The 63,095-nt window shown below is 40.0% G+C and overlaps 13 protein-coding genes and 1 pseudogene across 14 annotated transcripts; 7 read left to right on the top strand and 7 right to left on the bottom strand.

Annotated features, from left to right (window-relative positions):
* Window positions 1-4,198: 4,198 nt before the first annotated feature.
* Window positions 4,199-4,918, top strand: LOC141765770 (histone H2B 1.2-like). The gene has a single exon (XM_074631997.1). It carries the CDS (start codon window positions 4,235-4,237, stop codon window positions 4,610-4,612), a length of 378 nt encoding a protein of 125 aa, XP_074488098.1. The 5' UTR covers window positions 4,199-4,234; the 3' UTR covers window positions 4,613-4,918.
* A 10,841-nt stretch (window positions 4,919-15,759) lies between these two features.
* On the bottom strand, window positions 15,760-16,250 carry LOC141767055 (histone H2B-like). Its single transcript, XM_074634305.1, has one exon. It carries the CDS (start codon window positions 16,233-16,235, stop codon window positions 15,861-15,863), a length of 375 nt encoding a protein of 124 aa, XP_074490406.1. The 5' UTR covers window positions 16,236-16,250; the 3' UTR covers window positions 15,760-15,860.
* Window positions 16,251-16,928: 678 nt separating this feature from the next.
* Window positions 16,929-19,042, bottom strand: LOC141765769 (general transcription factor II-I repeat domain-containing protein 2-like). Its single transcript, XM_074631995.1, has one exon. The coding sequence runs from the start codon at window positions 18,841-18,843 to the stop codon at window positions 17,035-17,037; it is 1,809 nt and encodes a 602-aa protein (XP_074488096.1). The 5' UTR covers window positions 18,844-19,042; the 3' UTR covers window positions 16,929-17,034.
* A 1,052-nt stretch (window positions 19,043-20,094) lies between these two features.
* LOC141766852 (histone H2A-like) lies at window positions 20,095-23,468 on the top strand (annotated as a pseudogene).
* Window positions 23,469-24,849: 1,381 nt separating this feature from the next.
* On the bottom strand, window positions 24,850-26,511 carry LOC141765768 (histone H2B 1.2-like). Its single transcript, XM_074631994.1, has one exon. It carries the CDS (start codon window positions 25,981-25,983, stop codon window positions 25,606-25,608), a length of 378 nt encoding a protein of 125 aa, XP_074488095.1. The 5' UTR covers window positions 25,984-26,511; the 3' UTR covers window positions 24,850-25,605.
* A 2,101-nt stretch (window positions 26,512-28,612) lies between these two features.
* LOC141765781 (histone H4) lies at window positions 28,613-29,078 on the top strand. The gene has a single exon (XM_074632008.1). The coding sequence runs from the start codon at window positions 28,719-28,721 to the stop codon at window positions 29,028-29,030; it is 312 nt and encodes a 103-aa protein (XP_074488109.1). The 5' UTR covers window positions 28,613-28,718; the 3' UTR covers window positions 29,031-29,078.
* Window positions 29,079-32,696: 3,618 nt separating this feature from the next.
* LOC141765766 (histone H1-like) lies at window positions 32,697-34,761 on the top strand. Its single transcript, XM_074631991.1, has one exon. The coding sequence runs from the start codon at window positions 33,111-33,113 to the stop codon at window positions 33,744-33,746; it is 636 nt and encodes a 211-aa protein (XP_074488092.1). The 5' UTR covers window positions 32,697-33,110; the 3' UTR covers window positions 33,747-34,761.
* A 195-nt stretch (window positions 34,762-34,956) lies between these two features.
* LOC141765767 (histone H2B 1.2-like) lies at window positions 34,957-36,132 on the top strand. Its single transcript, XM_074631993.1, has one exon. It carries the CDS (start codon window positions 34,996-34,998, stop codon window positions 35,371-35,373), a length of 378 nt encoding a protein of 125 aa, XP_074488094.1. The 5' UTR covers window positions 34,957-34,995; the 3' UTR covers window positions 35,374-36,132.
* A 2,354-nt stretch (window positions 36,133-38,486) lies between these two features.
* Window positions 38,487-39,675, bottom strand: LOC141765765 (histone H4). The gene has a single exon (XM_074631990.1). It carries the CDS (start codon window positions 39,629-39,631, stop codon window positions 39,320-39,322), a length of 312 nt encoding a protein of 103 aa, XP_074488091.1. The 5' UTR covers window positions 39,632-39,675; the 3' UTR covers window positions 38,487-39,319.
* A 1,746-nt stretch (window positions 39,676-41,421) lies between these two features.
* Window positions 41,422-41,950, bottom strand: LOC141765773 (histone H3). Its single transcript, XM_074632000.1, has one exon. It carries the CDS (start codon window positions 41,908-41,910, stop codon window positions 41,500-41,502), a length of 411 nt encoding a protein of 136 aa, XP_074488101.1. The 5' UTR covers window positions 41,911-41,950; the 3' UTR covers window positions 41,422-41,499.
* A 269-nt stretch (window positions 41,951-42,219) lies between these two features.
* Window positions 42,220-42,715, top strand: LOC141765777 (histone H2A-like). Its single transcript, XM_074632003.1, has one exon. It carries the CDS (start codon window positions 42,267-42,269, stop codon window positions 42,651-42,653), a length of 387 nt encoding a protein of 128 aa, XP_074488104.1. The 5' UTR covers window positions 42,220-42,266; the 3' UTR covers window positions 42,654-42,715.
* Window positions 42,716-47,889: 5,174 nt separating this feature from the next.
* Window positions 47,890-49,079, bottom strand: LOC141765764 (histone H2B 1.2-like). The gene has a single exon (XM_074631989.1). It carries the CDS (start codon window positions 49,023-49,025, stop codon window positions 48,648-48,650), a length of 378 nt encoding a protein of 125 aa, XP_074488090.1. The 5' UTR covers window positions 49,026-49,079; the 3' UTR covers window positions 47,890-48,647.
* A 6,629-nt stretch (window positions 49,080-55,708) lies between these two features.
* On the bottom strand, window positions 55,709-57,423 carry LOC141765762 (histone H1-like). 2 transcript variants are annotated; one of them, XM_074631988.1, is made up of 2 exons: window positions 56,921-57,423; window positions 55,709-56,878 (listed from the first exon to the last, which is right to left on the bottom strand). In XM_074631988.1, exons 1-2 carry the CDS (start codon window positions 57,357-57,359, stop codon window positions 56,730-56,732), a joined length of 588 nt encoding a protein of 195 aa, XP_074488089.1. In that variant the 5' UTR covers window positions 57,360-57,423; the 3' UTR covers window positions 55,709-56,729. The 2 variants fall into 2 exon arrangements, with proteins under 2 accessions (XP_074488089.1, XP_074488088.1); XM_074631987.1 differs by having other exon boundaries at window positions 55,709-57,422.
* Window positions 57,424-61,511: 4,088 nt separating this feature from the next.
* Window positions 61,512-62,684, top strand: LOC141765761 (histone H2B 1.2-like). The gene has a single exon (XM_074631986.1). It carries the CDS (start codon window positions 61,551-61,553, stop codon window positions 61,926-61,928), a length of 378 nt encoding a protein of 125 aa, XP_074488087.1. The 5' UTR covers window positions 61,512-61,550; the 3' UTR covers window positions 61,929-62,684.
* Window positions 62,685-63,095: the final 411 nt, after the last annotated feature.

The following is a 63,095-nucleotide window of genomic DNA, read 5'->3' as shown; positions in this document are numbered from 1 at the left end:
CGATGTTGGAAAGTAGCGTCGCCTCAGGAACTCCGTCTAAACCCACACATGCACGAGCACCGCCACATCGTAACTACATCACAGACACAGAGCGGAGAGAGGACCTCAACTCAACAACGCTACCTCATGACAAGTAACCGCGGCAGTGCTACTGCAGGACTGAGTTTTCTCTTCCATTCTCCAGGAAACGTGCGGCGGCGACGCGCTTTGAGTTCCGGCTGGTGCACGCCAAGGGTAGAATACGAGCAGGGAGGCAGGGAGGCATCTCATTGGTTCGTTCCAAGCGGACCGCGAGGCAGTGATTGGTAGACGTTTTTACAGGATTACAGCAGCTACAGATGACGGCTGTTTTCTGATCCTTTTCAGAGCTCAGCAGTAATGGATCGCTTTCGAGGTGTAAAGACCATTTTAACCGATATAACAAATAGTGTAGACTGGAGAACATCGTCAACCTGCCTTTAATTTACTATATATACACATATACAATAACAATAGTAGCAATTTAACTGTTGCCTTCCAAGTAAGTTCAGCTATCCTTAAGTTCTCTGAACCACTGACTGCTCGTGTCGCCAGTGTTTCCAGATCTCAGCAAAGAACTCGGTGAATACAGCGATAGTATTACTGATGGGAATATTGGCGGAAACTAAGCCCACATTGTAATTAACTGGAATTTCCCTTTAACAACATCCTGATCAGAAGGAAAAGCACTGACAGGTCAGACAGGCAATTATTTTGGGGCACAATACAAGCGCCAACATACACAAAGAAAGAGATAAAGAGACAGATAATATGTAAAGATGAACTACAGACCAACAAACTCATTTGTCATCTAACGGTAACATTAGAAAGCCTTTGTGTTTGAAGGCAGTAGCAGGCTGCCGTCTTCTGAATGTTAAACACACTAACCAGCTGAAAAAAGCACCAGTATCAACACTACAATCCCAGATATCAGATGTAAGGGCAAACAATAAAAGAGCTGAATCTACTCCCCTGACCTTCTGTGTGTCTTGGCTAATGAAAGACTTCCATTGTTCTCAAAGGATCACAAAGGAGGCGGTGCATTCTTCCCTGAGCCAACTTTTATAACCGCATGACTCACAAATGACATTTGTGCTCTAATGAGATGTTACTGATCCCCACCTAGGAGAACAAAAGTTAAAGAGGTGGCGGTGTAAAGTGCTCTCGACACTTCCTGAAGTTCACCTGTCAATCACAGTGTGGGTGTGTGGTGTATTCCTGTTAACTACCTACCTTTTCTTCTTCGTCATAGACTGTTTACAGTCAACACAAACTAATCTCACCTCTAAATATTAGCTTTCTTCTTGAGCGCAGCAGAGAAGGTTACACAATACACCCGCACTGTTTGCAATTTCTCCTGTGTTGTTTTCCAAATCTAATTGTAAGTTTGGGTAAAAGGATATTTTCCATACGGAGGTAGACTGATTTATGATCGCTGTTATGTCATTGTTTACTCATAAAAACATTATTAGCTAGTATCTGGAAAAGGTCTCCCAGACCCCTGAGAGTAAAGCAAAAGGCCAGAAAGTGGCACCGCAAAATGTATCTGCAACTTTGAGCATTGGCGATACTGGAGGCTCTGTGATGTAGGAACTATAAATATATATATATACATATTGGCCTTTGGATTGTACTTCAACATTGCCGCCTGTAAACACATACAAGTGAACAACTGGGGATGTCAATAATTAACCGTTTAACCGTTAACCGACATTGAGCATTAACGCTATCGGTTAAAACGGTTAAAAGAAATATTAATAATTAATTCAAAAGCTCGTCTCTTTAAGGAGAACAGCTGGTCCACCTTAACAGCTCACCTTAAGAAACAGAGCCGGAGTTGCAGGATACAGGAAGTCGGCTCCCGTCTCCGGCTCGCTTGAGCGGAGCGGAGGAGTTGTAGTTTCGTAGCATTTATTCACCCACAAATAAACTGTTCACACACTGCTACACCTACGATCACAGCTAGAATGCCACCAACAACCTCACACTCACCACCAACACACACACGGTCTGTTGGAAACTCGCTAATGTTACGCAGACTACGTGTGCGGCGGCGGCGAGCGCGAAGCCTCTGGCAATGCTAGAGCTGCTAACGTAGCACAAATACACACACTGTTTGTTGGACACTCGCTAAAGTTACGCCGGGCAGACACCCAGCTGACAACCTGCTAAACTAAACTAAATGTGCGGTGGAGACTTTTACTGGGAAAGTGGATGCATTTGTCCGCGACACTACACGCAGCATCGTAGCTGCTAAGTTAACGCTCCCTGACGGTGAACTGGGGACTCCTGTCAACGAATATCTGTTGTGCTCCTGCAGCTGGTACGAGGCAAAAATATTGTCGGTTAACGGTTAATAATCGGTTAACGAGGGTCGGTTATCGGTTAAGAACATTTTTCAAAATGGGCATCCCTATGTCACATAGAAGTGGTGTACATCATCTGAAAGCTGGGAACCTGGAGCACTGTATGCCGAGTTGTTCTAGTCATAAATCAGAAATAAACATTGATTAATTATTTAAAATGAATTGTAAAAGTGTATAAGTGTTTAGAACATTATGATCGAAGTATATGATGTCCATCCCCATGCTCTATTGTGTCTTATAAGTTGTTGCAGCAATTTTTGGGTTGATACCATTTGTTACACAGATTTGGTGCTAAATTTAACCATTTTTAACCACTCAAGAATTGATAAAAATGATCAATAATCCCTCCAAAGTACCACATTAAGACACCAAGACCTTGAGGAACACCATAGAAAAAAACCATGCTGTGATTTGGGATCAGAAACTTTTGACATTTTGAGATTTCTGCATGAATTACAGTTTTCGGCGATTGGATGGCGAGCACTTCTGTTGTGGAAACTGCTCAGAAAGCCCCTTATCATCAGTCTACTGTACCGGGGGTTAGTCATCATTGTGAAGCTTCAACAGATATTTATTCATATGAAAATGTGACTGATAATTGCCGTCATATTGCTTTCAAAGAAAAACAAAGGCGGAGGTGGAGAACAACAGGAACATCTGTCCTGGGGCTGTATTCTTTCACCACATTGTTTATTAGACACACGGCTCACTTTCAATACACACACACACCCATATCACAGGCCTACCTGTACGCAGTTAAAAAACGCAGCCCTTTACTACTGTTACAGCGGCCCGGGCGCTGACTCACCGCGTGACGCGGCTCGTTGACATTCCAGGAGACGCCAGCCATTCTAAATACCGAAGCGATCTGAGGGGCTGCTGCCGCCACATCTCCGAGTGATCGGTGATTACAGCTTGATAAGAGTGGCAGCTGAGGCCCTGTAATCTAAGTAATGAACATCCTGAGGATGATTATGGCTTTTATACGGCAGTTAACGACGCTTGTGTGCTGTCTGTCGGAAAAGTTTTCTACAAACACAGTGAACAAATTTCAGGCAACTTATCTATAGTATACTAATAAGAGCAATCATAATAACAGGCACATAATATAGAAATAATAACTTTAATGTTTTGTGAAAGTGATCACTGAAATCAAAAAGTAATTTGCTGAAATAATACATAGGGAGGCACTTAAATGTTCCATTGCTGGTCCGGCTGCTTGTGTACACTGACTGTTGACATTCCTGCTACTACAAATGTATTACTTATATTTAATATTATTATAAACATTTATTATGTGTAACAAATAAGAAATAATGCAAACTCCACCATTTCAAACCAGTGCCATCGCATCCTGAAATGGGCCATTCTGCATAATCAGTAGCTACTTCTACTTTTGGCACTTTTTGTAGGCCTTTATTTTGATGCCAATACTTTTGTACTTTTACTTAAGTAACATTTTTACTGCAGGACTTTTACTTGTAAGAGATAACTTCTATACTGAGGTATTGCTATTTTTATTTGAGAAGACTACAAGATCTAAATTACCTCTTCCACCACTGGTCAGTACCAAAAACTTACATTTCGCAACTAAACTCTAAACTATCATCTTGTGAAGTGATGTTGTTTTTCTTTACTTTCTGTTTTTGTCGGCGAATAAAACACTTTTCACACCTCTGTTCCCTACAGTAAATAACTGATCACAGACCGGTGTATCACATAATTAGTCCCGGTCAGTAGACAACCAATGGGCAGCAAGCAACAGCACAGTCTAATTTGCATCGAGTGGATATAAACTGACCATTCTGAACTCATTGTAGCATCATCCGACCCAGAACCAGTTGTGAATCATGCCGGACGCCCCCTCAGTCAAAGCGCCCAAGAAGGGCTCAAAGAAAGCCGTCACCAAGACCGCCAGCAAGACCGGCAAGAAGAGGAGAAAGTCCAGGAAGGAGAGCTACGCCATCTACGTGTACAAGGTGATGAAGCAGGTCCACCCAGACACCGGCATCTCCTCCAAAGCCATGGGCATCATGAACTCCTTTGTGGGCGACATCTTTGAGCGCATCGCCGGTGAGGCCTCCCGTCTGGCTAACTACAACAAGCGCTCCACCATCACTTCCAGGGAGATCCAGACCGCTGTCCGCCTGCTGCTGCCCGGTGAGCTGGCAAAGCACGCCGTGTCTGAGGGAACCAAGGCTGTGACCAAGTACACCAGCTCCAAGTAAAGCTGCTGCTAAACCAACAACACAAAGGCTCTTTTAAGAGCCACCCACTACAACTAAAGGCCTTTTCCTGTTCTTAAAGCTTTATCAATACATTTTTAAAACATGTTGAACCACAGTGCAATATCTACAATTAAGCAACTCTGAATAAGGAGTGTAACAATACGTTTATACAACTATACAATTGCCATGGTTCTGATAAGAATCAGGGACGATATGATAATTTTCAATGATTTGAAATTGTTACAGTAACTTTTTTTGCCAAAAAATTCAATCAGTGTGACTGTGAAATAAATAGCTGATACTGGACAGTGAAGTGATTGTTGTAAGGGATTTCTGGATTTAAACAAGTAAACAACAATTAATGGCAAATACATACACCTTTTAATTGAAAATAATAAAAAGTGCAACTGCAGTACCAGCTGCTTCAGTTCTCGAGATACAAGGCAGTGCAATATTTAACAAACAATATAATAAATCAAGTTAAATGAACAGTGATTTAACCTGCTGCTTCAGTCTTCATTTTCAATATAAACGGTAGAACAATAATATAGTGATCATTCGCTGATAGTGATCAAACAGCTTGGGACGGAGTCATTCCTATACAATCCCTGTTTAAATAATTTGCTTATAGTAATCAAGTGGTCCGCCTGCAGCGTTCATTTGGGGTCTTTCCATAGATGAAAACATACAGAAAAACATTTTAAAACCACGTTAAACTAACGTTAGTTGAATTTCTGTTTTGTTTTCTACTTTACTCCCGTGATAATTTACATCGCGGACCATCTGCTTTTCGGCTTGATACGTGAGTCTGATGCTGAAAAACATTTTAATATAACATATGTCATCCTTAAATACAAGGTGCAAATCCATAGTATTGATAGAATTGATATTTGCGTTTCAAATCGATTTTATACTGTACATATCTGGTATATTAATATCTATCCCTTAGTGTTTATTCTATATTTATATGAAGTATTCTTTATATTTCTCTTTTAATTACTCTGAACTTTAGGTCTTTTCTATTTCTGGTTAGCTGTTAAACTGCATCGTCTCATTACCTGTACTATATGCAATGATGAAATTGAATCTAATATAATTAAATAATCTGTTTTACCCCTTCTTTCCAGGCTTTGGAGTCAAATTTTGCTGAATTAAATATAATGCTAGTTTTTCATCACCTGAATATCAAAATATTTCAGGGTTGGGTTTTTTTCAGATATTTTTTCTGTAAAATGAACTCCTTCAATAATCATAATTTGTACAGTACAAAAGAGAAGGTAAGTAATTTTCCACTTAATCAAATCACAGAGAACAGTCAGTTTTCCTCAATATGTTTCAATCAACCAACCTCCTTTTTTTAAGGCTTTTGAATCAGTGTTGGGTTGCATCATCCCTCCGTCTCTCTCTCATTGTGCTCGATAAAACTGCCACCACAACCCAGTCTCCCTACTAGCTATAACCAAAACAACGTCCATACAAACTGGAAATCCCAACAATCAAATTTAGCAGAACATTGGGCACTAGAACATTGTTCCTCCCAGGATCAACGTTGCCAGCCTTTCATTGTATTCATGTTGCATATTATAGGCATACTCCTCTTGAACATACACACAGAGCCGGCCCTAGACCTTTAGGGGCCCTAAACAGGATTTGGTTTGGGGGCCCTTCTTATTGTAATGTGTTGTCACTTCACATGGCACTGAACCAACTTGTGTATTGTAACTATTAGTTTAGGCACACATAATGCACAAATAAACATGTAATGACTAAAGTGAGACCTATTAGCAGCCTCACTCTCTTTAAATAGACTACAGTAAACACAGTTTTTGTCTATTTACTCCTAACCCTTGATCTAAGTTTTAGTGTTATGTTCTCATCGGAAAGGGGCAGGGCAAAACCTCGCTTATCTTCATGTGTAAGATGTCTGAATCTAGAAATGATATAACACAACCAAAAAGATATGATGCACAAGGCAACCATATGGTGAACAACATACATTTATTACAAATAAATAATACTATTTGGCAAAGTCTGTGCCTGTACAGGCTGATGATCCAGCATCTGCTGACAAACTGAAGCACCTGTAAATTATAGATAACAATACTATTATTAAATTGATCAGCTGCATCAGGCCCATTTAAACTGGCTCCCCCACATTTCCTTTTATACATTTCCAAATATAAAATACTGGTCCTACGCCAGAAAATGTTTTGTTACAGAGACTTTGTTTTCTGCATTCTGGTGACTTTAAAAAAGTGAAAATAACAAAATAATTAGTACATTGCAACAGCATTTGATGTTAAACTTTTAATTTTACCTTTAGATCCTAGGAAAGAAAACTGAATAATTCTCTCCTCTGGTGTGAATCTGTGGTATTAACTAATAATCATCAGTTTTTATTTATTTTTGCTCCTGCTTGAGTATTTATTTTTCTTAGTTCTCTCTATTTCTCACTCCTAATAATAATAATAATAATAATAATAATAATAATACATTTTATTTGGTTACGGCTTTCAGGACACCCAAAGACACCGTACAAAGAAAAAATAATACTGGAACAGATAAAAACAGCCAGACACAATGAAAACACCAGCACAGTATACACAGCAAGAGACGTATGAGAGTGAATAAAACAGTTGAGTGAAGAATGACTGATGGAGTCTGAAAAAAAAGTCTTAAAAATGTCTGACAAAAAAATCTGAAAAATAAAAAAAAAAAAAAAAAATGTAGGAAGTAAAGTCTGAAAAAATTCTGAAAAAAATGTCGGAAGAAATAAAGTCTTAAAAAATTCTGAAAAACAAATGTCGGTAGAAAAAAATTCTGGAAAAAAAGTCTGAAAAATGTCAGAAGAAATAAAGTATGAAAAAATTCTGGAAAAAAAGTACATAGAAAAAAAGTCTGAAAACTACAGTGAATAGGCCAGTTATAATAGGTGAGTTGTGAGGTGGGATTTGAATGTTCTAATAGTGACGGGTGGAGGGAGGGAGATCCAGAGCCTCGGAGCAACGAGCTGAAAGCCCTAACAGCACCCATGGGCTCCACGCCCGGCTCTTTTATGGGACATTTCAAGTACTCTTGGGGGTCCCCTAGTAAGGGGACCCCCAAGAGTACTTGAAATGTACTACGGAGCCGCTTAGGTCGCATATACACAAAATAGTAAAATTAAAAGTATATTATAATAACTCTAACACTGATATATATGTAAACAGCAGGTTGTCTGTAGTGTTTTAACAGGAATTCAGCTCTTTATGTTGAGTAAATGGGTGGCCCTTAAAAGGGCCTTTAGTGTTCATAAAGCAACAGAAGCCGTACAGAGTGCGTCCCTGTCTCTTCAGAGCATACACCACATCCATGGTGGTCACGGTCTTCCTCTTGGCGTGCTCGGTGTAGGTGACGGCATCACGGATCACATTCTCCAGGAAGACCTTCAACACACCGCGGGTCTCCTCGTAGATCAGACCGGAGATACGCTTCACTCCTCCACGGCGAGCCAGACGGCGGATAGCGGGCTTGGTGATTCCCTGGATGTTATCACAGAGGACTTTACGGTGACGCTTTCCGCCTCCTTTACCGAGTCCTTTTCCTCCTTTGCTTTTTTTTTTAAAGACTTTATTAAATTTTTACAAGTTTACAGGAAATTAGTGAATATACATAGGATGTGACATGGATTACAATAATAGAGGAATAAAAAAAAACAAAAAAAAAACAGTCATACAAATAAAGTGCTATGTGGAGAAATCATTGATTGTCCGTTAAAAGTGCCTCCTAGAGCGCACAAGGTTAGAGGTCAATTGAGAAAGGCCGGAACCGGAGGACCCGGGCTCTGGGGCATGGGTAACATCACAATATACAGGGTAAGATCACAATGTTCAGGGTAAACATCACAATGTTCAGGGTAAACTTCGCAAAGTACAGGGTATCAGAAGTCCAGTTGGCTCCATGGGAGGATCTGGTTCTTGTCTAAGGTTCTCCTCCTTCTGAGGTCAGTCAGTATTTGCTTCACAACGGTGTCGCTGTCAATCACAGTCTGTTCCAGGACCATGACGCACCTTGTTTTCCATAGCTTGAAGCAAGTGATGCTAATAATTAGTTGTGAAAGTTCTTTTTGTTTTACAGACATCTTTTCATCCAACAAACCATACATCACAGATTTATAACCGACTTCATGAGCCAGGCCGAGGCCTTGGAGCATGGACCAGACCTCCTGAGCTCTGTAACAGTCCATGAGCAGGTGTTGCTGCGTCTCGTCTTCGTTACAATAAATCATGGGACATGTTTTTGTAGTAACGTAACAACTCCATGAGACAACAGCTCTTACCGCAAGTCTGTTAACAGATATCAGCCACCGCACATCTCGAATGCTCTCTGAGAGGTTTTTAGTTTTCAATGTTTTAATTACTTCAGTACTTTCAGTGTCAGTTAAATATTTATGTTTTATTAGGCCACCATATTTAGAATCTTTATTTTTTTGAATATCATTTTACTTGGTAAGCCATTCCAGTCAATCTGCAAATCTTGGTATTGTGAGATGAAGTCTCCATATATCAATTTATAATCAGGGCCTTGTCTGGCTCTACCTCTCCTCTTTCTCCACATGGAGACATCTCCAACCCAGAGAGCCTTCCTGCAGATGGCAGCAGAGACATTTTTAATAAAAGCTATATGCAGTCTACTCCCCAGCTCAACAGCTCCTAACCCCCCGTATTCTTTGCTTTTAAACATTAGTTCTCTTTTAGTTACTTCCCTGGTTGTACCCCAGATTAAATTAACACACTGTTTATTTTATTTAATTATCATTTTGTTGGATGGAGGGAAGATGTTGGCTAGGAAGAGGAGTTTGGATAGGATGGAGGTTTTGACGATGTTAACTCTTGTTTTATAATTAGTGCTCTTGTTTTCCCATTTTTTCACCTCTTCTTTGATGTCACATAGTTTGTTTTCCCAGTTTCTTTCACTACATTCTCTATTACAAAAGGATACGCCCAGTATTTTAATTTCTTGATTAACTTTGATGTTAATATTTTGTCTGTCCCTCTCAGCTCCGATCCAGACTCCCTCAGTTTTATTATGATTTAATTTGGCGCCAGATGCAAGTTCATATAGAGACAGATTATTAGTTGAAGCATCCATCTCTAACTGGTTTTTAATAATAACAGTTATGTCATCTGCGTACGCGATGGATGTAGTTTTGGGCATGTGCCCTACCCTTGTACCGGAGATTAAACTGTCTGAGTTGATTTTCTTGATTAAGGGGCTTATGGCTAGGATGTACAAAGCAGGGCTCAGAGGGCAGCCCTGCTTTACACCTCTCTCCACTTCAAAGGGGTCAGGTAAAACACCGTTTACATTTATACAAATATTTGATTTGGTGTACAGGCATTTAACCATTTCAATGAATGTCTCAGGAAAGCCGTATGATTTCATCACGGCCCAGAGGTAGTCTCTGGAGATGTAATCGAAAGCTTTCTTTTGATCAAGACTGACTATGTAGAAACCTTTTTTGTCTGGTTTGTGTATGATTTCTCTAAGTATACTTAGATTATCCCACATTAAACGACCTTTGATAGCACAGGTTTGTTCTTTATCTATTATTTTATCTAATATATCATTTAATCTATTCATAATTATTTTAGCTAATATTTTATAGTCGGTATTCATAATAGTTATATGCCTGTAATTATCGAGATCCGAGTCATCTCCTTTTTTATATAACAAACATAAAACTCCTTGATAAAAGGAATCCCCCATACATCCACCGTTCAGACCTTCATTAAACATGGAGGTGAGGAGGTTTACCACATCATCAATGTACAACTGGTAAAACTCTGTAGGCAGCCCATCTGGGCCAGGACTTTTACCAGTGTTCATCTGTTGGATGGCCTCCATCACCTCCTCTCTCCTGATCTCTCCAGTCAGACCAGTGAAGTCTGACGAGCTGTATGTCGGGACTGATTCTAATAACATTTTAATACAACCTACATCAACATCAATATTCTTATATGCGTCAATACATTGTTCTCTGATTACCTCTCTTTTCTGTTTTTCACAGTGTACGGATTCACCGTTTTTATTTTTTATATATTTTATAAATTTACTTTGAGTTCGTTTTTGTCCTGATTTGATAGCATGGATCAAGTTTCCTCTGTTATCCACTTCTGATTGTTATAAATACAATATAATAATTCATGATTAAAACTATCTATTTGTGTTTTTATACTTGTCATAATGTCTTCATCGGTTTTAGATTTTTGTTTCTTATGCTTTAATAATATATATTGATTCATTAGTGCATCATATTTTATATTTTTTGCCTTATTTATCTCTCTACATTTAAATTTAAAGAAATCTTTTATTCTATACTTTAATATTTCCCATAATTTAATACCAGATTTGGTAATAATATTTACATTGTATAATTTTGTGTATTTCCTGTTTCATTTCTATTAATAAATCCATGTCTTTGAGGCACTGCGAGTTGAGCTTCCAGAAGCCTCTTTTTTCTGAGGCTCCAGAAGTCAAAGAAGTTTTCACTAAGAGGTGGAGAGGTCATTGAGCACAGTGGCATACATGTTAACATAAAAACTCCTACTCTTAAATTCTATCCACCAATCCTGTGTCTCTTAAGAACATTAATAATGCCTTCCTGGTGCCTTCAACCCCCTCACCCTCTGTTCCCAGTATCCCCATCAGATCCCAATCCCGTCCCTCCTCTCTGACTTGGTCCTGTAGTCTTTTTCTTTCAGCCTCATACTTTTTACATTGAATTAGGATATGCTCCACATTTTCTTTATCACCACAATCCCCACACTTGTCACTGTTCCTTTTCCCCATTAAAGCCAAAGTGCCATTAAGACCTGTGTGATCCAGTCTGAGTCTTGTTATGATGATTTCTTCCCTTCTGTTCCTTTCTTTATACGTCTTTGTTATGACCGACTTTTGTATTTTGAAATATCTCCTTCCTTTCTGGTCCTCCTCCCATCTTTTCTGCCATATCTCAACTCCTTTCCTTTTAATCACAGCTTTTCCTTCTCCTTTCCCAAGTAAAACTGGTACTGTGATGTCTTTTTTCAGTGAACTTTTTGCTAGTTTATCTGCAAACGCATTTCCTTTCACCCCCTCGTGTGCTGGAACCCAACAGAATAATACATCTATACCCCCTCTGTGTAGTCTTAGCAAGCTATAGTACAATTCAATGATTAGATCTTGCCTTACAGCTTTTGTTGAATGTATACTTTCCAAAACAGCTTTTGAATCCGTGCATATCACCACTCTGTCAGGTCTGACCTCCTCAACCCACTGCATTGCAATGATGATTGCCACTATTTCTGCTGTGTACACTGATACCTGGTTTGAAATTCTTTTAGAAATAGATATTTTAAATTCTGGAATATATATACCAACTCCCACACACTCCTGTTTATTTTTGGATCCATCTGTATATATTTTGAGATAATTATTATAGCTGTTCCTTAGGTATACACTTGTTTTAACTCCCACTTCATTTACTTGCCATTCCCTTTTCTTTTCAATGATACTCATGTCTATTTTAACTTCTGGGAGCAGCCAGGGGGGTACGCTGCTTATTGGTGTCGACCTGGTGAACTCTAAGGCCTCTAATCCATATGTCCGCACTTTTTCTTCCATTATCCATCCAAATCCATACCCTTGAAACTTAGAGTATTCCCAGCAGTTTTGTAATGTTACCTTTGTAGGATTTTCTTCTCCACTTCCTTTTAACCTGACCCAGTATGCTAGAGCTAATTTCTCTCTTCTTAATTCAAGTGTAGTCTCTCCTGCTTCAATTAATACTGCATTAATGGGTGTTGATTTGATAGCTCCGATACATAACCGTAATGCTCTACACTGTACTCTATCCACTTTTTTGTAATGATGTCTTTGCTGCTGCTTCATAAACTATACAACCATAATCTATTGTTGATCTCATGATCGCCCTATATATGTCAATCAATGACTGTTTATCTGCCCCCCAGTTACTTCCAGCCACAGCTTGTAGTAAATTTATTACTTTTTTGCATTTTGTTTCCAGATGTTTTATATGAACATGCCATGTATATTTACTGTCTAACCATAGACCCAGATATTTGTATTCATTCACCCTCTCCATCAACTGACCATATAATGTTAAATTCTCAGTATTAATGTTTCTCTTTTTTGTAAATATCATATAACATGTTTTATTTGTTGACATTTTGAATCCCCACTCATATGACCATTTCTCCACTTTCCCTATTGCTTTCCTTATATTTTCCATCACATATGGCACATTTCTTCCCCTCATCCATATTGCCCCATCATCTGCATATATCGCTGATTTGATGCATCCATCTAAATTTTCAAATATATCATTTATCATTATGTTAAACAACACCGGGCTGATTGCACTCCCCTGGGGAATACCATTTTCTATATTGTAGTCCTTAGATACTTCTGTTCCAACCTTGACTTTAAATTTCCTGTCTGTTAAAAAGTCCATTACCCAATTATACAACCTCCCTCCAATACCCATTTTACCTATCTTGATAAGCAGCCCTTCCCTCCACATAGAATCATATGCTTTTTCTATATCAAAATATACTATTGTCATCACCTCTTTCATTTTGAGTGTCTTTTCTACCTCATTAGTTACTCTAACTAGAGCATCTATTGTAGATCGACCTTTTCTAAAACCACACTGAACATTACTCACTAACCCTCTCTGTTCCAAAACATACATTAATCTACGTACTATTATCTTCTCCATCCATTTGCATAAGTGAGATGTCAATGCTATGGGCCTATAACTACCAGGATTAGCAGGATCTTTCCCTGGCTTGTTGAATGGTAATATTACTGCCATTTTCCAACAACTTGGTATGACTCCCTCCATCCAGATTTTATTGAAGAGTCTCAACACTAACTTAAATGATTCCACTGGTAGTTGTCTAAACATGGCATAACATAACTGGTCTTGTCCTGGTGCTGTATATCCAGTATTTGTCAAGGCTATTTTGAGCTCTGCCATTGTAAATTCCACATCCAGCGTTGACATATCATCCTCTCTCTTCTCTCTCACGTTTTCATTCTCACTGAGCACACGCTCTTTTTGCTGACTGTGTATATTATCAAGGTGCTCCCCACTATGTACTGCTGCAAATGCCTTACCTAACACGTCTTTTCTTTATCTGATACTGCCATCCTCTCCCCGTCAATCAATGCTGGAATTTTTATTGACTTCCTTTTCCCACTCATTTGTTTAAACATGGACCAGACATCACCTAACTTCACTCCTCTGCCAATGGTGGAACAGAATTCTCTCCAAGTCCTCTTTTTGGTATATTTGACTGTTCTACGAGCCACTGCCCTTTTCCTTTGATACTCAATGAGATTCTCTTGTGACATGTTTTTTTCTCAGAGCTCTGAATGCTTTATTTCGTTCTTTAACAGCTATGCTGCAATCCTCATTCCACCAAGGTACCACTTTCTTCCTACCCTGTGTTGTTCGTTTTGGTACACTTAGTTTTGCAGCATTCAGTATATGTTCTGTAACTTCACTTGTACATTCCTCTATGCTCCCTTCTAATATTACCAAGTGAGCTGACTCCTCACAACATATTGTAAACTTCTCCCAGTCAGCCTTGCCAAAACACCACCTTGTAATTGTGCTTCCTTCCTGTATACATACGTTTGTGTTTATTATAGTGAGAACTGGGAAATGATCACTTCCTATAGTTGACTCTTCCTTAACATACCATTCGCAAGCATTCACCAAACTACCCGTCACCATTGTAAGATCTAAATATGATATTGTACCCCTACTCACATCTATTCTTGTGCCTTTGCCATTATTAAGACAGACCAATGATCTTTCTTCCATTATTTCTTCCACTATATTTCCATTGTAAACTCTGGTCTGCTGGTTCACAGCTATTTAAATACTGTCTGAGGACGTGATAAAAGACAGAGGCGGAGCTTTTCTTCTTCTTCTCATGAAGGTTGATGATTAAACTCTTTGGTGCATCAGCGCCACCTACTGAACAACAGCATGAATCAGGCACAGCATGTCTCCTGTCTTTCATGTCTCTGTACCTTATGAAGGACAATCATGATGTGATTCCTTAAGTAGACAAATCATCAGATATTAATATAGTATTTTGTCTGTTGTACTAGTTTTTCTGGGCCTTTATTTTCTCAGCTCTTTCGCTGTATTTCTTTATCTTTATTTATCATGTCTGTGTGAGTTCAAATTAAACAAAATACATGAAAACAAAACCGGTAAACCGACTTTAATGAGTCATATATTCCAGATTATTGACTTTAGACTATTGTTGATGAAGTGACGCAGACAAAAAGATGTCTCCTGTAAGACTTGTTGCTTTTAGGCAAGCGAAAGTGAAACGTTTTGTACACAATAAAGTACTTCATAATTGTACCAAAGTACAGTATCAAGAACAATCATGATGTGAATCCATGCAGACAAAACAGCAGATATTGTAATAAACTATTCTGTCAGTCTGTTGTACTAGTTCCCTTGTTCTTTGTCTCATCTCTTTCATACATTTTTTCATCTTTATCTAGTAATTAATCATGAAGTGGGGAAAACATTTGCCTAGTGTTATTATTATTATATGACATATTATAGATTAAATATATATTATAGTTAGCCTTTATTATATATTTTACAATGAATCTAAGCTCTCATAGAAATTTTCCATAGGTGTAATTTGTTCTCCCATTCCTCATTTCATAATGATTTTCATCATCATCAGATGATGGATCCACTCTGTATCTGCATTAGACATCTGATGTGTACGAGAACAGGCATGTAGAGTCTCCATAAAGTGTTCATCAGCTGCCTTTTAACACGTCCTACAGTGAGGACTATCTTTAAGACCCACTTTGTTCTGATGATTCAGTGTTCAGAGAAACTCTACTGTGGTTTCATGAGTGAATGTGAATTAATATTTCTGTAACACGACTACTTTCACAGTAAGTGACAAACATTTTTATGCAACATTACTCATTTGCCTTTTTAATACATGTATTTTCATGGCCAGGAGTTTTGTGATTTCCCTCGAGTGTAATGCATATTGGAAAAACAAACAAAAAAACAAAACTCTGGCAGTATATTGTTAATATGAAGTACCAATATTGGATAAAAACAGGTAATTACACATTAAACAGGAACATGTCTTTAGTTGTGGTGGGTGGCTCTTAAAAGAGCCTTTGTGTTGTTGGTTTAGCAGCAGCTTTACTTGGAGCTGGTGTACTTGGTCACAGCCTTGGTTCCCTCAGACACGGCGTGCTTTGCCAGCTCACCGGGCAGCAGCAGGCGGACAGCGGTCTGGATCTCCCTGGAAGTGATGGTGGAGCGCTTGTTGTAGTTAGCCAGACGGGAGGCCTCACCGGCGATGCGCTCAAAGATGTCGCCCACAAAGGAGTTCATGATGCCCATGGCTTTGGAGGAGATGCCGGTGTCTGGGTGGACCTGCTTCATCACTTTGTACACGTAGATAGCGTAGCTCTCCTTCCTGGACTTTCTCCTCTTCTTGCCGGTCTTGCTGGCGGTCTTGGTGACGGCTTTCTTTGAGCCCTTCTTGGGCGCTTTGACTGTGGTTTCCGGCATGATTAGAAATATGGATTTCACAGAAGTCGGATATAGTTCACGGATCGCACACCCTTCAATTTATATCCACTCATGCAAATCATACTGTGCTGTTGCTCCTCCAGGATTGGTTGTCTCCTGACCAGAACTGAGCTAGTGGCTCTCGCGACATGTTATTGTATTTTTTTTCCTTCACATCCATAATGACCGCCTGAAATTATCAGGTTGAGAATCACTGCACTAAACAAGTAGTCCAAACCGTCCCTGTGAGCTGATTTATTTACTGTCTGAGTGACTTAATTACTGTAGTTACATGCAGGTTTAAAGGAATCCAGAAGGGAACAGAGGTGTGAAAAGTGATTCATTGACCGACAAGAAAAGCAACAGCACTTCACAAATTGATACATTTTAGTTATATGGAAGTTGTGGGTCTAAAACAGGGGTGTCAAACTCAAATACACAGTGGGCCAAATTAAAAAAATTGGTACAAGTCGAGGGCCGAACTGGTTCAATGTTTATTGCAAAACTTATTGAAATTAACTTATTGCACATATTGAACCTGGAACTAACAAAGCTTAAGTTATTGCCTATAAAAACAACATTAAACATTAAATAAATGAACAATCTGTTGCATTAATTTCTTATGGCTCTATCTGCAGCTTTTCCAGAGTAATTTCTAATGAAGACATTTTTCCACAGGCCAACAACAGCCAAAAAATAATGTCCTCCAAAGAAAAACCAAACATGCCCTCTGGTACAAGAAAAAAAGTGCAAAAAGGAAACATACATTAAAGCTCAGTTTGCTGCTCTGTGATGCACACTAGTCTAAGCCAGATACTTGGCATCTCATCTTGGATGCAAGTTCATCAATGTTTGGGGTCAGGCTCTGAGCTGAGGAAATCCTCAGGATTGAGTGAAGGTGTTCATCAGTAAGACGACTCCTGTGTGATGTTTTGTTTATCTTCATCAAGGAGAACAGTTGTTCACACAGGTATGTGCTGCCAAACATAGAGAGCATTTGAGCAGCTTGGGTACGCAGCTGGGGCATTGTGTCGGGGATGAAACGTGGAAACTGTGCAGCACCCACAGAGTCATACTTTGCCTTGAGTGTGTCACTACATTGGAGTTCAATCAGCTCCATTTGGAGGTTGGTTGGTGCGCTTTCCACGTCAGCTGCAAATGGATTGCTGAGCAATTCAAACCTGCTTTTTTGGGCTTCAAAGTCGGCAAATCGCCGTGTGAAGTCGGCACCAAGTATGCTGAGTTTTTCAGCAAACTGTGCACTTGGGAACACGGCGGTAGAGACCTGCTCTTTCATAGTTTGGCAGCACGGAAAATGGCTCAAGTTTTCTTGCAGCATCTGCGTCTCCCACAGGCGCAGCTTGGTTTTAAAAGCTCTCACTGTAGCGTACATCTCTGTGATCACATGGCCGCGCCCCTGAAGCTGCAGGTTGAGCGCATTGAGATGGCTCGTGATGTCACACAGAAACGCCACTTCACACCGCAACTTTTTATCCCGGAGCTCTGTTGTGTCTCTCCCTTTGCTTTCCATGAACTGACAGATCTCCTCATGCAACTCGAAACATCTTTTCAGCACTTTTCCTTGGCTTAGCCATCGCACCTCTGTGTGATAGGGCAAGTCACCATATTCTGAACCCAACTCCTCCAGAAAAGACTTGAACTGGCGGTGATTTAAACCTCTGGCTCTTATGAAGTTAACTGCTCGTGTTATGGTGCTCATTACATGTTCCATTTTCAAGGCTTTGCCACACAACGATTCCTGGTGTATGATGCAGTGATAAGCTGTCAGCTCACCTGCGCCGTTTTCCTCCCGCATCTTCTCCCGGACCCTGCCCACCAATCCATTCTTTTGACCGCACATCGCGGGCGCTCCATCTGTCGTCAGTCCCACAAGTTTATCCCAAGGCAGCCCCATTTCATTTACACATCTGGATACCTCTTCAAAGAGATCTTTTCCCGTAGTTGTGCCATGCATTGATCTTAATCCCAAAAGTTCCTCTGTTACGCACAGACTTGAGTCCACTCCACGGATGAAAATTGACAGCTGGGCAGTATCAGAAGTGTCGCTGCTCTCATCCACAGCAAGGGAGTATGCGATGAAATCTTTTCCCTTTCCCACCAGCTGTTGTTGTAGATTGGTGGCAAGCTCACGTACACGATCAGCAACGGTGTTTCTGCTTAGGCTCACATTTGAAAATGCTTGCCTTTTATCTGGGCACACGACGTCGCAAACTTTCATCATGCAGTTTTTGACAAATTCTCCCTCGGTAAAGGGCCGGGCTGATTTAGCGACCTCTGTTGCCACAATAAAACTAGCCTTTACAGCAGCCTCACTTTGTGATTTGGCGTTTGTGAACATAGCCTGCTGTGACACCAGACTTCTTTTCAACTCTTCTACCTTCTGGAACCTCTGTTTCATGTCCAGATGCTTGTACCTGTCGTGGTGTTTCGCTTCATAGTGTCTTCTTACGTTGTATTCTTTCATTACAGCCACACCGTCTCCGCACACAAGACAAACAGCTTTGCCCTTTATATCCGCGAACATATACTCTGCCTCCCACCTGCCTTGAAAACCTCTGTTTTCAAAGTCCACCTTTCGTTTAGCCATTTTTTGGGGAGTGGGATAGCTGAAAGTTAGCCACAGTTGACTAGCTCCATAAAGCTGCTGATGAGCGAGTAGTGCAAGGGCTCGCGCTTGAAGGCTCGCGCTTGCAGGCCCTCACTAGGCAACGCACTGGCAGTGCATTGTGGGATTTGTAGTATTAGTGGTGCGTGCAATATACCGGCGGGCCAGCTCTAATAGTAATTAGATATTATCCTGCGGGCCAAAAATAATACCTCTGCGGGCCGGGTTTGGCCCGCAGGCCTTGAGTTTGACATATGTGGTCTAAACCATAGACATACATAGACGCCACATTGACTCCTGAAACATACATCAACGTGGGCGCCATCTTGGACAGGGCAAGACTGGCCTGCAAACAAATACAATAGAACGAGGGAGCTGCCGTTTTTCTGGATAAAAAGCAATATAACGTCTACATTTGAACGAGTCGTTTTATATTCAAACGTTTATGATCTACGAGGAGTAACATTAAGTTAACGTTACCTTTTTTCTCCTTTTCTTTGGTGAAAAACTGTTAAATACGTTAACGTTACTGCTTCCGGTTCCTGGATCACCGGCCTGTCCTCCGATATGTTGGGATTCCATCAATTATTAGGTAATTATTATAAACTAGTACTTTCACATCATGTTGTCCTTTAAGCATGTTTCACATTATCAACTGTCCAACGTCACATCTTTACAAAACGTTAGCTTCTGTAACATCATATAAAACCTAGCTAACGTTCGTTTTTGTTAGCTAATCAATATAAGCTAATGTTAGCTTGTTGATGTTCATATCTAACATAATATTGTATTTAAAACATGATATGTACGAATTGTATGTATTAAAGATGATGTGCCTAATATTGCAAACAATAAAACTGATGGCTGTCTTGGGTTTTGGAACAGAAACGTTGACCCTGAACAATATTTAGCTTAATTTTATTTATTCAACGCTCTCTTAAGTTACTTTAGGTGCGCTAACGTAATATGGAGATTAACTAACAGCTAACGTTACACAAATTAAACGCAATCAAATTGTATTGATGTTACAATAACGTTGGGTTAACTTTAGACACAAAGGTAAGTAAAAATACTAGGTGTACCATTAGCTTTGTGTTTTTGGTGTTGCTAACTAAATAAATGATCCTGTAATATGTTAACTTCTGTATTTTTGACAGAGTCCCTGAGAAAGCTTCAGCTCATATCTCCTGTCAGCACAGATCTCCTAACACACCACATGAGACAACAGTCCTAATGTCAGCTGAAGGTAAATGTCTGATTTATTTATGTCATATGGTTTTGTGACAGATTTTGCTTTGCTCTGCCCGGTTCAGCTGAAGTGAGGACTGGGACTGAATTTTCTATTAATTCCTCTCTCCTTGGTCGGGAGGTCAGAGTGTTTCTCAGAGTGTCCCTCTGTTGACATTATTGGATTGGGTCCTGTCTAGGGGAGCAGCCGTTATCTGTACAGCTGAGTCTGTAGTGGGGACCACAGAGCCAGTCGCTGGGGAAACCAGGGTCAGAGATGCCAGAGGAACCGAGTAAGTCAAAACATGATAAGGTTAAAACATTGAGCACCAGGGAGGAAGGGCAGAGTTGTGAGGCCTTCATGCAGATAGCACCTCAATGGTGGAGTTCCGACAATTGCTCCTTGATCAAGTTTCAATAAACCTTCTGTGTAAGACACAACAGCTCCAGGGCCTCTTCCTTCCTACTGAGTTGACCTGAGTATCAGATATTCCACCACAAGGACGGGTGTCTGTTACACATTTTATTAATTTGTTATTTAACAAGACAGGGTTGCACAATAGAATATAAGTTGTAACCCCCTCACTCAACGCACTCATACAACATAAAGTATATGAAATTAAAATCATTATGATCTATGATTGCATGCCCTACAGGCTCCTCAACCTAACGATGGTCACATAAACCAGTTGAACACTTTCCTATTATCTTAAGTGTTATTCATGTAAATGCTGTTGAAAGGGACCTTTTTCTACTGACCTACCTATGGTTGTAATGTTGAATATTTTTGTAATTTTGTTTTTTTACTTTACAAACTATTACATCTCTCTGTAGAACTTGTTGTGCTAACAGGTCCAGTGTCTCATTTCCCTTCAGACCTACATGTCCATTTATCACACAGTTTTATATTCAGTTTATTTTTCTGGGATTATTTATAAAGTAAAATGACGTCTGAAATGGAAAAAATAATTTTCCCATCATGCTTTCATTTGCTTTTAAGGCAAAATTATATTAAATAACCCATTAAAGGGACTGTTTGTAACTTTTTAAGCATATAAATGTAGCGGGTCGGCACACATGCGCGTTCGCATATGTGCGCTCGCGTGTGGCCGGAGCCTCGTCTCCGCTGCCTGCTCTCCTTCACTCAGACAGCGCGCGCGTCCTCCACCTATAGACGTGAACGCGCGCTCACTACACACTGCAGAAGAGTTAGTTTAGCTCTGAGAATATCTAGTGAATGCACAGGGGACGTTTGTGCAGAAATAAATGCTGCAGCTCCTTCAGACCAACAGAGACCGTGTCTTGTGAAGTGACGAAGCTCTTCAGAGAGTTACGTTGTCTTCTCGTTACCGACCGGGTGCCGGTGTCTCCTCTGCTCTCTCCGGCTGCGGGCGGAGAGAGCAGAGGTTCCCAGTTCCCAGTCGGTCGTGTTCACAGGCATCTGTGTAAAGGAAACTATGCGCAGCGTGTGGGTGCCGGCGCCCCCGTCTACTTGGCGGCTGTGCTGGAGTACCTGACCGCTGAGATCCTGGAGTTGGCTGGAAACGCTGCCCGCGACAACAAGAAGACCCGTATCATCCCCCGTCATCTGCAGCTGGCTTGTCCGCAACGACGAGGAGCTCAACAAGCTGCTGGGCGGAGTGACCATCGCTCAGGGCGGCGTGCTGCCCAACATCCAAGCTGTTCTGCTGCCCAAGAAGACCGAAAAGGCCGCCAAGTCCAAGTAAAGCTGGAGACTCGCTGACTGCTGAAAACCAGCCCCCAAAAGGCTCTTTTAAGAGCCAAACACTCCAAAGATAAAGAGCTCTGGTCCTCATGTCTTTAATGCACCGATGACACATGAAATGCTTTTAAAATCAACATTTAATTGGTCGTTGCTCGTGTATTCATAAAACCCAAAAGTTATGCAGAGGAGTTAAGTATGGTTATCAGGCTGACCCCAATAGTTATTCCAGAGGCTGAGCTAAACACCACGTGAGATGTCTAGGTTACTTGGGCATGATGGTGACATTTAACATAACTAGAGGGCTACCACCACCACCACTACTACTACCACCACTATATGGTTGGCCGTTTGAGCATTTATTCCATATCCTTGATATCAGACGTCCGTGTCTTCCACTAGCTCGATCGTTGTAAGCACTAGTTGGACATTTGATTGCACTAGTTGGCCATTTTGTCTAACTAGTTGAACAAAAACTCTTACTAGTCACTGTTTTTCAGCAACTTGTGGCACTTTTATCAAACTAGTTCCAACGGAAGCCTTACTAGTGAGACTGCACCACACTAGTAGGAACAAAGCCAAATTAGTCAGCTTTGTGACGTACTAGTGGACCTCCAGACCCAACTAGTAAGGCTGACAGTATAGCTAGTTAACTAGTAAGCTGCAAGAGCTTTGACATGTTAACTAGTAAAGCACCTCACTAGTTAACTAGTGAGGGCCTAAATGCTCACTAGTTAACTAGTTAAAGCATTTTGATCTTACTTGTTAACTAGTGTGGCTCAAAATGTTTACTAGTTAACTAGTAAGGGAACAAATGTTCACTAGTGGCACTAGTGAAGGTCTTTTTTACCTTACTAGTTAATTAGTGCAGGCCAAGAAGAGCCACTAGTTAACTAGTAAGGGCCAACATGTGCACTAGTCACACTAGTTGCACTAAATGTTAATGAGGAGGTGGGGAAGGAGCATACTCCAAAGCTTTCTATTGGCATTGGCAATCAGGACTCAGGATTTTGTCATTACCCCTCCTGCCTCATTTACATGTTGTGCACTAGTTAACATGTTGGTCTGAGGAATTGTAACTAGTTAACTAGTGGCTGCATGTTGCACCTTACATGTTAACTAGTGAGGGTCAAAATACTCACTAATTAACTAGTTAAAGTCTTTTTGACCTTACTAGTTAACTAGTGAGGCTCAAAATATTTATTAGTTAACTAGTAAGGGAAAAAAGGTCCACTAGTTGCACTAGTGAGGGTATTTTTTTTTACCTTACTAGTTTACTAGTGCACTGATATATTCCTAGTTAACTAGTGGAAGGCATTTTGTCTCACTAGTTGGACTTTGTGCCAAACATGTAAAGACTTTGACCAAACATGTTGCAAATTTTTCTTACACGTCGAACCTTTTCTTTACCTAGTTGAGCCTTGCTCAGCACTAGTGTGCGACTGTGCGTGACTAGTGATACATTTGTTTAACATTTTAAACTTTTTGTTGCACTAGTCGACATTTCCGTCTTACTAGTTTAACATGTGTGCTTGACTAGTTAAATAGTGATGTGATAAAATTTCACTACTTAACATGTATGACAGTTGCAGTACTTCACTAGTAAACTAATCACGCGCACATGTCGACTAGTGAGAAGTTTTGTCGAACTAGTAAGACAAAAACATCAACTAGTGTGCCGAAAATGTCAACGATTCATTTAACTGTTATTCAGACTATAAACAGAGTGGTAGAGGTTTTTCAAAGCATTCTTTACTGTTCCTGTTGGAATGAAATCATTGTTGATTATTAAACTGCAAAGTAGTAATGTGTTTTTGTTACCTTCGCTTTTTTGCATTAAATCATACTGTGATGTTTGCTGAATTGATTGGATGTGGCACAGCCCTACCCAGAAAAGTTTCCACCTAACGCCACTGCTTATCAGTCAACTTTGAAGTTCAGTGGACGCTCCTGAAGGCAAAAACCCACTAACTGTTTATTTAGATCAGATAAGATTAGATGGTCATTGGTGTCCCCAAAGAGAAATTCATTTTGCTCAGGCTAGTAAACTAACAGACAATACAATCAATAGAGAATGTGTTTATGTGAATCATCAAATGTTTTTATACCTCCAAATGAAATATATTCTATAATGAATAAGCAGAGGGGACAGGATTTATTTCAAATACATTGACAATGTACCAGTTTTAAGAGTTGAAGGCAGGCTGGGCAATCTTGGGAAAATAGCAATAACAAAAATGTTTCTAAAATCTTTAGCAACCCCGCCTTTAATGTGCTGTATGCTCTGAAGAGACAGGGCATGGGCTCTGTGCAGCTTTATTGGATAAACACATACTGTTGGTTATGGAAACTAAAGGTCCTTTTAAGGGCCACCCATTTCCTCAACATCAAGAGCTGTCTTCCTTTTATAATACTACACATAACATACACACACCACAGTTTACATATAAATCAGAATTAGAATCATATCTTTTTGTGTATGTTCGTGTTCATTAGGAGCATGTTTATATGTAACGCGACAAGAATATAACAAAAAGATGGCAACGTTGATCATGGGAGGCAAATTTTCTATTGCTCTAAATTCTGTTAGCGGATTTGATTGTTGGGATTTCCAGTTGGTATGGATTTGGGGTTTCGGTTATAACAAGTAGGGACACTGGGTTGTGGTGACAGTTTTATTGAGCACAATGAGAGAGAGATGTTGAATGTTGATGCTGCAACCCAACACTGATTTAAAAAAGGAAATCGGGTCTGGGTATCATCGGATAATCCGTTATTCCTTTTGAATTAAAAAATGAAAAAACGTTTTTTCCATTTTTGAATTCAATAGGAATTACGGATTATCCGATGATACCCAGACCGCTCTGTGTGATTTGAATGAAGTGGAAAATGACTCCCCTTCTCTTTTGTACGGTACAAATCATGATTATTTAAGGAGTTAATTATCCATGAAATTATCTGGGGAAAAAAAGAAAAATCTTGACGATTGTTCAATTTCTAATTGTTTAATTTAGCAAAATTTGACTCAAAGCCTGGAAAAGAAGGTAAAACAGATTATTTTATTTTATTAGATGCAACTTCATCATTGTATATAGTACGGGTAATGATATGATGCAGTTAACCAGAAATGCTGAAAGCTGTAAAGTTCAGAGCGATTAAAAGAGAAACATACAGAATACTCCATATAAATATAGAATAAACACTAAGGGGTAGATATTAATATACCAGATATGTACAGTATGAGCAGTATTTACAATGTGTAATCAATATGCTAAAATGTACAGTAAGAAAAATATAAACATATGCAGCTCATACTAGTACTTCCAGTTTTGCAGTAATGTAATTTCATGTATTCAATGATCTGAAGATTTAACAAGAATGAAATAAAAGTATAGGCCCATAAGTCCAGTGTTTCTTTAAGTTGCAGATGCTATATAAATAGTGCAAAGAAATAAATACCAAAATGGATGATCATGCACAGTAAGTACATCTATTGTATCCAGCATGCATGATATTTTTTAACTGTTGATGACATAAAAATAAAAATCTATGGGATCAAGTTGATAGTGGACAACTAACAGGGACCATATATTACAGCACAAATAAACTGTATACTGCAATAACAGTAAAGTCAGCACCAGAGAACAATTCATATATTGCTTAATTGTGGATATTGCACTGTGGTTCAACATGTTTTTAAAATGTATTGATAAAACTTTAAGGACAGGAACATGTCTTTAGTTGTAGTGGGTGGCTCTTAAAAGAGCCTTTGTGTTGTTGGTTTAGCAGCAGCTTTACTTGGAGCTGGTGTATTTGGTCACAGCCTTGGTTCCCTCAGACACGGCGTGCTTTGCCAGCTCACCGGGCAGCAGCAGGCGGACAGCGGTCTGGATCTCCCTGGAAGTGATGGTGGAGCGCTTGTTGTAGTGAGCCAGACGGGAGGCCTCACCGGCGATGCGCTCAAAGATGTCGCCCACAAAGGAGTTCATGATGCCCATGGCTTTGGAGGAGATGCCGGTGTCTGGGTGGACCTGCTTCATCACCTTGTACACGTAGATGGCGTAGCTCTCCTTCCTGGACTTTCTCCTCTTCTTGCCGGTCTTGCTTGCAGTCTTGGTGACGGCTTTCTTTGAGCCCTTCTTGGGCGCTTTGACGGAGGCGGCTTCCGGCATGATTCGTAGTTCAGTTTTCTCTTGAGTCCACTGATAAAATCCTGAGCAGAGAGTCTGTATTTATATCCACTCGATGCAGAGCTGACTGTGCTGTTGCTCGCACCTGCTTGGTTTATTCCTGACCGGTACTGCGCATGCGCCACATTCAACAACATCACTTCACAAGATGATAGTTTAGAGTTTAGTTGATGGAAGTTTTTGGTGCTGACCAGTAGTGAGAAGAGTACTTTAGATCTTGTAGCCTTGTCAAATAAAAGTAGCAAAACAACAGTATAGAAGTTCTCTCTTACAAGTAAAAGTCCTGCAGTAAAAATGTTACTTAAGTAAAAGTACAAAAGTATTGGCATCAAAATAAAGGCCTACAGAAAGTGCCAAAAGTAGAAGTAGCTACTAATTATGCAGAATGGCCCATTTCAGGATCCGATGGCACTGGTTTGAAATGGTGTTTACAAGAGTTTACATTATTTTTCATTTGTTACACATAATAAATGTTTATAATAATATTAAATATAATTAATACATTTGTAGTAGCAGGAATGTCAACAGTCAGTGTACACAAGCAGCCGGACCAGCAATGGAACATTTAAGTGCCTCCCTATTTATTATTTCAGCAAATCACTTTTCGATTTCAGCGATCACTTTTCAAGTATTTTTTAAACATTGTAATAAATAAGTGAAAAGCCTTTGTTTATTTCTCCTCCTAGTTCCAAATATAATATTATGTTTATGTCTGCAGTTATTGTCAACAGCAACAATTAACAGGTAATCACTCTTTAAGGATGATGTGGATGGCTCTTAAAAGAGCCGACCTGCGCTTCCATAGCTCCGCTGTCATGGCTCTGCAGGAGTCCAGTTAGGCTTACCTGGTTGGCCTGTTCGAGGATACCAACCTGTGCGCCATCCACGCCAAGAGGGTCACCATCATGCCCAAAGACATCCAGCTGGCCCGTTGCATCCGCGGAGAGCGAGCTTAAACTGTCTGCTGCTGTTCCACAAACCACAACGGCTCTTTTAAGAGCCACCTCACTCTTCACTGAAGGGCTCATTCCTCTACTGTCAACACACGTCTTACCACCAATGATGACACATCAATAATATCTTAAAAATAAATTTTCTATTTTTCTGTCTAGAAAAAATGTAGGCTACATTTCAAAACCTCAGTATTACCTAAGAAGCAAATGAAAACAAAAGGGATATATTATCGATTATGTTGAGTCATCCTAAAGTTAATAAACAACAAAAATAAATAATAAATGTAATGTAATGAGTTATGAATTAAGTATGCTTTAAAAACTCTAGCCTCAAGAAAGATAGTGAATGGCTGCTGTTTTTTTTAAATGTATCTTCAATACTTACTAAACCATTTGATATTTTATATTATAGTTGTTAAAGACATTAATAAGCCTTTAAATGTCCTCATAGCTTCTTGCAACTACACTAAACTGCATTCTAATATTATATTAAGTGTCTACATACTGCTTGTTAATGCTAGGGCTTGACTTGCTTGGAACTGTTCTTTTTTGGTTTTCATTGGTAAAAGTTGTAGATAGTGGTTTAATAGAAGCTTAAACAATATGACATTAGATCTCAGGACCAAAATCATCCAACATATGTGTCCATATCTCAGTCTGGTTACAAAATATTCTGTTTTTACCTGTATTTTTGCTTGTTACTTCCTTTGAACACTGAAAAATGAACGCAGGTAATGTTCATGTAAAAATGTAAATGTTAATGTAAAAACATTGATTTCACATCCTAATCTCATAAGAAATGAGACATTTCAACTCTTATGTACTTTATTTCACCTCTATTTATTTCTGCTCCGCCTGAAGCTTTCTTTCATGTTTTGATTATTTATTATTAATTTATTGTATTTTCCCCAGCTTTTTCTTCTTCTTTCGTCTGCTAGTTCATTACTCTCCATCCCAATGTAACCTGGTTTGGAAATTAATTTGTAGTCTGTAATAACAAAAGCCACTCTGTTAACGGTCCTTTTAAAAGCACGTGTTTGACTCTCTTGTGATCCATTAAATGTGAACCAGTTTTCCTTACTTAACCAGACTTTATCATATATCTGAGGTGGGGCGACTCATGAAGCCACAGTAGAGCTTCCCTGAACACTGGACACCCAGAACAGAAATAAATGTGCCAACATGTCATTTATTGTTGTTGTCAGTGTGACTTGTGGACAAAGGACCTCCCAGTCAGGATGCAGCAGCAGCTCAGGTTCAGCACCCTGGACAGAGACATCTCTCTGTCTGTGTCACTTCATCAACAATAGTCTGATGTCAATAATCTGGAATATATGACTCATTAAAGTCGGCTGACCGGTTTTGTTTTCATATATTTTGTTTAATTTGAACTCACACAGACATGATAAATAAAGATAAAGAAATACAGTGAAAGAGCTGAGAAAATAAAGGCCCAGAAAAACTAGTACAACAGACAAAATACTATATTAATATCTGATGATTTGTCTACTTAAGGAATCACATCATGATTGTCCTTCAAACGGTACAGAGACATGAAAGACAGGAGACATGCTGTCCCTGATTCATGCTGTTGTTCAGTAGGTGGCGCTGATGCACCAAAGAGTTTAATCATCAACCTTCATCAGAAGAAGAAGAAGAAGAGCTCCGCCTCTGTCTTCTATCACGTCCTCAGACAGGATTTAAATAGCTGTGAAGCAGCAGACCAGAGTTTACTGTTGAGTAGAAAGACATTGATCAGCAACGATGAGTGGAAGAGGCAAAGGAGGAAAAGGACTCGGTAAAGGAGGCGCAAAGCGTCACCGTAAAGTCCTCCGTGATAACATCCAGGGAATCACCAAGCCCGCTATCCGCCGTCTGGCTCGCCGTGGTGGAGTGAAGCGTATCTCCGGTCTGATCTACGAGGAGACCCGCGGTGTGTTGAAGGTGTTCCTGGAGAATGTGATCCGTGATGCCGTCACCTACACCGAGCACGCCAAGAGGAAGACCGTGACCGCCATGGATGTGGTGTATGCTCTGAAGAGACAGGGACGCACTCTGTACGGCTTCGGTGGATAAACACACTCTGTTGCTTTATGAACACTAAAGGCCCTTTTAAGGGCCACCCACTTACTCAACATAAAGAGCTGAAATCCTATTAATATACCATAGATTATCAATTGTTAACATCTAAATCAGCCTTGTAAGGTGCTCATTTCTGGTATTTATCATAAATAAATTATCACATTTGAGAAACGACAAGAAAAAGAACTAAAGATGGACACATTGATCTAAAAACAAGAGGTAGATTGCCAGAAAATTACCTGTAATACAAACAAATGGAGGTACTAAAAAAAATCAATTTCTTTAAAGATTTTACCTTTTTTGGATTTCCAGTTAGGCTTTTAGTGAAGGACACTAGTAGGAATATCGGTGGCAGTTATTTAGCACAATAAGAGAGAGAGCTGGAGGAATGTGTCAACACAGACTGAGAGGTTGTCCCTGCTGCCAAATACACTCTTGCTTTGTTCAATGCGCTGATTTTATTAATGTTTACTGTAATATTTGACTCATGTTTAACATGTGTTGCTTTGTGGCTGAAAACAGCAGTTTTGTCTTTTTCCTTTTTCTTCATTAAATTGATGTGATTGGTGCTTGATGATCCAGGAGTCTCATTTATAACCGTTGCGTATGCACAAAACAGAGCCCGAATTTTTTCATACGCCACTTCCCACGCAACAGTTAACTATAAAAACAAACTTGACAGGAGAATGTGCGCACCTGTACGGAAACTTTGACCCATGCGTACGCCATTATGGAGGCAGGGGAAACTGGCGACGCAGATGGTGAATTGGAGCCAAACTATAGACATTAAATGTGAGAGACATCATTATACATATAATGATGTCTCTCACACATTTAACTTCACTTCATACTTATATCCACTTTATCATAAACATTTAAACCAGCAGTATTATTTGTGCAAGTGAGCCATAACTATTCAATACGCACCGTACAAATGTAAAAGATATGAGCCAACTCAAATCAAATTCCGCTCAGTATCTCATCAACACTGTCTCACCATCTCGTTCCCCACCTCCAGGGCGCAGAGGAGATCAGGCCGGACTATCGACACTGGCAGTCAGCTGTGGAGCAGCTGTTGAAATCATCATTGGTTGTAGAAATCCAAGATTATATCAAATAGCATTAAAGAAAAAACATACTTATTAATATTATACATCATTTCTGTCAAAAGATCCCCCTAAATGCTACACACTGCTCCTTTAGGTAAAGTGAAAAAATATCATTACATCTGTGCAAGAACAACACACAAAATGTTGCAACCAGGAATTCTAGGTTCAAAACCATGTTTCAAAACCTTTACGGTATAGAGAAACACAATGAAAATAGGGGGGAAAAAAGCTTAATGTTTATTTTGAGCCATCCAAAGGATATGTGTCGAACCACAGTCCATGCCCTCATCCATCGGGTATCTTTGCCAAAAAGCTGCTTGATGTGCAAGGAAAGGCCACTACTGCGTCCAGCTACTTTGTACTGCCTCATAATGCTAATGCAGCAGTTTTGGTCTTTTTCAAGCTGCAAATTATCAGCTAAAGAATCCTGAATATATATTTGTGGCGAAAATGACACGGAAAGCTCTCTGAACAATCTTAAACTCTATTGAAAGTGCCCAGCATTGACATGTCAACAGAGAGACATAACTCAATAATGGTTGACAGTATATTTAAAGGTGAGTTAGGGCTAGCAACTGAGACAGTGTCAGGGTCAGCATGAGGGGTATTGATACTAGGGCCTGTACAAGGGCCAACATAAAGGACAGTATCAGGATCTGGGGCGGCATTGAGGCCAGTCTAAAGGACTGCAGTGAAGCTAGCATGAGATACAGCATTGAGGCCAGTCTGAGGGACTACATTGAGGCCAGTCTGAGGGACTGCACTGAGCAGTCTGAGAGACTGCACTGAGGCCAGTCTGAGGGACTACATTGAGGCCAGTCTGAGGGGCTGCACTGAGGCCAGTCTTTGGGACTGCACTGAGGCCAGTCTGAGGGGCTGCACTGAGCAGTCTGAGGGACTGCATCGAGTCCAGTCTGAGGGACTGCATTGAGGATTGTTTCCTAAAATGATTTGTTGCTTGGATAAGCTAACAATTACAGTAACTGGAATAATTATGTGTGGAACAGTTATTTCGCATGCTGAGAATCACATGTATGTTAAACTCAGCATCATCTCTGTAAAGGTTCTCATTGGTCCAGATCACTGGATATCTTGTAGTCTCACATCCAAGAGGCTTCATCAATATGGAACAGATTGATGAAAATGTCCTCTTGACTAAACAGACAAAGTCCAGTTGCTTTAAATTAACTCCTCCACTGGTGTCATGTAAAACTAGAGGGTTCCTGTGCTTTAAGAAGACAAGGAGAGTACTCTTTTTTTTAAAATGATTGCATAATGCGCTGAGTTTATTACATTTTTCACCTTTTTTTTTGCTAAGTTTACAATGTAATAACTTAATAAATAATGTAATAACTTATTACATTATTAACAAAACTGTTATTACATTGTGCGTTCAAGGTTTTATTACATTATGTGCTGATTATTACATTATGAGCTTTTATTACATTTAAATTAATACATTATGCGCAGTTATTACGTTATGAGTTGCTACAACCCTTCTTTTTAAAAAATAAACTTATGCACCATTGGATACAATTGGACCACAGTTGTTCTGTCTTCAATAATAAATTGCATTCTATTGCTCATAAAACATTCGTGTTTGTAATATTTCCAAGGCATAAGGGATGTTAAAAGTTATTATTAAGCAATAAGGTTGAGGGAATATGATATAACCTTGCAAACAAAACACTGTGGTCTTCCAAAACAGTGCAGTCACTACCGAAACAGTGTGTATTTTGTAAAAAATAAGGTATATTGAGTTATCAACTGAAATGTTATGATACTGATTGGTTAAATGTATGTTCAATTTAATCAAACCTTCACGCTGAAATCAATATGATCAGCGTTGTGCATTTTACAAAGAAAGATTGCATTTAGATTTTGAAGAATCTTATGAATTGAACATAAAAAATTGTTAATATTGTAATTTTCTAGAAAAACATGTAAAAATATTCTTTAGAGGAGGGATGGAAACACAATCTTAAGGTTAGGGTAATATAGAACTTTTTTATGATAGTGTATTACTATGTTTCGGTAGTGAGAAATTTAGGGGGAGGAAAAACATTCCAATCCAGTCTGAAAATACAATACCAAAATTTACTGATCTTTCATTAGATATTGGTACCCTAGATATAGTCAATATATATATATATATATATGAAGTTTTGGGAAGTAAAGATACAAATTTCAAAATGTTTACAACTCTGACTTTGCACCAATTCGGTAGAAAGGCCCATATACAGTATGTATCAGTGAAACTGTGTTACTGTAATATTTAAATCCACTTACTACTATCCCAGACAGGCGACATTTATTTTGTAGATTAGTTTTCATTAATATAAACTATTAACTATTTATATTAAAATCAGTCCTCAGCAGAGGACATGTTCACAGTCACAGCGAGCAGCTCTGATAGGAAGTCTGGCTAAAGCCTCGACCATCATCAGTGTGTTTGCTGCTCCCTCAATAACTTCACTTTATTAATCACTCATCAACAGCAGATTGTTGTTTTAACATTGAGTGCCTGAACAAACATGTGGGCCAGTTGGAAAACGTCTTTTGATGGAGCTCTGATGCATTTCAAATCATTTTAGGAGAGAAATGAGTGAGAAAAGCCGCTGAGCAGTGCTGGCCACGGCGGTGATAGGTGAGGTTTGGCGGCTCCAAAAATAAAATGCAGAGAGCATCAGAGCTCTACATGACCTGAATATGAAGAGAGACAAGTCCGCTATCGACTCCCTTCACTGCCAGCCCTCAGCACTTCTCCCACATGATGTTTTGAGTGTTTTATCAGTGAAGAGAAAACACAAGTGGCACGGCTTTCAGATGCTCAGAGGAGCCACGGGCTGGGTTGAGTCTCCACGGTTCTCATGGTGTGTTTAAGTGCAGCCCCCTGCTCCGAGCTCTTCAACAGTCCAGTCTCACTCTCGTGTTGTCGTGAAGAGGAACTAAACTTCAGGAGGAAATGGCAGAAGTAGCTCCAGTTCAAGCCGCCCCGGCGGCCAAAGCAGCCAAGAAGAAGGTCTCCAAACCGAAGAAGACTGGCCCCAGCGTCAGAGACCTCATCGTTAAAGCTGTGGCCGCATCCAAGGAGCGGAGCGGCGTGTCTCTGGCCGCCGTCAAGAAGGCTCTGGCTGCCGGAGGCTACGATGTGGACAAGAACAAGGCCCGCGTCAAGACCAACATCAAGACCCTGGTGGCTAATGGGACTCTGGTCCAGCTCAAGGGGACCGGGGCCTCCGGCTCCTTCAAGATCAGCAAGCAGGCTGCAGAGAAGCCGAAGCCAGCCAAGAAAGCCGCTCCTAAAGCCAAGAAACCCGCAGCGGCTAAAAAGCCCAAGACGGTGAAGAAGCCGGTAGCCGCGAAGAAATCCCCGAAGAAGGCGAAGAAACCCGCAGCGGCCAAGAAAGCTGTCAAGAGCCCCAAGAAAGCAGCCAAGAGCCCCAAGAAACCAGCCAAGAGCCCCAAGAAGGCGACTAAGGCTCCCAAGGTGACCAAGAGTCCCAAGAAGGTGGTCAAAAAGGCCCCTGCAGTCAAGAAAGCTCCCGCTAAGAAGGTTGCCAAACCCAAAGCCAAGAAAGCAGCACCCAAGAAGAAGTGAGCTGTTCTCTGTCTGAACAAACACTCCGATAAAAAAGGCTCTTTTAAGAGCCACCCACATCATCCTTAAAGAGCGATTACCTGTTAATTCTTACTGTTGACATTAACTGCAGACATAAACGTAATATTATATTTGGAGCTAGGAGGAGAAATAAACAAGGGCTTTTCACTTATTTATTACAATGATTAAAAAAACTTGGGCCAGATGAAACCTACAAATAGTATGAAAAATAAATAGACCTCACAGGACAGCCATCTGATCTTAAAAGTGTTTCCTGTGTTACACATTATTGAGCTTTGTAGCTGTGTGAGGGGATAATATAATATGCAATTATTTGCTGTCTTCACATTTCCCTTTTTTTAATAACATAAATATCACAATGTTTCAAACCCGGTTGAATGTGGGCAGCACAACATGACCAATGCACTACAAATCTCCACATCTGAAGGTTAACACTAAAGCTAAGGAGCCAGTAAAGAATAGCACTAAATAATGTATAAAACCATTTATGTCAGGCAATTTATCTATAGTATACTAATGAGAGCAATCATAATAACAGGCACATAATATAGAAATAATAACTACAATGTTTTGTGAAAGTGATCGCTGCAATCAAAAAGTGATTTGCTGAAATAATAAATAGGGAGGCACTTAAATGTTCCTTTGCTGTTCCGGCTGCTTGTGTACACTGACTGTTGACATTCCTGCTACTACAAATGTATTACTTATATTTAATATTATTATAAACATTTAGTATGTGTAACAAATGAGAAATAATGTAAACTCCACCATTTCAAACCAGTGCCATCGCATCCTGAAATGGGCCATTCATCGTAATCAGTAGCTACTTCTACTTTTGGCACTTTCTGTAGGCCTTTATTTTGATGCCAATACTTTTGTACTTTTACTTAAGTAACATGTTTACTGCAGGACTTTTACTTGTAAGAGAGAACTTCTATACTGTGGTTTTGCTACTTTTATTTGAGAAGGCTACAAGATCTAAAGTACTCTTCTCACTACTGGTCAGCAAAAACCAAAAACCAAAAACCAAAAACTTCCGTCAACTAAACTCTAAACTATCATCTTGTGAAGTGATGTTGTTGAATGTGGCGCATGCGCAGTCCCGGTCAGGAAACAACCAATCAGGTGCGAGCAACAGCACAGTCGGTTCTGCATCGAGTGGATATAAATACAGACTCTCTGCTCAGGATTCTATCAGTGGACTCAAGAGAAAACTGAACTACGAATCATGCCGGAAGCCGCCTCCGTCAAAGCGCCCAAGAAGGGCTCAAAGAAAGCCGTCACCAAGACCGCCAGCAAGACCGGCAAGAAGAGGAGAAAGTCCAGGAAGGAGAGCTACGCCATCTACGTGTACAAAGTGATGAAGCAGGTCCACCCAGACACCGGCATCTCCTCCAAAGCCATGGGCATCATGAACTCCTTTGTGGGCGACATCTTTGAGCGCATCGCCGGTGAGGCCTCCCGTCTGGCTAACTACAACAAGCGCTCCACCATCACTTCCAGGGAGATCCAGACCGCTGTCCGCCTGCTGCTGCCCGGTGAGCTGGCAAAGCACGCCGTGTCTGAGGGAACCAAGGCTGTGACCAAGTACACCAGCTCCAAGTAAAGCTGCTGCTAAACCAACAACACAAAGGCTCTTTTAAGAGCCACCCACTACAACTAAAGACATGTTCCTGTTCTTAAAGCTTTATAAATACATTTTAAAAACATGTTGAAACCACAGTGCAATATCTACAATTAGGCAACTATATGAATTGTTCTCTGGTGCTGACTTTACTGTTATTGCAGTATACAGTTTATTTGTGCTGTAATATATGGTCCCTGTTAGTTGTCCACTATCAACTTGGTCCCATAGATTTTTATTTTTATGTCATCAACAGTTAAAAAATATCATGCATGCTGGATACAATAGATGTACTTACTGTGCATGATCATCCATTTTGGTATTTATTTCTTTGCACTATTTATATAGCATTTGCAGCTTAAATAAACACTGGATTTATGGGCCTATACTTTTATTTCGTTCTTGTTAAATCTTCAGATCATTGAATACATGAAATTACATTACTGCAAAACTGGAAGTACTAGTATGAGCTGCATATGTTTATATTTTTCTTAATGTATATTTTAGCATATTGATTACACATTGTAAATACTGCTCATACTGTACATATCTGGTATATTAATATCTACCCCTTAGTGTTTATTCTATATTTATATGGAGTATTCTGTATGTTTCTCTTTTAATCGCTCTGAACTTTACGGCTTTCAGCATTTCTGGTTAACTGCATCATATCATTACCCGTACTATATACAATGATGAAGTTGCATCTTATATAATAAAATAATCTGTTTTACCTTCTTTTCCAGGCTTTGAGTCAAATTTTGCTAAATTAAACAATTAGAAATTGAACAATCGTCAAGATTTTTCTTTTTTTCCCCAGATAATTTCATGGATCATGATTTGTACAGTACAAAAGAGAAGGGGAGTCATTTTCCACTTCCTTCAAATCACACAGAGCAGTCTGATTTCCTTTTTTTAATCAGTGTTGTGTTGCAGCACCAACATTCAACATCTCTCTCTCATTGTGCTCAATAAAACTGCCACCACAACCCAGTGTCCCTACTTGCTATAACCGAAACCCCAAATCCATACCAACTGGAAATCCCAACAATCAAATCCGCTAGCAGAACTTAGAGCAATAGAAAATTTGCCTCCCATGATCATTGCCATCTTTTTGTTCTATTCTTGTTGCGTGACATATAAACATGCTCCTAATGAACACTAACATACACAAAAAGATATGATTCTAATTCTGATTTATATGTAAACAGTGGTGTGTGTATGTTATGTGTAGTATTATAAAAGGAAGACAGCTCTTTATGTTGAGGAAATGGGTGGCCCTTAAAAGGACCTTTAGTTTCCATAACCAACAGTATGTGTTTATCCAATAAAGCTGCACAGAGCCCATGCCCTGTCTCTTCAGAGCATACACCACATTAAAGGCGGGGTTAGTAAAGATTTTAGAAACATTTTTGTTATTGCTAGTTTCCCAAGATTGCCCAGCCTGCCTTCAACTCTTAAAACTGGTACATTCTCAATGTATTTGAAATAAATCCTGTCCCGTCTGCTTATTCATTATAGAATTTATTTAATTTGGAGGTATAAAAACATTTTATGATTCACATAAACACATTCTCTATTGATTGTATTGTCTGTTAGTTTACTAGCCTGAGCAAAATGAATTTCTCTTTGGGGACACCAATGACCATCTAATCTTATCTGATCTAAATAAACAGTTAGTGGGTTTTTGCCTTCAGGAGTGTCCACTGAACTTCAAAGTTGACTGATAAGCAGTGGCGTCAGGTGGAAACTTTTCTGGGTAGGGCTGTGCCACATCCAATCAATTCAGCAAACATCCCAGTATGATTTAATGCAAAAAAGCGAAGGTATCAAAAACACATTAGTACTTTGCAGTTAAATAATCAACAATGATTTTATTCCAACAGGAGCAGTAAAGAATGCTTTGAAAAACCTCTACCACTCTGTGTATAGTCTGAATAACAGTTAAATTAATCGTTGACATTTTTGGCACACTAGTTGACGTTTTTGTCTTACTAGTTCGACAAAACTGCTCACTAGTCGACATGTGCGCGTGATTAGTTAACTAGTGAAGTACTGCAACTGTCATACACGTTAACTAGTGAAATTTTGTCAAACTAGTAAGACGAAAATGTCGACTAGTGCAACAAAAAGTTCAACATGTTAAACAAATGTATCACTAGTCAGGCACAGTCGCACACTAGTGCTGAGCAAGGCTCAACTAGGTAAAGAAAAGGTTCGATGTGTAAGAAAAATTAGCAAAATGTTTGGTCAAAATCTTTATATGTTTGGCACAAAGTCCAACTAGTGAGACAAAATACCTTCCACTAGTTAACTAGTGAGGAATATATCAGTACACTAGTAAACTAGTAAGGTAAAAAAAAAACTCACTAGTGCAACTAGTGAACCTTTTTTCCCTTACTAGTTAACTAGTAAACTTTTTGAGCCTCACTAGTTAACTAGTAAGGTCAAAGAGGCTTTAACTAGTTAATTAGTGAGCATTTTGACCCTCACTAGTTAACATGTAAGGTGCAACATGCAGCCACTAGTTAACTAGTTACAATTCCTCAGGCCAACATGTTAACTAGTGCACAACATGCAAATGAGGCAGGAGGGGTAATGACAAAATCCTGAGTCCTGATTGGTTTGTATTTCTTTATTTTTAACTGGAATGCCAATAGAAAGCTTTGGAGTATGCTCCTTCCCCGCCTTCTCATTAACATTTAGTGCAACTATTGTGACTAGTGCACATGTTGGCCCTTACTAGTTAACTAGTGGCCCTTCTTGGCCTGCACTAAATAACTAGGAGGTAAAAAAAGACCTTCACTAGTGCAACTAGTGAACATTTGTTCCCTTACTAGTTAACTAGTGAGCATTTAGGCACTCATTAGTTAACTAGTGCACACAATTGTAGCTCATTAGTTAACTAGTGAGGTGCTTTACTAGTTAACATGTCAAAGCTCTTGCAGCTTAGTAGTTAACTAGCAAGACTGTCAGCTTTACTAGTTGGGTCCAGAGGTCCACTAGTATGTCACAAAGCTGACTGGTTTGGCTTTGTTCCTACTAGTGTGGTGCACAGTCTCACTAGTAAGGCTTCTGTTGGAACTAGTTTGATAAAAGTGCCACTAGTTGCTGAAAAACAGTGACTAGTAAGAGTTTTTGTTCAACTAGTTAGACAATGGCCAACTAGTGCAATTTTTCTTTTTTTTTTATACATGTCATCATTGATGGTCATCCTGCTTGCAATACAAGAACATACTCACCCAGTTGTATCCATTTGGTGTTTTTTTCTCATCTATAGTATTTACAACTTAAAGAAACACTGGACTCAGAGGCCTATACTAATGTCTTATTCTTGTTGTTGGTAATTGGTGTTTTAGGCCTATATCATAGAATGCTGTAGCATCTGATTTGGATCACTGGGTATAACAAAATTGTAGTACTGGAAAACTTGTAAGTACTAGCATGAGCTGCATGTTTATATTATTCTTACTTGCATTTTAGCTTTTATTACATATCTTAAATCCTGCACATATCTGGAATATAAATCTATACCCTTTTACTGTATATATCTATGTGTTTCTCTATCGATTACTCTTAACAATTCAGGCTCAATCTTGTATTGCAACATTCCTCCATCTCTCTCGGTCATTGTGCTCAATAAAACTGCCAACATAATCCAAATACAAATTGGAAATCCCAATGATTTGGCAATAAAAAATGTGCCTCCCTTATGAGTGTTTTTTCTTCCAGGTAGTCTATCTCAACAATACCATCTTTTTAGCTTGCCCTGTTGAACAATAACACAGAAAACATGACACTATAATTACTTTTATAATAATTTGAATGGTAAAGGTTGGTTGTAACATTGTAACAGGAGGTCAGCTCTTTATGTTGAGTAAGTGGGTGGCCCTTAAAAGGGCCTTTAGTGTTCATAAAGCAACAGTGTTTATCCACCGAAGCCGTACAGAGTGCGTCCCTGTCTCTTCAGAGCATACACCACATCCATGGCGGTCACGGTCTTCCTCTTGGCGTGCTCGGTGTAGGTGACGGCATCACGGATCACATTCTCCAGGAACACCTTCAACACACCGCGGGTCTCCTCGTAGATCAGACCGGAGATACGCTTCACTCCACCACGGCGAGCCAGACGGCGGATAGCGGGCTTGGTGATTCCCTGGATGTTATCACGGAGGACTTTACGGTGACGCTTTGCGCCTCCTTTACCGAGTCCTTTTCCTCCTTTGCCTCTTCCACTCATCGTTGCTGATCAATGTCTTTCTACTCAACAGTAAACTCTGGTCAGCTGGTTCACAGCTATTTAAATCCTGTCTGAGGACGTGATAGAAGACAGAGGCGGAGCTTCTCTTCTTCTTCTTCTTCTGATGAAGGTTGATGATTAAACTCTTTGGTGCATCAGCGCCACCTACTGAACAACAGCATGAATCAGGGACAGCATGTCTCCTGTCTTTCATGTCTCTGAACCGTTTGAAAGACAATCATGATGTGTTTCTTTAAGTAGACAAATCATCAGATATTAATATAGTATTTTGTCTGTTGTACTAGTTTTTCTGGGCCTTTGTTTTCTCAGCTCTTTCACTGTATTTCTTTATCTTTATTTATCATGTCTGTGTGAGTTCAAATTAAACAAAATACATGAAAACAAAACCGGTCAGCCGACTTCAATGAGTCATATATTCCAGATTATTGACATCAGACTATTGTTGATGAAGTGAAGCAGACAGAGAGATGTCTCTGTCCAGGGTGCTGAACCTGAGCTGCTGCTGCATCCTGACTGGGAGGTCCTTTGTCCACAAGTCACACTGACAACAACAATAAATGACATGTTGGCACATTTATTTCTGTTCTGGGTGTCCAGTGTTCAGGGAAGCTCTACTGTGGCTTCATGAGTCGCCCCACCTCAGATATCTGATAAAGTCTGGTTAAGTAAAGAAAACTGGTTCACATTTAATGGATCACAAGAGAGTCAAACAGGTGCTTTCAAAAGGACCGTTAACAGAGTGGCTTTTGTTATTACAGACTACAAATTAATTTCCAAACCAGGTTACATTGGGATGGAGAGTAATGAACTAGCAGACGAAAGAAGAAGAAAAAGCTGGGGAAAATACAATAAATTAATAATAAATAAAAAAAACATGAAAGAAAGCTTCAGGCGGAGCAGAAATAAATAGAGGTGAAATAAAGTACATAAGAGTTGAAATGTCTCATTTCTTATGAGATTAGGATGTGAAATCAATGTTTTTACATTAACATTTAAATTTTTACATGAACATTAACTGCGTTAATTTTTCAGTGTTCAAAGGAAGTAACAAGCAAAAATACCGGTAAAAACTGAATATTTTGTAACCAGACTGAGATATGGACACATATGTTGGATGATTTTTGTCCTGAGATCTAATGTCATATTGTTTAAGCTTCTACTAAACCACTATCTACAACTTTTACCAATGAAAACCAAAAAAGAACAGTTCCAAGCAAGTCAAGCCCTAGCATTAACAAGCAGTATGTAGACACTTAATATAATATTAGAATGCAGTTTAATGTAGTTGCAAGAAGTTATGAGGACATTTAAAGGCTTATTAATGTCTTTAACAACTATAGTTCAGTGCTGCTGCTTCAGGGTGGTTAGGAGTGTTTGACCTGCCCAGAGGTTCAGCCATCACAGGTGCCTGTAAACCAGTTGATCACAGGAAACACCTGAATAAAGCAGGATGATGATGTTACTAACTTTATAAATGGTTAAGTTAGTATTGAAGATACATTTTTAAAATAAACAGCAGCCCTTGTCTATCTTTCTTAAGGCTTGAATTTTTTAAGCATACCTAATTCATTACATTACTATTCAATTTTTGTTGTTTATGAACTTTAGGATGACTCAACATAATCAATAATATATCCCTTTTGTTTTCATTTGCTTCTTAGGCAATATTGAGGTTTGGAAATGTAGCCTACATTTTCTCTAGACAGTAAAATAGAAAATTATTAAGATATTATTGATGTGTTATCATTGCTGGTAAAACGTGTGTTGCCAGTAGAGGAATGAGCCCTTCAGTGAAGAGTGAGGTGGCTCTTAAAAGAGCCGTTGTGGTTTGTGGAGCAGCAGACAGTTTAAGCTCGCTCTCCGCGGATGCGACGGGCCAGCTGGATGTCTTTGGGCATGATGGTGACCCTCTTGGCGTGGATGGCGCACAGGTTGGTGTCCTCGAACAGGCCGACCAGGTAAGCCTCACTGGACTCCTGCAGAGCCATGACAGCGGAGCTCTGGAAGCGCAGGTCGGTCTTGAAGTCCTGAGCGATTTCTCTCACCAGGCGCTGGAAGGGCAGCTTGCGGATCAGCAGCTCCGTGGATTTCTGGTAGCGACGGATCTCTCTCAGAGCCACGGTACCGGGCCTGTAACGGTGAGGCTTCTTCACGCCGCCGGTGGCCGGGGCGCTCTTACGGGCAGCCTTGGTGGCCAGCTGCTTCCTGGGGGCTTTGCCTCCGGTAGACTTACGAGCGGTCTGCTTGGTTCTTGCCATGACTTCTTCTTTCTCTGTTCAGGAGCTGTAGTAGCTCCAATGAAGAGACACGCTGCTCTTAAACTGTGAAATGGTGACGCTGCTTCAGACCTCCGGCTCCTGATTGGTGAGGGGCTCCTCCTGGAGCTCAGCACCGCCCAGAGGAGCGACCCACCGCCCGAAGCTACGCTGCTGATTGGTGGGAAATCCTTTCAAAGTGTCCGCCAACATTCAGAGCGGGCCGCCCTCTGCTGCTCTGCTGGAAGCCTCTTCTCTGGTTGGTCTGTCAGCAAGTCTCGCTCCAAGGACATATAAAGGAGCTTTCTGCTGGTAGAGCAACACTTTTTATTAGTCTCGACTACTGAAAACATCTCACGATGAGCGGAAGAGGCAAAACCGGCGGAAAGACCAGAGCTAAGGCAAAGACCCGCTCTTCCCGTGCTGGGCTCCAGTTCCCAGTCGGTCGTGTTCACAGGCATCTGCGTAAAGGAAACTATGCGCAGCGTGTGGGTGCCGGCGCCCCCGTCTACCTGGCGGCTGTGCTGGAGTACCTGACCGCTGAGATCCTGGAGTTGGCTGGAAACGCTGCCCGCGACAACAAGAAGACCCGTATCATCCCCCGTCACCTGCAGCTGGCTGTCCGCAACGACGAGGAGCTCAACAAGCTGCTGGGCGGAGTGACCATCGCTCAGGGCGGCGTGCTGCCCAACATCCAGGCTGTTCTGCTGCCCAAGAAGACCGAGAAGGCCGCCAAGTCCAAGTAAAGCTGGAGACTCGCTGAGTGCTGGAAACCAGCCCCCAAAAGGCTCTTTTAAGAGCCAAACAATCCAAAGATAAAGAGCTCTGGTCCTCATGTCTCTAATGCACCGATGACACATTAAATGATTTAAAAAATTAACATTTAATTGATCGTTGCTCGTGTATTCATAAAACCCAAAAGTTATGCAGAGGAGTTACGAATGGTTATCAGGCTGACCCCAGGAGTTATTCCCTTAGGCTGAGCTAAACACCACGTGAGATGTCTAGGTTACATTTAACATAAATAGAGTGCTGCCAAACTAGTCAGCTTTGTGATGTACTAGTGGACCTCTGGACCCAACTAGTAAAGCTAAGTCTTGCTAGTTAACTAGTAAGCTGCAAGACCTTTGACATGTTAACTAGTAAAGCACCTCACTAGTTAACTAGTGAGCTACAATTGTCTGCACTAGTTAACTTGCAGGGGCCTAATTGCTCACTAGTTAACTAGTTAAAGCATTTTGATCTGACTTGTTAACTAGTGTGGCCCAACATGTTTACTAGTTAACTAGTAAGGGAACAAATGTTCACTAGTGGCACGAGTGAAGGTCTTTTTTACCTTAATAGTTAATTAGTGCAGGCCAAGAAGAGACACTAGTTAACTAGTAAGGGCCAACATGTGCACTAGTCACACTAGTTGCAATAAAATGTTACTGAGGAGATGGGAAAGGAGCATACTCTGAGGCTTTCTATTGGCATTCCAGTTCAAAATAAAAAAATACAAACCAATCAGGACTCAGGATTTTGTCATTACCCCTCTTGCCTCAGTTGCATGTTGTGCACTAGTTAACATGTTGGCCTGATGAATTGTAACTAGTTAACTAGTGGCTGCATGTTGCACCTTACATGTTAACTAGTGAGGGTCAAAATGCTCACTAATTAGCTAGGTAAAGCCTTTTTTCACCTTACTAGTGAACTAGTGAGGCTCAAAATGTTTACTAGTTAACTAGTAAGGGAAAAAAGGTCCACTAGTTGCACTAGTGAGGGTGTTTTTTTTACCTTACTAGTTTACTAGTGTACTGATATATTCCTCACTAGTTAACTAGTGGAAGGTATTTTGTCTCACTAGTTGGACTTTGTGCCAAACATGTAAAGATTTTGACCAAACATTTTGCTAATTTTTCTTACACATCGAACCTTTTCTTTACCTAGTTGAGCCTTGCTCAGCACTAGTGTGCGACTGTGCCTGACTAGTGATACATTTGTTTAACATGTTGAACTTTTTGTTGCACTAGTTGACGTTTTCGTCTTACTAGTTTAAAATGTGCGCTTGACTAGTTAACTAGTGATGTGGTAAAATTTCACTAGTTAACATGTATGACAGTTGCAGTACTTCACTAGTTAACTAATCACGCGTACATGTCGACTAGTGAGCAGTTTTGTCAAACTAGTAAGACAAAAACGTCAACTAGTGTGCCGAAAATGTCCATGATTAATTTAAATGTTATTCAGACTATACACAGAGTGGTCAAATCAAATCAAATCAATTTATTTTTGTATAGCGTCAAATCACAACAAAAGTTATCTCAAGACGCTTTATATATAGAGCAGGTCTATGACCGTACACCATAGTTTAGAGACCCAACAGGATCCACCAAGCGCACTGTGGCCAGGAAAAACTCCCCGATTACTGGGAAGAAACCTGGAGCAGAACCGGGCGCAGGGCGGGCGGCCATCTGCCGAGACCGGCTGGGGGGATAGATAGATAGAGTGAGAGAGAGAGAGAGAGAGAGATAGAGAAGCAGCCACAATAGCAGTCTAGCAGCTGTAATAGCTAATACAAGTAGGACTGATAACACAAAACCAATAGTGGTGGATGGAAAGAGTGATATAATACAACTATCGGAAAGCCAGCACTGTCCAGCATCTCTCCTCAGTACGTCCATGTGTATTGGTGTGGGACGTCCCTGCGATCGATGCCCGTGCGTTGGTTCCTGCAGCATCAGCATGCTTGCTGGGAGCTCTTGATGTCTTTGGCAGTGATTGAGAAGTGTTATTCTCCAGGCTGCCACATTGTCACTAGGTGTTGGAAATCCCTCGTTAGCATTGGTAGTCCCTCGTACAGACGTAGTTAATTAGGGATGGTAACAGTTGGTGTCAAGCAGGCACCGACGCGGCAGCAGATGCAGCCACAATACCGGAGACCACCAAGATCCAGGTGAAACCCTGCTCCAAGTGTACCCATGCTCCAGGTATAACCTCGCTCCCGGTGTGATCCCGCTCCAGGTATGACCTCACTCCAGGTGTGACCCCGCTCCACGGTTAGCTGCGAGACAAGGAGGCACAAGGACTCCCGGGAAGGAATGAAGTTAGTAACAACATGGACATGGGACATGAGTATATACAGAAGGAGAGGGGAGCTCAGTGTGTCATAGGAAGTTCCTTATGACAGTGTGTCATAGGAAGTCCCCCGGCAGTCTATGCCTATAGCAGCTTAAGTATAAGCATTATCAAAGAGGAAAGTCTTTAGCCTACTCTTAAATGTAGAGACGGTGTCTGCCTCCCGGACTGAAACTGGGAGCTGGTTCCAGAGAAGAGGAGCTTGATAGCTGAAGGCTCTGGCTCCCATTCTACTTTTGGAGACTCTAGGAACCTCAAGTAACCCTGCATTCTGTGAGCGCAGCGCTCTAGTGGGGTAGTAGGGTACTATGAGCTCTTTAAGATATGATGGGGCCTGACCGTTTAGCGCTTTGTAGGTGAGGAGGACGATTTTAAAATCTATTCTGGATTTTACAGGCAGCCAGTGCAGAGAAGCTAATACAGGCGTAATATGATCTCTTTTTCTAGTTCTAGTCAGTACACGTGCTGCAGCATTCTGGATCAACTGGAGAGTCTTAAGAGACTTATTGGAGCAGCCTGATAATAAGGAATTGCAGTAATCGAGTCTAGAGGTAACAAATGCATGGACTAATTTTTCTGCATCATTTTGACACAGGATGTGCCTGATCTTCGCAATGTTACGTAGATGAAAGAAGGCAGTCCGTGAGGTTTGTTTTATGTGAGAGTTAAAGGACATATCCTGGTCAAAGACAACTCCCAGATTCCTTACGGTGGTGCTGGAGGCCAGGGCAATGCCATCTAAAGTAACTATATCATTAGATAATTTGTTTCGGAGGTGCTCAGGGCCTAGTACAATAACTTCAGTTTTGTCTGAGTTTAACATCAGGAAATTGCAGGTCATCCAGGTTTTTATGTCCTTAAGGCATGCTTGAAGTTTAGTTAACTGGTTTGTTTCGTCTGGCTTGATTGATAGATATAATTGGGTATCATCTGCATAACAATGAAAGTTTATGGAGTGTTTTCTAATAACATTGCCTAAGGGAAGCATATATAAGGTAAATAGAATTGGTCCAAGTACAGAACCCTGTGGAACTCCGTGACTAACTTTGGCGTACATGGAGGACTCATCGTTGACATGTACAAACTGAGATCGATCTGATAAATAGGGCTTAAACCAACTTAGTGCAGTTCCTTTAATGCCAATTAAATGTTCCAATCTTTGTAATAGGATGTCATGGTCAATGGTGTCGAAAGCAGCACTGAGATCTAGCAAGACAAGTACAGAGACAAGTCCTTTGTCCGATGCCATTAGAAGGTCATTTGTAATTTTCACTAGTGCTGTCTCTGTGCTATGGTGCACTCTAAATCCTGACTGATAATCTTCGAATAAATGATTGTTCTGTAGAAAGTCACACAGCTGACTGGCAACTACTTTCTCGAGTATTTTGGAGGTAAAGGGAAGGTTAGATATAGGTCTATAGTTGGCTAGGACCTCTGGATCAAGAGTGGGCTTTTTAAGAAGAGGTTTAATTACAGCTACTTTAAAGGACTGTGGTACATAGCCTGTTAGTAAAGACACATTGATCATATCCAGTAAAGAGGTGCTAACTAGAGGTAAAACTTCTTTAAGCAGTCTAGTTGGAATAGGGTCTAGGAGACAGGTAGATGATTTAGATGAGGAGATCAGTGAGGTTAATTTGTGGAGATCAATAGGAGAAAAGCAGTCTAAATATATATCAGGTTGTACAGCTGTTTCTAAGGTTCCTAAGTTTGAGGATAAATTGGTGGAGGTAGAGGTACTAATGTGTTTTTGATACCTTCGCTTTTTTGCATTAAATCATACTGGGATGTTTGCTGAATTGATTGGATGTGGCACAGCCCTACCCAGAAAAGTTTCCACCTGACGCCACTGCTTATCAGTCAACTTTGAAGTTCAGTGGACGCTCCTGAAGGCAAAAACCCACTAACTGTTTATTGAGATCAGATAAGATTAGATGGTCATTGGTGTCCCCAAAGAGAAATTCATTTTGCTCAGGCTAGTAAACTAACAGACAATACAATCAATAGAGAATGTGTTTATGTGAAACATCAAATGTTTTTATACCTCCAAATGAAATACATTTTATAATGAATAAGCAGACGGGACAGGATTTATTTCAAATACATTGACAATGTACCAGTTTTAAGTGTTGAAGCCAGGCTGGGTAATCTTGGGAAACTAGCAATGACAAAAATGTTTCTAAAATCTTTACTAACCCCGCCTTTAATGTGGTGTATGCTCTGAAGAGACAGGGCATGGGCTCTGTGCAGCTTTAGTGGATAAACACATACTGTTGGTTATGGAAACTAAAGGTCCTTTTAAGGGCCACCCATTTCCTCAACATCAAGAGCTGTCTTCCTTTTATAATACTACACATTACATACACACACCACTGTTTACATATAAATCAAAATTAGAATCATATCTTTTTGTGTATGTTAGTGTTCATTAGGAGCATGTTTATATGTCACGCAACAAGAATAGAACAAAAAGATGGCAATGATCATGGGAGGCAAATTTTCTATTGCTCTAAGTTCTGCTAGCGGATTTGATTGTTGGGATTTCCAGTTGGTATGGATTTGGGGTTTCGGATATAGCAAGTAGGGACACTGGGTTGTGGTGGCAGTTTTATTGAGCACAATGAGAGAGAGATGTTGAATGTTGATGCTGCAACCCAACACTGATTAAAAAAAAGGAAATCAGACTGCTCTGTGTGATTTGAAGGAAGTGGAAAATGACTCCCCTTCTCTTTTGTACGGTACAAATCATGATTATTTAAGGAGTTAATTATCCATGAAATTATCTGGGGAAAAAAAGAAAAATCTTGACGATTGTTCAATTTTTAATTGTCTAATTTAGCCAAATTTGACTCAAAGCCTGGAAAAGAAGGTAAAACAGATTATTTTATTATATTAGATCCAACTTCATCATTGCATATAGTACAGGTAATGATACGATGCAGTTAACCAGAAACGCTGAAAGCCATCAAGTTCAGAATGATTAAAAGAGAAACATACAGAATACTCCATATAAATATAGAATAAATACTAAGGGGTAGATATTAATATACCAGATATGTACAGTATGAGCAGTATTTACAATGTGTAATAAATATGTTAAAATGTACATTAAGAAAAATATAAACATATGCAGCTCATACTAGTACTTCCAGTTTTCCAGTAATGTAATTTCATGTATTCAATGATCTGAAGATTGGACAAGAATGAAATAAAAGTATAGGCCCAAAAGTCCAGTGTTTCTTTAAGTTGCAAATGCTATATAAATAGTGCAAAGAAATAAATACCAAAATGGATGATCATGCACAGTAAGTACATCTATTGTATCCAGCATGCATGATATTTTTTTAACAGTCAATGATGACATAAAAATAAAAATCTATGGGACCAAGTTGATAGTGGACGACTGACAGGGACCATATATTACAGCACAAATAAACTGTATACTGCAATAACAGTAAAGTCAGCACCAGAGAACAATTCATATATTGCTTAATTGTAGATATTGCACTGTGGTTCGGCATGTTTTAAAAATGTATTTATAAAGCTTTAAGAACAGGAACATGTCTTTAGTTGTAGTGGGTGGCTCTTAAAAGAGCCTTTGTGTTGTTGGTTTAGCAGCAGCTTTACTTGGAGCTGGTGTATTTGGTCACAGCCTTGGTTCCCTCAGACACGGCGTGCTTTGCCAGCTCACCGGGCAGCAGCAGGCGGACAGCGGTCTGGATCTCCCTGGAAGTGATGGTGGAGCGCTTGTTGTAGTTAGCCAGACGGGAGGCCTCACCGGCGATGCGCTCAAAGATGTCGCCCACAAAGGAGTTCATGATGCCCATGGCTTTGGAGGAGATGCCGGTGTCTGGGTGGACCTGCTTCATCACCTTGTACACGTAGATGGCGTAGCTCTCCTTCCTGGACTTTCTCCTCTTCTTGCCGGTCTTGCTGGCGGTCTTGGTGACGGCTTTCTTTGAGCCCTTCTTGGGCGCTTTGACTGAGGGGGCGTCCGGCATGATTCGTAGTTCAGTTTTCTCTTGAGTCCACTGATATAATCCTTCTTCTTCTTCTTCTTTGGTGTTTATTGGCGGTTGGCAAACCATCTTAGAGGTGCATTACCGCCACCATCTGGACTGGAGTGTGCAACAGAAGATTGTGCAGAAACAAAATAGAACTAAAAAAAATAAATAAATAAATAAAATAAATAAAAAAATGATAATGAAAACTCTAGATTCTTTTAACTAAATCAGTTTTTCTCAAAAACTGAATAATTTCACTGTATATATTATCTGCTTTATTCCCCAATAGACCTGACACTGAAAAGTCGTGATGTTTTGCCTTCCTTAGTGTCTGAAAAAGGTGATTCCTCTGGATAGTGTAATTACTGCAGTGTATCAGTACGTGTTCAACAGTTTCTGACTGGTTACAGTGTGTACATTTCCCAGTTGGGTGTTTGCCTATTCGATATAATGTTTGATTAAGATCTGTATGTCCGATTCTTAGTCGAGTGATGATATTTTCTTCCCTTCTTTTCCAGCCCACCTTTCTCCCTGCTCCAACATGTTTCTGTATATTGTACATATGCCTTCCAGTTTCCTGATCATCCCAATACTCCTGCCATACTTTTTGTGCATAGTTCTTGATGAATGGTTTAGCCTCAGCTTTACTTAATGGAATTTGTAATTCTATATTCTTAATTCTTAGTGTTTGTTTGGCCAGAATGTCTACCTGCTCATTTCCTTCCACACCAACATGAGCAGGAACCCATATGAATCGTGTACCTGTGCCTTTTATTTCCATCCTATACATAATGAGAAATATTTCATTAATTAAATCCGTTCTGACTGATGATCTACCAGATCCTATGCTTGTGAGTGCTGAAAAACTGTCAGATGCAATAACGGTGTTTTTTATTTCCCTCTCCTCTATCCACTGCAGGGCCAATAATATTGCCAATATTTCTGTAGTATATACTGACACATAATTTGATACTCGTTTCTTGATGTATGTCTCACTCACCGGGATATAAACTGCTGCACCTGCACACCCTGTCTCAGGATCTTTGGAACCGTCTGTAAATAAGAACACGGAGTCTGAGAAGTGCTGATCCAAATAATTCTGGACTATGCGCCATGCTGGAATTTTCTTTGACTTCTCCTTCAATTCCTGCTGTATATTGAGGTCAACATTTGGTAATGGGAATAACCAGGGAGGAATGGAGGAAACTGAAACTGTAGAGCAATATTGGAATTGACATAACCCTATGTTTTCTGCCTTTGCATCACCTACCCACCCAAAGCTTATGAAGTTTGTTTCATTATGTTCCCAGCAGTCTATCAAAACACTTTTGGTAGGGTGAGTTTCATAATGCCCCTGAAGATTAACCCAGTATGCCAGCATTAATTTTATTCTTCTAATCCGTAGGGGCATTTCTCCCACTTCCACTTGCATTGCTGATACCGGAGATGTTCTGAATGATCCACTAATGATTCTCAAAGCCTGAGCTTGCAGTACATCTAATTTCTTGAGGTTTGATTCTGCTGCTGACATGTAAGCTACACACCCATAGTCAAGGACAGATCTCATGAGAGCCCAGTATATATGTTGTAAAGATGCTCTACTTGCTCCCCACTCCTGTCCTGTCAAACAACGCAGTATATTGATGACTTTTTTACATTTGCTCCTGATTTTATCTAAATGAATGTTCCATGTGAGCTTTTCATCAAACCAAATCCCCAGAAATCGAACAGCTTTGACTTGCTCCAGAGGTTGATCATACAGTTTTAGGGAAATGGGTGCGATTTTACGCCGTTTTAAGAAACAAATAACTTGTGTTTTTGCTACTGATAACTTGAATCCCCATTTGTTTGCCCATTTCTCCACCTCAGCTATTGCAGCTTGCATTTTCTTATTAACAAATGATACATTGCGGCCTCTTATCCAAAGAGCTCCGTCATCCGCGTACATAGACTTTCCTATATTTTGCTCAACCTGAGAAAATATATCATTGATCATTATATTGAATAATAACAGACTACATACACTACCTTGTGGAGTTCCATTATCTACTGTATATACATTTGAATATTCTACATCTACTCTTACCTGTATTTTCCTGTCAAATAAAAAGTCCTTCACCCAATTATATGCTCTACCACCAATTCCCAATGAATTCAATTTAATGAGTAACCCTTCTTTCCAGAGCATATCATATGCTTTTTCCACATCAAAGAAGATAGCTAATACTACTTCTTTGTTGGTCTGTGCTTTCCTGATGTCTGACTCTAAGCATAAGACAGAGTCCATAGTATTGCGACCCCTACAGAACCCACTTTGATGTGGAGATAAAAGAGCTTTACTTTCCAGGAAATATGTTAATCTCTCTGTAACCATTCGCTCCATAATTTTACATAAATGAGAGGTTAGGGCAATAGGTCTGTAACTATATGGATCTGATGGGTCTTTCCCTGGTTTTAGAATAGGCACTATTACGGCTTGTTTCCACACTGAAGGAAGTTGTCCAGTTTCCCAAACTCTGTTATACAGTCTTAAAACAGTGACCAGAGTGTTATCTGCCATGTTCTCTAACATTTTATAGCATACGCCATCTTTACCAGGTGTGGTCTGACGTGCACAAGTTATTGCTCTTCTCAATTCAAACATACTAAAAGGCAGGTCTATTGGATCTTCTGATGTCTCTTTTTTCTCTAATATTTTAGATTTCTCCAATAAAACTCTATTTCTACAGCGCCTGGCCTCATCTGTTAGGTTGTCGGAGCTGTGAACTTTCCTGAATGTTTGCGCCAGAAGTTCAGCCTTTTCTAGGTTGCTGACAGCCATTTTATCCCCATTATTCATCACTGGTAATTTATAACTCCTTCTGATCCCTCCCATTCTCCTGATCATGCCCCAGACATCTGAAAGCTGTACTTCTCTTCCTATACTGCTACAATATTGCCTCCAAAATGTGCGTTTTTGGGTTCTTATTGTTTTCCTTACTATTGCCTGTGCCCTTTTATACTGGATCAAAGCATCCTGTGAATGAAGTTTTTTGAGTTCCCTAAATGCTTTATTTCTATTTTTTATGGCTTTGCTACATTCGCTATTCCACCAAGGTACATTCTTAATACGTTTAGTTCCTGTACTCTTTGGGATTGTTTCCTCAGCAGACTGAATTATTTCATTAACTAGTTCACCATTAAATATGTTTACATCCATTTGATAATCTTCTTTAATTCCCTCACATCTCGTTGCACTTATCTCTTGGTAAGCAGCCCAATTAGCATTTTCCAACTTCCATCTAGGAATTTTCTTTCCCTTATCAAAATAAATTTTTACACCAACTTTAGTCACTACGGGGTAGTGATCGCTGCCCATTGTAGTATGCTTTATTACTTTCCATGTGCTTACACCTGCTAAAGTACTATTTACAAATGTTAGGTCAAGTGCTGCTTCTGTGTTTTGAGTGCAATTATACCGTGTTCCCTCCCCATTATTAATACACACCAAACAGTGATCATCTATAAATTCTTCTACAACTACACCATTAGCATCTGTGCTATTGCTCCCCCACAATGAATTATGTGAATTAAAATCCCCACACCATATTACATTATTTTGCAATGATCCCCCTACATCCTCCAATATACCTTGACTTAATTTCCCGCATGGATTATAAAAGTTAATTATATCTATATCACCTCTGTCAGTCCACACCTTAACAACAATTGATTCATGCTCAGTGTTTACATGCATTATCTTGTAACTCATTTCATTCTGTATGAATGTTGCAACTCCTCCACCATTACCAGATTCCCTATCCCTTCTAACTACAGAATATCCCTTTACAACAAAATCCCACTGTGGTTTCAACCATGTCTCTTGTATACATATTACATTCGGTTTATTTTGTAATTTATCAATGTACTTCTTAAACTCCTGTCCATTTGCTATTAAGCTTCTCGCATTCCATTGTAGCAGAATTAGCACCATTAAGAGGATCCAGCCCATGTTTGTGCGGATTGTGTATCTTCATTCAGAATGTCTCTAACTGTTTCCCATTGTAACCCATTTACTTCAAGGTACTTCTCAGCTGATCTTACAATTATTTTAATCCTTTCATTGCGACTTTTTGACTGTGCCGAACAGTTGATTATTTCTGCCATAAAGAGCACAAAGTCACTTTTTCTGACTAGCAGAGTTTCCTCCTTCAACTTATCGCATCCTGCACATTTTACAACATCTTCATTCACAGTGTTATTTTGCTTTGTCACCTTTATTCCTCCTGAAACCTTCTTTGCTGCCTCTGCATAGCTGATTCCCTGATACACCTTGACTCTCTGCACCTCTGCCGCTCTTTTGCTAACCTCACATCCACCGTACGCTGAGCTATGTTCTCCACCGCAATTGCAGCATTTCAGCTTTGCTCCCTGGGCACATTTGCCATACTCATGTTCTCCTCCACATCTTCCACACCTTTGGTGTCCTTTACACACAGCCGCCACATGTCCAAATCGTTGACACTTAAAGCATCTGAGTGGTGGGGGAATATACAGCCTGACATCATAGCACATATATCCAATGAAGATTTTTTCGGGAAGTTTTTCCTCCTCAAAAGTGATCAGCACTGAGAGACTGTCACTTTTAATGCCATTTCTGTTTGATTTCATGCGTTTGACTTCACTTATTTTTGCATTAGTTATGTTTGCTTTAACATCGTCATCTGTTACACTTACTGGGATCCCTGAGATGACTCCCTTGACTAGTTTTTTGTCACCAGCTAGGGAACATTGTACTTTTTTGCCATTTATTTAGTTCATCCTGATTGCTCTCCCTTGTTGTCCTCCATCCTTGCACATAATTAACAGTGATCCGTTTCTTAACACTTTAGGACTTTTTATTTCTCCGATTTCTTTACATATTGATCTGGTAAGTTGTATTGGATTCCACTCTCCAAAAGAAGCCCCTTCTTGCGCCAGTTTAATGATTACCTTATAATCATCTCTCCTCCTCTCTGTTACAGCTTCTCTGCCAACAGAATCACTATCATCCGATTTATTATTTGGATTCTTTTTACGTTTCTTTTTCCGAGCAATATCCCACTCTCCGTAGCTCCCGCCACCTACTTCCATCTCGCCTAACTCGCTTCCTGATCCGTCACTTCCCTCTGCCATCTTCTGTCCAGTCACAGCCCAGTGTTGCCAACCGCCTCTCCGCTCCTGGTTGAGGTTCTTAGCCGCAGACCTGATATAATCCTGAGCAGAGAGTTTGGGTCTTTCCCATTAGTGCTTTTATACGGCTTGACTCCTCGACTCCTCGACTCGCGTCTTAGTCCCGCCCCCGGGAGATGCGAGCGGAGGAGGCGAGGAAAAGACTCGAGGAGAGAGGAAACGAGTAAATATGTTTTTAGAGACATGAGACGTCGTTTCCTCTGAAGCGTCTCGTGAAGCGACGTCCGTTTCTGATGACAGCAGCAGCTGATAACAGCTGGATCAGCTGTCAGTTGGCTTCAACAGCTGTTTATGTCTGAACTGATCTAATAGTAATAAAGAAAGAGTTATCAGAGCAGCAGTGTTTCCTCTCTGTAGCCTGTTACCTGTTTAACAAACACCTGCACATGAATAACAGCTGCAGTCTGTATTTCTACTGTGGACTGAGTCCTGCTTAGAGAACCAGGAACCATCTCTACTGGCACAATATCTTTATATTATTTATTCATTATTAGCGTCTGTATTAATTTATATTCTGACAGTAGAAGTTATGTATTAGTCTGAATGTTTGAGGGGAAAGTGAAATGATATAACTCATATCAAACCCGACACTCAGGAATTATCAGCCTCATGTGACTGAATGGAAATGAGGATAAATTATGTAAAAGGTATAAAAGACATACCCTCCTTCTCTCTCTGACTTTAACTGGATACTTAATAAAAGTGAATGATCATAACAGATCATCAAAAGAAAACTCTAATAAATGAAGAAAGTTATTTTAAGTCTGTTCATTGTCAGCTTTTATAAACCCCTCTCAGTGTCAGACTCCTTCAGTGACGGTGTGTGAAGCAGAGAGACTGCAGGTCCTTCTGCTGCTGGAACACTTCACCATCAACATGATCCGTCTGCTGTTCACACCTACAGTTAACACAGGTTATAACTAGACGGTGAATCAGAAGACAACTAAAATATAAAACTGTTACTCTGTGATCCGTCTTCACTCTGGTATGAAACTCTACTGATGTTGATGTATCAGATCAGTCTGATCGGCGCAGCGTCCAATCAATAACTGATATCCAATAAGGGGGCGTGTCGGTCGGTGATAAACTTCCGTGCAGGAAACACTTGAGGATGCACTGGTGTATCCTCGCTCATAGCTCCTCCAGCAAGCCTCCTTGCTCCTCGCTCCTCGATGCGCATTTTATGAATTGGGACGTCCTTCAAGATGGAGGATTGAGATCGATTTCCGGGTCACAGCCGGAGGATCGAGGAGTGAGGAGTCGAGGAGGCGAAAAATGATGAAATGAGATGCAGCTTCTGTATTTATATCCACTCGATGCAGAGCTGACTGTGCTGTTGCTCGCACCTGATTCGTTGTTTCCTGACCGGTACTGCGCATGCGCCACATACAACAACATCACTTCACAAGATGATAGTTTAGAGTTTAGTTGATGGAAGTTTTTGGTTTTTGGTTTTTGGTTTTTGCTGACCAGTAGTGAGAAGAGTACTTTAGATCTTGTAGCCTTCTCAAATAAAAGTAGCAACACCACAGTATAGAAGTTATCTCTTACAAGTAAAAGTCCTGCAGTAAACATGTTACTTAAGTAAAAGTACAAAAGTATTGGCATCAAAATAAAGGCCTACAGAAAGTGCCAAAAGTAGAAGTAGCTACTGATTACGATGAATGGCCCATTTCAGGATGCGATGGCACTGGTTTGAAATGGTGGAGTTTACATTATTTCTCATTTGTTACACATACTAAATGTTTATAATAATATTAAATATAAATAATACATTTGTAGTAGCAGGAATGTCAACAGTCAGTGTACACAAGCAGCTGGAACAGCAAAGGAACATTTAAGTGCCTCCCTATGTATTATTTCAACAAATTACTTTTTGATTGCAGCGATCACTTTCACAAAACATTGTAGTTATTATTTCTATATTATGTGCCTGTTATTAAGATTGCTCTTATGAGTATAATATAGATAAGTTGCCTGAAATAAATGGTTTTATACATTATTTAGTGCTATTCTTTACTGGCTCCTTAGCTTTAGTGTTAGCTTTCTGATGTGGAGATTTGTAGTGCATTGGTCATGTTGTGCTGCCCACATTGAACTGGGTTTGAAACATTGTGATATTTATATTATTAAAGAAAAATGTGAAGACAACAAAAAACTGCATATTATATTATCCCCTCACACAGCTACAAAGCTCAATAATGTGTAACACGGGAAACACTTTTAAGATCAGATGGCTGTCCTGTGAGGTCTATTTATTTTTCCTACTTTTTGTAGGTTTCATCTGGGCCCAAGTATTTTTTAATCATTGTAATAAGTAAGTGAAAAGCCCTTGTTTATTTCTCCTCCTAGCTCCAAATATAATATTATGTTTATGTCTGCAGTTAATGTCAACAGTAAGAATTAACAGGTAATCGCTCTTTAAGGATGATGTGGGTGGCTCTTAAAAGAGCCTTTTTTATCGGTGTGTTTGTTCAGACTGAGAACAGCTCACTTCTTCTTGGGTGCTGCTTTCTTGGCTTTGGGTTTGGCAACCTTCTTAGCGGGAGCTTTCTTGACAGCAGGGGCGTTTTTGACCACCTTCTTGGGACTCTTGGTCACCTTGAGAGCCTTAGTCGCCTTCTTGGGGCTCTTGGCTGGTTTCTTGGGGCTCTTGGCTGCTTTCTTGGGGCTCTTGACAGCTTTCTTGGCCGCTGCGGGTTTCTTCGCCTTCTTCGGGGATTTCTTCGCGGCTACCGGCTTCTTCACCGTCTTGGCCGCTGCGGGCTTCTTGGCTTTAGGAGCGGCTTTCTTGGCTGGCTTCGGCTTCTCTGCAGCCTGCTTGCTGATCTTGAAGGAGCCGGAGGCCCCGGTCCCCTTGTGCTGGACCAGAGTCCCCTTAGCCACCAGGGTCTTGATGGCGGTCTTGACGCGGGCCTTGTTCTTGTCCACATCGTAGCCTCCGGCAGCCAGAGCCTTCTTGACGGCGGCCAGAGACACGCCGCTCCGCTCCTTGGATTCGGCCACAGCTTTAACGATGAGGTCTCTGACGCTGGGGCCAGTCTTCTTCGGTTTGGAGACCTTCTTCTTGGCTGCTTTGGCCGCCGGGGCGGCTTGAACTGGAGCTACTTCTTCTGCCATTTCCTCCTGAAGTTTAGTTCCTCTTCACGACAACACGAGAGTGAGACTGGACTGTTGAAGAGCTCGGAGCAGGGGGCTGCACTTAAACACACCATGAGAACCGTGGAGACTCAACCCAGCCCGTGGCTCCTCTGAGCATCTGAAAGCCGTGCCACTTGTGTTTTCTCTTCACTGATAAAACACTCAAAACATCATGTGGGAGAAGTGCTGAAGGCTGACAGTGAATGGAGCCGATAGCGGACTTGTGTGTCTTCATATTCAAGTCATGTAGAGCTCTGATGCTCTCTGCATTTTGTTTTTGGAGCCGCCAAACCTCACCTATCACCGCCGTGGCCAGCACTGCTCAGCGGCTTTTCTCACTCATTTCTCTCCTAAAATGATTTAAAATGCATCAGAGCTCCATCAAAAGACGTTTTCCAACTGGCCCACATGTTTGTTCAGGGACTCAATGTAAAAACAACCATCTGCTGTTGATGAGTGTTTAATAAAGTGAAGTTATTGTGGGAGCAGCAAACACACTGATGTTGGCCGAGGCTTATGGTGCAGTTTAGCCGAACTTCCTATCAGAGCTGCTCGCTGTGACTGTGAACATGTCCTCTGCTGAGGACTGATTTTAATATAAATAGTTAATAGTTTATATTAATGAAAACTAATCTACAAAATAAATGTCGCCTGTCTGGGATAGTAGTAAGTGGATTTAAATATTACAGTAACACAGTTTCACTGATACATACTGTATATGGGCCTTTCTACCGAATTGGTGCAAAGTCAGAGTTGTAAACATTTTGAAATTTGTATCTTTACTTCCCAAAACTTCATATATATATATATATATATATATATTGACTATATCTAGGGTACCAATATCTAATGAAAGTACAGTCAATTTTGGTATTGTATTTTCAGACTGGATTGGAATGTTTTTCTTCTCCCTAAATTTCTCACTACCTAAACATAGTAATACACTATCATAAAAAAGTTTTATATTAACCTAACCTTAAGATTGTGTTTCCATCCCTCCTCTAAAGAATATTTTTGCATATATTTCTAGAAAATTACAATTTTAACAATTTTTTATGTTCAATTCATAAGATTCATCAAAATCTAAATGCAATCTTTCTTTGTAAAATGCATAACGCTGATCATATTGATTTCAGATTGAAGGATTAATTAAATTAAACATACATTTAACCAATCAGTATCATAACATTTCAGTTGATAACTCAATATACCTTATTTTTTACAAAATACCCACAGTTTCGGTAGTGACTGCACTGTTCCGGTTGACCACAGTGTTTTGTTTGCAAGGTTATATCATATTCCCTCAACCTTATTGCTTAATAATAACTTTTAACATGCCTTATGCCTTGGAAATATTACAAACACAAATGTTTTATGAGCAATAGTATGCAATTTATTATTGAAGACAGAACAACTGTGGTCCAATTGCATCCAATGGTGCATAAGTTTATTTTTTAAAAAGAAGGGTTGTAGCAACTCATAATGTAATAACTGCGCATAATGTATTAATTTAAATGTAATAAAAGCTCATAATGTAATAATCAGCACATAATGTAATAAAACCTTGAGCGCACAATGTAATAACAGTTTTGTTAATAATGTAATAAGTTATTACATTATTTATTAAGTTATTACATTGTAAACTTAGCAAAAAAAAAAGTGAAAAATGTAATACACTCAGCGCATTAAGCAATCATTTTAAAAAAAGAGTACTCTCCTTGTCTTCTTAAAGCACAGGAACCCTCTAGTTTTACATGACACCAGTGGAGGAGTTAATTTAAAGCAACTGGACTTTGTCTGTTTAGTCAAGAGGACATTTTCATCAATCTGTTCCATATTGATGAAGCCTCTTGGATGTGAGACTACAAGATATCCAGTGATCTGGACCAATGAGAACCTTTACAGAGATGATTCTCATTATGCGAATTAACTGTTCCCCACATAATTATTCCAGTTACTGTAATTGTTAGCTTATCCAAGCAACAAATCATTTTAGGTAACAATCCTCAATGCAGTCCCTCAGACTGGACTCGATGCAGTCCCTCAGACTGCTCAGTGCAGTTCCTCAGACTGGACTCAGTCCCTCAGACTGGCCTCAATGTAGTCCCTCAGACTGGCCTCAATGCTGTATCTCATGCTAGCTTCACTGCAGTCCTTTAGACTGGCCTCAATGCAGCCACAGATCCTGATACTGTCCTTTATGTTGGCCCTTGTACAGGCCCTAGTATCAATACCCCTCATGCTGACCCTGACACTGTCTCAGTTGCTAGCCCTAACTCACCTTTAAATATACTGTCAACCATTATTGAGTTATGTCTCTCTGTTGACATGTCAATGCTGGGCACTTTCAATAGAGTTTAAGATTGTTCAGAGAGCTTTCCGTGTCATTTTCGCCACAAATATATATTCAGGATTCTTTAGCTGATAATTTGCAGCTTGAAAAAGACCAAAACTGCTGCATTAGCATTATGAGGCAGTACAAAGTAGCTGGACGCAGTAGTGGCCTTTCCTTGCACATCAAGCAGCTTTTTGGCAAAGATACCCGATGGATGAGGGCATGGACTGTGGTTCGACACATATCCTTTGGATGGTTCAAAATAAACATTAAGCTTTTTTCCCCCCTTAAATACTCTATTTTTTCAGTTTTATTTTCATTGTGTTTCTCTATACCGTAAAGGTTTTGAAACAGGGTTTTGAACCTAGAATTCCTAGTTGCAACATTTTGTGTGTTGTTCTTGCACAGATGTAATGCTATTTTTTCATTTTACTTGAAGGAGCAGTGTGTAGCATTTAGGGGGATCTATTGACAGAAATGATATATAATATTAATAAGTATGTTTTTTCTTTAATGCTATTTGATATAATCTTGGATTTCTACTAGATAGTGTTGATGAGATACTGAGCGGAATTTGATTTGAACAGGCCGACCAGGTAAGCCTCACTGGACTCCTGCAGAGCCATGACAGCGGAGCTCTGGAAGTGCAGGTCGGCTCTTTTAAGAGCCATCCACATCATCCTTACAGAGTGATTACCTGTTAATTGTTGCTGTTGACAATAACTGAAGACATAAACATAATATTATATTTGGAGCTAGGAGAAGAAAAAAACAAGGGCTTTTTACTTATTTATTAGAATGTTTAAAAAATACTTGGCCCAGATGAAACCTACAAATAGTATGAAAAATAAATAGACCTCACAGGACAGCCAGCCATCTGATCTTAAAAGTGTTTCCTGTGTTACATATTAGATAGCCTTGTAGCTGTGTGAGGGGATAATATAATATGCAATTCTTTGCTTCTTCACATTTCCCTTTTTTTTTTTTTTTTTTAAATATAAATATCACAATATTTCAAACCCAGTTGAATGTGAGAAGCACAACATGACCAATGCACTACAAATCTCCACATCAGATGGCTGACACTAAAACTAAGGACCAGTGAAGAATAGCACTAAATAAAGTATAAAACCATATATTTCAGGCACCTTATCTATAGTATACTAATAAGAGCAATCATAATAACTAAAATGTTTCGTGAAAGTGATCGCTGAAATCAAAAAGTGATTTGCTGAAATAATACATAGGGAGGCACTTAAATGTTCCATTGCTGTTCCGGCTGCTTGTGTACACTGACTGTTGACATTCCTGCTACCACAAATGTATTATTTATATTTAATATTATTATAAACATTTAGCATGTGTAACAAATGAGAAATAATGTAAACTCCACCATTTCAAACCAGTGCCATCGCATCCTGAAATGGGCCATTCTGCATAATCAGTAGCTACTTCTACTTTTGGCACTTTCTGTAGGCCTTTATTTTGATGCCAATACTTTTGTACTTTTACTTAAGTAACATGTTTACTGCAGGACTTTTACTTGTAAGAGAGAACTTCTATACTGTGGTTTTGCTACTTTTATTAGAGAAGGCTACAAGATCTAAAGTACTCTTCTCACTACTGGTCAGCACCAAAAACTTCCATCAACTAAACTCTAAACTATCATCTTGTGAAGTGATGTTGTTGAATGTGGCGCATGCGCAGTACCGGTCAGGAATAAACCAAGCAGGTGCGAGCAACAGCACAGTCAGCTCTGCATCGAGTGGATATAAATACAGACTCTCTGCTCAGGATTTTATCAGTGGACTCAAGAGAAAACTGAACTACTAATCATGCCGGAAGCCGCCTCCGTCAAAGCGCCCAAGAAGGGCTCAAAGAAAGCCGTCACCAAGACCGCCAGCAAGACCGGCAAGAAGAGGAGAAAGTCCAGGAAGGAGAGCTACGCCATCTACGTGTACAAGGTGATGAAGCAGGTCCACCCAGACACCGGCATCTCCTCCAAAGCCATGGGCATCATGAACTCCTTTGTGGGCGACATCTTTGAGCGCATCGCCGGTGAGGCCTCCCGTCTGGCTCACTACAACAAGCGCTCCACCATCACTTCCAGGGAGATCCAGACCGCTGTCCGCCTGCTGCTGCCCGGTGAGCTGGCAAAGCACGCCGTGTCTGAGGGAACCAAGGCTGTGACCAAGTACACCAGCTCCAAGTAAAGCTGCTGCTAAACCAACAACACAAAGGCTCTTTTAAGAGCCACCCACTACAACTAAAGACATGTTCCTGTTCTTAAAGCTTTATAAATACATTTTAAAAACATGTTGAACCACAGTGCAATATCTACAATTAAGCAATATATGAATTGTTCTCTGGTGCTGACTTTACTGTTATTGCAGTATACAGTTTATTTGTGCTGTAATATATGGTCCCTGTCAGTCGTCCACTATCAACTTGATCCCATAGATTTTTATTTTTATGTCATTGACTGTTAAAAAAATATCATGCATGCTGGATACAATAGATATACTTACTGTGCATGATCATCCATTTTGGTATTTATTTCTTTGCACTATTTATATAGCATTTGCAACTTAAAGAAACACTGGACTTTTGGGCCTATACTTTTATTTCATTCTTGTTAAATCTTCAGATCATTGAATACATGAAATTACATTACTGCAAAACTGGAAGTACTAGTATGAGCTGCATATGTTTATATTTTTCTTACTGTACATTTTAGCATATTTATTACACATTGTAAATACTGCTCATACTGTACATATCTGGTATATTAATATCTACCCCTTAGTGTTTATTCTATATTTATATGGAGTATTCTGTATGTTTCTCTTTTAATCACTCTGAACTTTACAGCTTTCAGCACTTTTCATTAACTGCATTGTATCATTACCTGTACTATATGCAATGATGAAGTTGGATCTACTATAATAAAATAAATCTGTTTTACCTTCTTTTCCAGGCTTTTGAGTCAAATTTTGCTAAATTAAACAATTAAAAATTTAACAATCGTTCAAGATTTTCTTTTTTTCCCCAGATAATTTCATGGATAATTAACTCCTTAAATAATCATGATTTGTACAGTACAAAGGAGAAGGGGAGTCATTTTCCACTTCCTTCAAATCACACAGAGCAGTCTGATTTCCTTTTTTTAATCAGTGTTGGGTTGCAGCACCAATATTCAACATCTCTCTCTCATTGTGCTCAATAAAACTGCCACCACAACCCAGTGTCCCCACTTGCTATAACCGAAGCCCCAAATCCATACCAACTGGAAATCCCAACAATCAAATCCGCTAACAGAACTTAGAGCAATAGAAAATGTTCTCCTTTGATCAACGTTTCCATCTTTTTGTTCTATTCTT

This window comes from Sebastes fasciatus, chromosome 4 (assembly GCF_043250625.1).
Source record: "Sebastes fasciatus isolate fSebFas1 chromosome 4, fSebFas1.pri, whole genome shotgun sequence".
In the NCBI taxonomy this organism is placed as follows: Eukaryota; Metazoa; Chordata; class Actinopteri; order Perciformes; family Sebastidae; genus Sebastes; species Sebastes fasciatus.
This window is presented reverse-complemented; position numbering and strand designations above follow the sequence as displayed.

Coding starts and splice junctions, on each gene's coding strand:
- LOC141765777 (XM_074632003.1), top strand. CDS start 42,267: ATGAGCGGAAGAGGCAAAACCGGCGGAAAGACCAGAGCTAAGGCAAAG.
- LOC141765770 (XM_074631997.1), top strand. CDS start 4,235: ATGCCGGACGCCCCCTCAGTCAAAGCGCCCAAGAAGGGCTCAAAGAAA.
- LOC141767055 (XM_074634305.1), bottom strand. CDS start 16,235: ATGCCGGAAACCACAGTCAAAGCGCCCAAGAAGGGCTCAAAGAAAGCC.
- LOC141765765 (XM_074631990.1), bottom strand. CDS start 39,631: ATGAGTGGAAGAGGCAAAGGAGGAAAAGGACTCGGTAAAGGAGGCGCA.
- LOC141765766 (XM_074631991.1), top strand. CDS start 33,111: ATGGCAGAAGTAGCTCCAGTTCAAGCCGCCCCGGCGGCCAAAGCAGCC.
- LOC141765768 (XM_074631994.1), bottom strand. CDS start 25,983: ATGCCGGAAGCCGCCTCCGTCAAAGCGCCCAAGAAGGGCTCAAAGAAA.
- LOC141765761 (XM_074631986.1), top strand. CDS start 61,551: ATGCCGGAAGCCGCCTCCGTCAAAGCGCCCAAGAAGGGCTCAAAGAAA.
- LOC141765769 (XM_074631995.1), bottom strand. CDS start 18,843: ATGGCTAAACGAAAGGTGGACTTTGAAAACAGAGGTTTTCAAGGCAGG.
- LOC141765781 (XM_074632008.1), top strand. CDS start 28,719: ATGAGTGGAAGAGGCAAAGGAGGAAAAGGACTCGGTAAAGGAGGCGCA.
- LOC141765773 (XM_074632000.1), bottom strand. CDS start 41,910: ATGGCAAGAACCAAGCAGACCGCTCGTAAGTCTACCGGAGGCAAAGCC.
- LOC141765767 (XM_074631993.1), top strand. CDS start 34,996: ATGCCGGAAGCCGCCTCCGTCAAAGCGCCCAAGAAGGGCTCAAAGAAA.
- LOC141765764 (XM_074631989.1), bottom strand. CDS start 49,025: ATGCCGGACGCCCCCTCAGTCAAAGCGCCCAAGAAGGGCTCAAAGAAA.
- LOC141765762 (XM_074631987.1), bottom strand. CDS start 57,359: ATGGCAGAAGAAGTAGCTCCAGTTCAAGCCGCCCCGGCGGCCAAAGCA.